This window comes from Mirounga leonina, unplaced genomic scaffold (genome assembly GCF_011800145.1).
Source record: "Mirounga leonina isolate KUSES-001 unplaced genomic scaffold, KU_Mleo_1.0 Mir_117, whole genome shotgun sequence".
Lineage (NCBI taxonomy): Eukaryota > Metazoa > Chordata > Mammalia > Carnivora > Phocidae > Mirounga > Mirounga leonina.
The window spans coordinates 4707183-4779271 of NW_023270274.1; positions in this window are offsets into that span (position 1 = coordinate 4707183).

Genomic DNA, 72089 nt, shown 5'->3' on the forward strand with positions numbered 1-72089 from the left:
TGTAAATTCCAGGGATTAGGGCATGAACATCTGGGTGGGGGCATGTCTACATTATATGTATTAAGGGATATTAGGAAAGCTTGGTAATATTTTCAAAAACAAGAGTGAAAAGTAATTAAGAAGGTTGATTAGAGAAATAAGTGAAGTATTGGAAAGAGTAGACGGAAGATTGGACGTTGTGGAAGAACAGTGACATCACATGGAATGTGGTGGAGAGAGAGAAATGGGTGTCACAGACAAAGTAAAGTTAACGCACATGCAGAAGACATGAAAATTATTAATTTGTGCCAAACTGGACTTCCTGAAGAGATAATAGTGATAACGACAAATGAAGAGCTATCGAAGGATATAATGGAGTAAACATTTCCAGAATTGGTAAAAGAAGTCAGTCCTTAGATCCAAAAATCTCAGTAAATCCCAAATAGTTTGAGTAAAAAAAACCTTTACATAGATACAAAACAATGACACTGGGAAAAACAAAAACAAAGACCAAGAAAAGATGTTTAGAACAAAAACAAGATTACATTTACAAATATGATACTTTGATTTATACCTGACTCCTCAAAGCCACAATAGAAGCTGCAAAAACAAGATATTCAATCTATTGAAGGAACATGCATGACAAGGTAAAATTTTACATATATATGTCATACATATAATATATATAGCCTATATATAATATATAAGTGCAATTATTATAAGTTTTACATATAATTATTAAATTTAATTATGAATTGTATTTATTATAGGCCATATTTATGTTATATAATTATATGGTATTATATTACTATGCTATATTATGTAATTTATAACATAATATATTTATATTATGTATCATATTTATAATATAATTTATAATATTTCTGGAGGATGGACTTTGGGAAGAAGGAAAGCTGTCACCAATGGGAGGTCTGAGAATCATAAAGGATTAAGCAAACAGAGTAAAAAATATGCAGAAGAATTGAAACAATCATAAAATTAATCCTAGAGTAATAAGGCAGTACGTGATGTTAAAGACACAAGAATAAAACTAAAATCAGTGACAATGGTAGCTTAGAAGTCAGGAGGTAGGCAATAGAAAGCAAGTGTTTTAAGATCTCGGTATTGCTAATGGGGAAGGTAAAGTTATCTATTGTATTTCAGGTGCCGAGGGATTAGTGTATATTAAATTTTCTGTGATAACCACTGAAGAATGACAGAGTTCATAAACTCCAAAGTTATGGAGGAGACAAATGACAAAATGAATACTTAATCAATTAAAAGTAAGGTGATGTGAATCAATATAGAGCACACAACCAGGTAACAGAAACAAGTACATGCATATATGTGTGTAATAATAATATATTTATAAATGATCTAAAATATCCAGTTAAAAGATAGAGACAATCAGACTTGGTTAAAATAGTGCTTCTATATAGATATATGTACTATTTATAAGGAACACGTCTGAAACAAAGCAATACAGAGAGAGGCAAATACTAACCCAAATAAAGCTATGATGGATGTACTAATATCAGATGCATTAGACTTCAAGGTAGAGTGAAAGACTTTAAGGCATGAGAAAGAAGGGCAATCTACAGTTGACTCTTGAACACTATGGGTTTGAACTACGCAGGTCCACTGACACGTGGATTTTTGGTGGGTTTTTTTTGATAAATACAGTATAGTGCTATACATATATTTTCTCTTTCTTATGATTCTCCTAAAAACATTTTCTTCTCTCAAGCTTACTTTATTATAAAAATAAAGTATATAATACATATAATGTACAAAATATGTGTTAATCTACTACTTATGTTATTGGTAAGGCTTCCAGTTAACAGTAGGCTACTAGTAGTTAAGTTATGGGGGAGTCAAAAGTTGTATGTGGATTTTTGACTGCATGGGGGTTGGCACCCTTAACCTCTGCATTGTTCAAGGGCCAACTCTACTTAAATCTACCATGAAAATATAAAATTATAAAACATATAAAAATTCTGAAATTTATATGGCATAGTAAATGGCAAAAAATAAAAATCCAAGGAACTAAAGAAGAACACCTTTGCAATGCTAGGGTATGGGGAATGAGGGGTGGCTTCCTTATGAGATATTGAGACTTCTAATGCTACAGTATTTAGGAGGCCAAGGGAGCAGGCATTGCATCAATGATAGACCAATTAACCAGAGAGAGGGAACAGAGAACCCTTAATGAGCACTTAATTATAGAAACCTGATTTACAGCAGCGCGACTGTTGCAGATTCATAGGGAAAGTGGACATAACTATACAACTCTAAAAGATAATAGAGGATAATATATTTACCATAGTAAGGTATAATTTTTAACAAGACATAAAAAGAGAAAAACAAAAAAAAAGCAAAATTATAACTTTCTAAAATTAAGAATCTCTTTTCAGCTAAATGTACATCAGGGAAAGAGATTATGATTGTTTAAAAACTGGAAGATATTTTCAAACATAAAATTGAGAAAGGGTCAATATGTAGAATGTATACACACACAATTGCTACATACCCATATGAAAAAAAGGAACAATCTACTAAAAAAAAAGGAGACAAAATTTGAATAGGCACTTGACAGAAAAAGAAATTCAAATGACCAATAATATTGGGACTTCATCAAGATAAAAAGCTTTTACACAGCAAAGAAAATGGTCAATAAAACTAAAAGGCAACTTACGGAATGGGAGAAGATATTTGCAAAAGTCTTATCAGATAAAGGGTAGTATCCAAAATCTATAAGAACTTACCAAACTCAACATCCAAAACCCAAAAAATCCAGTTAAGAAATGGGCAGAAGACATGAACAGACATTTCACCGAAGACGTACATGTGGACAATACATGAAAAATGCTCAACATCACTTGGCATTAGGGAAATTCAAATCAAAACCACAGTGAGATACCACCTCACATTGGTCAGAGTGGCTAAAATTAACAACTCAGGAAACAACAGATATTAGTGAGGGTGTGAAAAAGGGGAACCCTCTTACGCTGTTGGTGGGAATGCAAACTGGTGCAGCTGCTCTGGAAAACAGCATGGAGGTTCCTCAAAAATTTAAAAATAGAGCTACCCTATGACCCAGCAATTGTACTACTAGGTATTTATCCAAAAGATACAAACATAGTGATTCGAAGGGGCACATGCACCCCAATGTTTATAGCAGCAATGTCCACAATAGCTAAAATATGGAAAGATTCCAGATGTCCATGGACAGATGAATGGATAAAGAAGATGTGATATATATATATATATAATAGAATATTACTCAGCCATTAAAAAGAATGAAATCTTGCCATTTGCCATGATGTGAATGGAACTAGAGTATATTATGCTAAGCAAAATAAGTCACTCAGAAGAGGACAAATACCATATGATTTCACTTATATGTGGAATTTAAGAAACAGAACAGATGAACATAGGGGAAGGGAAGGAAAAATAAAATAAGATGAAAACAGAAAGGGAGGCAAACCATAAGAGACTCTTAACTATGGAAAACAAACTGAGGGTTGCTGGAGGGGAGGGGAGGTAGGTCGTGGGAAGGGATAACTAGGTTATGGGCAGTAGGGAAGGCACTTGAAGTGAGGAGCACTGGGTGTTGTATATAAATGATCAATCACTGGATTCTACCTCTGAAGCTAGTAATACAGTATATGTTAATTAATTTGAATTTAAATAAAAAAAATTAAAATGCTTAGTTCCATTATTCAGGGAAATGAAAATTAAATACACAAAGTCATTGGGCTTGCAAGATTGGCAACAATTTTAAAGACTGACGATATCAAGCGTTGACAAAATGTCAAATAATTGGATCATTTGCATACTGCTAATGGTGTTCTAAATTGGTTAAACCATTTTGGGAAAAATTAACATTATCTAGAGTAGTTGGAGATGAAACTAACCTATGACCCAGCAGTGGTACACCTGGATGTATGCCTTAACAAAAGAGATAAATTGATACACTTTGTGAAAAATACAAGAACCGGCAAAACATTGAAAACAACACAAATGTCCTAAAGAAGAACAGATACATGCATTTGGGGGGTATTCATAAAGTTGAATATTTGGCAGCGATGGAAATGAATTTTAGCTATACTCAAAAAATTAATGAATCTTAGGATCAAAATTTTAAATAAAAGGCAAGTTGCTAAAGAATATATGAAAGAAAATGTTATATAAGTAAGCATCATTTCTTAGGAATAAAAATGAATGTGGCAAAATTGTAAAAAAACACAAGAGATGATTCATCCTCATGTTACCTTTCAGTCACTTGCATTCCTCCCTATATTTGTGCTTCATTTTGCAATTATTATTTTTTTCATCTGGAAGAATTTCCTTTAGTAATTTTTGTAGTATCATTCTGCTGACCACAAATTCTTTGCATCTGTTTGTCAGAAAATGACTTTATTTCCAATGTTTATTTTGCCTTTATTTTTGAGGCCTGTGTTTGTTGTTATATTTAGAGGCTTCCCCCCCTTTTCTGTACTTTAAAGATGCAATTCTATTACATTTTGGTTTCCAGTTTGCCATTGAAAAGGTCTACTGCTGCTCCCTTGAATGTAGTAAAATAGTTTTCTCTAGCTGTTTTTTTTTTTTAAGATTTTATTTATTTGAGGGGGAGGGGCAGAGGGAGAGGGAACGAAGCAGACTCCCCACGGAGTGCAGAGTCCTATGCAGGACTCGATCCCATGACCTGAGATCATGGCCTGAGCTGAAATCAAGAGTCAGATGCTTAACTGACTGAGCCCCCCAGGCGCCCCAAGGTTGTCATATATTTAAACATGCCTTCATATAGGCTAAGTGTATATATGTCAATATGTAAATAGTAACTGGACTCAGGTTGTCCTCTCAAGTAAATTACGTGATTTGATAGTACAGGGTGTGGTTGAATTTTAATTTAAACTTGAATCCCTGCTTGTTTCATAAGGTATTGTGTAAAAGATGAAATTATGATACATTGTTGAAAAGAAAGAAGGTTATTTGTCCGTGAGATGTTACAGACTTACATATCATATGGCCATAGGAGACAATCCAGTAACAAACAATGAATATTGGAAAATATACTGCAAAAGCACACAAATTTTGAAGCGTGGTAAGACTGATGTGCTTTGTATTGGGAATATCACACAGGTAGGTCATTTTTGACTGGCAAACCCTTGCAGTTGAATTGGAAGAGAAGTTGCTTGACTTTGAAAAAGTAAGATTATTTTAACCAAATAGTAAATACAAACAGGACCCCGTTATTCTCAATATTCAAAATTATGTTATGGGTGGATGTTACAGAGGCTCGGGGGTTACTGTCCCCTCACAGAACAATAAAAACACACTGTATCATTGTAACTGTCTAGGAAGCAACCTAGGACCATTAAGGATTTGGAAGACTGTTTGGACAGAAGTTTCATAGGCTTATGAAATCCCCATTTTGAGTGCAATTCTGAAGGAGAAATGAGAATGTTATCCGAATCTTTTAGCTCTTGTAAAACAGCCTGTTCTAATCTCCCTTCGGTATCTCTGCCCACCCTCCGTGTTCCTGATGCAGGTATATCATCTCTAGTCCAGACACTGAATTCTGTGGTTTCTTAAGACTCAGTCCCAATCCCTCCCAATCTTTAACTTTTCCTTAGGAACTTTCATCTGTATCTCCAGCTTTATTACCACCCAGCACAGACCATGTTGAATCATGTATTATGCCCAGATTTCTCCTCTGTGCATCATTCCATATATCCAAATGACAACTTGATGTCTCCATCTGGTATTTCAAAGGCAGCTCAAGTTCAACATTTACAAATTTGATTTTGTGATATGTTTACTTCAAACCCTATCAACTGCTCTGTGGAATGGCAAGTGTATCTATTGTCTTATAAAAACCAGAATCCCACACATCAAGAGGCAATCCAGCCTATGGACTGTTTTGTATGTCCCATCAGCTAAAACTGGTCTGAACATTTTTTAATGGTTATTTAAAAAAATAAAAAGCAGAATAAAATAAAACAAGAAGAATATGGAGCGGAGTTCATGTGTGGCCTCCAAAGCCTCATATGTGAAAAAGCTTAGGATCCTGATTTAGAGTGACATTTGACACTTGCTGTTCATTCATGTACCATATCCAACTCACAGAATTTTATTGATTTGCCTTATGAGTGTTCCAGGAATCTTTTCAGTTCTGTTAATCATCACTGTGCCACTACAGTTGGGAATCTGATGATCTCTTCCCTAAACTATCACAGTAGGACCCTAATTATGGGTTGTTTCCCTGAGTCCACTCTAAGAGAGAGGATCTATTGTCCTTCGTCTGCTAAAAATCATTCAGTGGCTTTGCATTGGTCCTCAAGTAAAGACCAAATCCACAGTGCGGTTTATAGGACACACTAAGGCCACTACTATTTTCTGTGTTCCAGCCACATTGGCATTATTTCAATTACCAAAACATGTCCTCCTTCCTGCCACAGGACCTTTGGGCGGATGCTCTCCCTATGTCTGGAACATCCTTCACTCCTCACCCCCTTCTCCCATGAAATGGTACTTTCACTTCAAATTTCCCTTTTGTTCAACAGTCTACATCTAACCTCTCTGATCAGACTCATTATTATTCTTATATATTTTCTTTTGTAGTACTTATAACAGATGCAGTTATATATTTATTTGTTTGATTCATGGTTTAATTCTTTATTTCTTGCTTTTATTTTTAAAATTTACTTATAGTAAAATTAACTCTTTGATGTGTAATTCTATGAGTTTTGACAGATGCTTAGAACTATGTAGCCATAACTGGAATAAAGTTACAGAAGGGTTCCACTACCCAAAATAGTCTAATGCTGCCCCTCCCAACCCATACTTCAACCCTGAAAACCACCAGTCTGTTCCCTAAACCTATCATTTTGCCTTTTCCAGAGAGTCACTTAAGTAGAGTAATATAGTATATATCATTTTGAGTCTCATTTCCTTCAGTTATCATAATGCATTTGAAATGTAACCTTATTACTGTATGTGTCAATAATTTGTTCATTTCTATTGATGAGTAGCATCTAAGTGCTATATTTTATTTGTCCACTCACATTAAAAGTTATTTGTATTATTTCCATGTTTGGTGATTATTGATAAAACCTCTGTAAACTTTTCATATAGATTCACCATTGTTTGTTTTTATTTACTGAGGTCTTCTCTGATTTCTTTCATCATTGTTTTATACTTTTCAACCTAGAGTAGCTGTCCATGTATTGTCATTTATTTTAGTGCTGTTGAAAATCATATTTAATTTTTTTATTTCTGGTGTCTATTACAAAAGGACAATTAACTTTTGTGTTCAGATCTTTTTCCCTGCAACTATTTTAAACTCACTCATTAGTTCAGAGACTATTTTTGTAGGTTTTCTGGTATTTTCATTTTTATTTATTTTATTTTATTTATTTTTCTTAAAGATTTTATTTATTTATTTGACAGAGAGAGACACAGGGGGAGGGGAGAGGGAGAAGCAGGCTTCCCGCGGAGCAGGGAGCCCGATGTGGGGCTCGATCCCAGGACCCCGAGATCATGACCTGAGCCAAAGGCAGATGCTTAAAGACTGAGGCACCCAGGCGCCCGGTTTTGTGGTATTTTTAATCATGTTGCCTTCTAAAAGAGACAGTCTCTTTCTTCCTTTTCAGGCTACAGACTTTTCCCTTTTGTTCTCTTGCTGTCTAGATTATCCAGCAAGATGCTGACTGGGAGTAATGGGAGTGGTCATCCTTGCCTTGTTCCTCATCTTAGGGGGGAAAGTATAAAATCTTTCACAATTAAGTATTAGCTATAAGTAGTTTATAGAAGCCCTTTTCCAAGTTAGGGAAGTTCCATTTTATACCTAGTTTGCTGATATTTTGCATCATGAATAGATGTTGAATTTCGTCCAAGACTTTTTATGCATCAGTTGAAATGGTCATGTGATACTTGTTTTTTTTTTTTTTTTAAGATTTTATTTATTTATTTTAGAGAGAGAGAGAATGAAAGAGAGAGAGTGTATGAGTGGGGAGAGGGACAAGCATACTCCACACTGAGTGCAGAGCCTGATGTGGGGCTCGATCCCACACCCCGGGACCACGACCTGAGCTGCAATCAGGAGACAACCGCTCAACCAACTGAGATACTCAGGTGCCCCATGATACTTCTTTAGTCTGTTAATATGGTGAATTACATTGATTTTTTTTTAGTGTCCTGTCAGCCTTGCATTCCAGACCAACCCATCTTGGTCATGATGTATTATCCTTTGTATATATTGCTGGCTTCATATATATTGCTTCATATATATTGCTATATATATATTATCCTTTGTATATATTGCTGGCTTCATATATATTGCTAATTTTTATTTAATAGTTTTTGTGTCTGGGTTCATGAGAGATTTTCATAATATTCTTGTAATTTCTTTGTCTGGATTTGATATTAGGCAACGATGATCTCATGAAATAAGATGGGAAGAATTTCCTCCTCTGCCTTTTAGGAAAGAATTATAAAACTGATAGAATTTTCTTTGTTAAATATTTGATAGAACTTTCTAGTGAAACCATCTGGACCTTTTTTGTTGAAAGGTTTTTTAGCTACAGATTCAAATTATTTATTTGATACAGGAAGAATCATATTTAACTATTTCTTCAGAGAAGTTTGGTAATTTGTGACTTTCAAAGAATTGTTCCATTTTACAGAAGCTGTTGAATTCATGTGCACAGAGCTGCTCATGGAATTCTATTATTATCCTTTTAGATCTTATGTGTCTGTAGTCCTATTTCCTCTTCCATTCTTGAATCACACCATTTATGTCTTCTCTTTTCTCATGGGCAGTCGGATAGCACTTTATCAATTTTATTGAACTTTTCAGAGAACACGCTTCTCATTTTATTGATTTTTTTTTCTCTATTGTTTTCACAGTTGGTGATTGCTGCTGAGTTCTGCAGTTCATTCACCCTTGGGGAGACAAGGGAGGAAAAACATCTATGAAACTTACTCTGGCTGTGAGTTGTTATTCAACTTTTCACTTCAGCTCTCGATCTACCTGATATTGTTTACTTGTCAGAGACCTCAAGGAGCTTTTTGTATTCTGTGCAGAGTTTTCAGCAGTAATCAGTGGGAGAGCTAGGTCGTAGTGAGCTTACTTCCTTGTGGCTGGCTGTGGAAATCTGTGTGTGGTGGTAATTCCTCTCTCCTCTGTACTGTGAGTCCACTGATGTCAGAAAGTTGAAAAAGAAAAGAAGGCTGCCTTTTTTATTCCTTATTAGTCCATCCTCTGTGTCTGGCAAAGCACCTGATACATTAATATATGGCATTGTATGTTGTGAAGTTCCTCCTTTTCAACGTACCTTCATGCAGTATCCCTGGTTTCCCATTAAGGTTATTATTGCATTGATTTTACACCTTATAAGATGGAATCTTAGGATCAAGGATGCATTTGTTTTCTATTTACTGTGTAACAAATTATTACCAACATAGTATCTCATAATACACGTACATATTATCTCACAGCTTCTGTGGGTAAGGAGTTCAGGCGTGGCTTAGTGGGGCGACCTGCACCAGGCTGTGACCAAGTTTTCAGCTGGGCTGTGTTCTCAACTGGAGGTTCGTTAGGGAGAAGCCATCTCCATACCCATTCCGGTTGTTGGCAGAGTTTGTTTGCTCACGGTTGTATCATGGAGGCCCTCAGTGGCTCACTGGCTGACCCAGGTCCTAGAGGTCCCTGCATTTCCCTGACACTTGGCCCTCTCCATGGACACTTCACAACAGGCTGTTTGCTTCTTCAAGGCCAGCAGGAGAATCTCTCTCCAGTCCACTAAGTCATAATCTTATATAATGTAATAAAATCATGGAGTGATATCCTCTACCTTTGTCATAGAGCATAACCTAATCAACAGAGTAGCATCCTTTGCCATATTCTGTTGGTAAGAAGCAAGTCACTGGTTCTGTCCACATTCAAGGGAAGTATATTCATGACATTAGGCATCACTGCAAGAGGTATCTACCAGGAAGGAAGTATAATTATTTATCTCATGTGAGTATTTAGAAAACAGGTAAAGTAACTCAGATAGAGAATGGGAATAGAAATGTGTCTCCTCTCATTTATTGTCATGTGTCTCGTTCCATTTTCACATACAACAGAGCAGACCTATAGGAAATATTCTTTGAATGAATAAATGCATTAATCAGTGAACACTTGAGGTTCACCATTTGACACAATGTAGCTGCTGGTCTTTGGCTAGAGAAGATCCAGAATAAAGCTTACTGATAATTTGACTTCATTTCCCTGTCCTAAAGATTCCCCCCAAACCCAGTGCATTGTGTGTGCAGGTTTCACAGCACAGAACACAGCTGGTGTTTGTAATTTCAGGGATGTACTCTCCAGCCTGGCCCCAGAGCTCTACTCTCCACCCTGGCACAATTGGGTCCCACAGGGCAAGAATCCAGTTTGTGGTAGAATGCAGTATAAATGACAGTGAATCCAGCCATTCAGCTGTTACTTAGATGAGACCCCTTGATTGATTCCCTGTGATACATGCATTGTCTAGTAAAGATCGCATTGAATATGCTCAACTTACTGAAAATTACTTGCTACGTGTCACGTTGACACCATCACCATCAGTTGGGGAAACTGTAGAAAGCTGAATGATGCAATCAAACTTATGTTTATGAATTCCAAGTGTAATTCTTCATTTCATTTTGTCAATGGCATGAAGAACCTTGATGTCCTCCCCATATGTTATGTGTACGATGTTTATGTTTTTCCAGGTTTTCCTACCATATAAATGATACACACCCACACAGGGAAGGCTAGGCTTCCTGAGTTAATGTGGAAATGTTTCTAGTTCAAATCGGATTTTCTACAGGTACTCATAAGTGCCTTTAGTAACTGCAGTAGCATAATCTTGAAACGTTGGTCTTCAGTGTTTTCAGCACTAATGGATTGCCTTCCCGGATAAGGGGTACGGTTTAAGAGCTCCAGGAGAGTCAGGGACAGTGTGCTTCTTTCCTGTCATTGTGGGTTGAGATAAGATTGAATCCTATAAGAATGTCTAAGGTCAAAGAAGAAATAATGGGTCTGAAATTTACAGAGATTATAGAGACTAGGATGGAGTCAGGGTCCAGTGCAGAAAGTGGAAGGTGATGGTGAATGCAGGGGTGGGAGAGTGAGGCACAGGTGGGTGGAGTGAGGAGGACCAGACACCTGCAGGTTAGCCCATGTTCATAGACAAGAAAAGGGTAGAAGAAGATAGTGTGAAAGCTTCCTGCTTGCCATGCAGGACTCCTTGTTTCCTGGCTTCCTGACTGGACTTTCTCATCTCTTGGTTCCCGATCCTTTCTGGTCACACTGAATATGTCCCCACTCCCTTACCATAAAACCCTGCATGTGCTTCCTGGCATTTGCGCATGGTTATTTCTAGCTCTGCTCCTAATATGCCCTTTATTTTCTCTAGTTGAAGATCATCATCTCCATTTAAAATGGAATTGGAAGATTACCTTCTCTGAGAAGCACTCAGTCCCTCTTCTTGGTCCACATCCATCATCAAAGCACAGACCCACCCTAGTGTTCTTGTCCATTTCCTCCTCTGCCTTCCCTTCCACAGTGTGAGAGACATGATAGGTTCTTCTTTCAATGTTTATTTCATTCATTTTAAAATCAAGAAGTCTTTGCAGGGTTCAGTGCTGTGGAGGACAAAGTGACCCAGTTCCTGTATTTGAGACTTGATTCTATTGACAAGCTGACGCGCCCACGTGGGGATGGTGGATTGTAGGTAATGAAAACTAGCATTTGTGTGGTACTTCACAAGTCACAATCATTACCTAATTTGCTTCTCACAAGACGTATGGATCAGATAATATTGTCATCGCTTCACAAATGAGGGAACTGACATGCAAATGGGTTAAGAGGTTTTTTCAAGGACCATAATTATTGTTCAATAGTCATAATTAGAAATTTAATTTTAGCCTTTCCATTACAAATGTTATGCATTTTCCCTCCAACTCATGATGCCTTTGACCAAAGTGAATGATGCAAATGACTTTTGTAGGAGTTTCTGTGGAAAGAGTGCTTGCTTTTGCTGCATTGGTTAGGGGAGGCTTCACGGAGAATGTACTAATTGAGATACCTCTGGAAGAATAGAAAACAACTTGATCAATGAAGTAAAAGTGAAAATTCTATATAGGGATGAAAGAGTGAACATGTTGCATTTGGGGCATAAATTTTCTGGCTGAAGGATAATTTCAGAAAGTTTTAAGTTCTCATTAGAATTCTAGTGGATCTTGAAGACAGTAAGAGTATTAATGGTTTTAGAGTGAGAAAATAAAATAATAATGTGGTACATCAAAAGTTCCAATTTGGAGGTGATCTTCAATGGGATGAATTATTGAAGGTACCTGAAGACAAGATAACCCAATGGGAGACCTGACCACATTCATGTGTGATTGTCATTGACAGGGTGCATGGATAATAAAATTATATTTACAAAAGTGGCCATTATATTATATCCAGAGAAATATTAATCCACTTTTGATATTTGACAAGAGATAATATTTAAGCAATAGAAAATGTGGTTTAGTGTTCTTGATAAATCACCACAAATAATGTTTGAGCACCTACTAGATACCCAGCATTGTTCCAGCTGCTGAGGATGCCACAGTGAACAATACAAAAATGCCTTTATGGGGTTTCTGTTCTAGCATTAAATGTGCTCCCAATACGAATATGAGGCACTTAGTGACAGCCATTCTTTTTTGGGAGTGGGGGATGGTATGAAGGGCAAAAAGAGAAGCTGGTCATGAAAAGAAAATGCCTCGTTGTAGTAGTTTATGCCTGAGTGAATTGGGATGAAGCTATAATAGGCTTTATAGTTGAAACTGTTTGAAGAAATTCAGTTGAACGGAAAAAAAATTTGTTCTGTGGGCAGCTGGATGAAAAGTTTGAGGCTTTGTTGTTGTTGAGAACACTGGTCATTCTCATCAAGCTATTCAGAATATTCTGGTCCTCCCAAGGCAATGCCCAAGTGAGAAGCAGGTACTGGAGCAATTTTTTTTCTAAATTTAAAATAAATCCAGAGGATTTCGTGCCAAATAATCACCAGCTGCTGTGAGATCAATGTGTGTGGAATTATTAACAGGAAGCAAATTACTAACTACAACCTATGGAGAAAATTTGTCTCAGGCAAGAACTTTCTTTGAAGGATTGCACCCAGCATGAAAACATTTAATTTCCCCACAGTTACTCCACAGGGACCCACCAAGGGTGCATTCGTAATAAACAAGAAGACGCTGGCTGCAAAGCTTTGGAATTACTAACCTGAAATACAGAGAGGGAAGTGTAGGAGAGAAAAAGTGCATTTGATCAACAACACCTTCAAGTCTTTGTATAAGAATTCTAGATTAAATTTTTAGTAAATAGGTCCCAGTATTTGATCCTTTGATTTGATTTGACATTTTGTGCTTGGAAATACCTCAACCAATGTTTACTGTTATTGCTTGGATGAATCATACCTTTACACTCAGGCAATGTTAGTACCACAGGAGACTATAGGAACCATCTAAATAGAATTCATTATTTATCCAGAGACTTATAACTTTGTACCCAAACCAGTTAGTGGCCTAGGAGGGAACTAAAACATAGATCTCTGGGGAAGTCTTCATTGTTCAATCCACCTCATCAAAAAAGGCTTAAGAACCCTGATGACATCCCTCATCTTTAATATGAAAATTAGGACATAAACCCACAAAAACCTTACTGAAGAAAAATGAGAAGGACAAGCTGGATATCCATAATATCTATAGTCCTTTTCTGATTTCTTTCAGATGCTGGATTATGTGGACCATGTTATAGAATTATCTGGTAATAAATGAAGAGCTACTGAGGAAGGGGAGGAATACTCAGCTGTTAATGTCTCAAGTACTTCAACCATTTCTGTGAGTTTCTGTTTTGGCCACAGCCTCTCAGACTAAGGACTAGAGCACAGGTCTTCTGACTTCAGTCGGAGGGAGCTAGCTTGTACAGGAAAGTGCATGAACTGTAGATTCAGGTTCAGCCTGTAATTCTACAATGTACTAATTGCCTAATCTTAAGCAAGTTACTTAATCTTTGAGCTTTATTGTCCTAACTTGGGGGGGGGGTGGGGGACAGCCTTTAAAGAACTTGTATTCTAAGTAGAGAGACAAATACACAAACAACTACAAAACCAAGTATCAAATCCAGTGTTAGACCTATATTTAGAAGGCTCGATAGTCTTGGTGGTTGCTGGTTATTATCAGGGAGGACTTCTTAGAAATGAAGTTATCTGAAGTTATTCTAAAGAGTGGGTAAGGTTTTACAGGAGGACTGGCAAAGATCTCCCTTCTAGAGAGGACACTTCCGTGAGCAAATTCAGAAGATATGAATGAATGGCAGCAGTCCAAGTTCTGCAAGAGGCTTAACGTGAGAGCTGATGTGTAGGAAGATGAGTGGAAGGCAATCTGATAAGCAGGTGGCAGGTTATGGATGGCTTTGTTTTCTATGCCATGGGTTTTGACTTTGCCCTGTATTTCATAGAAGGATTGTGATAAGGCATAAACAATTTTGGATTTCATAAAGTTTATGTTCGTGGTAGTGTAGGTGATGGTGCTGACAAAGGAATAGGGGAGGTAGCATAAATAGCAAGACAGTCCTTGCTGTCTTCTTGGGTGGATGCAAAAGTCAGCAAAGGATATCAGTCAGGATAGTATAGGTTATACCATGGTAACAAATTCCAGGGGTGTGAAACACCAAAGGTTTATTTCGTGCTCCTACTAACTATTCATCTCAGGTCATCTGAGGGCTCTAGTCTATCTGCAGGCTCTTACATCAACCTCTTTCTGTATCTTATTAACAGCCACCATAGGTAAAAAGGAAACATGCCCAAGTGCACATAACTTCTAAAGCTTCTGCCAGGGATACACGTCATTTCTCACACTTCATAAGCTGAAACAAGCCATATGGCTGCACCTGAGCTCGATGTGGTAGGGAGATAGCATCCTCCAATAAGAATGGAAATTGGATGATTGATATTGGAAATGGTGATGATTGATATAGTCTGCTGATAAGATGGTGACATTGTGGAGACTGAGTTTCTAGTATTCTGTAGACAACCACAAGAAGAGTCACCAATCTTACACACCTTGTACTGTGTTTATATTTTCATTTTTTTGGTAAGTCTTATAATAAAACTACTGAGCCATATCTGCAGGTCCGAACATGTGTGTGTGTTAAAGACAAATACTCAAACCAGAAGGTTGATTTGCTTCCCTTTATCCATCAACATTTCAGTTTTATCCCAAGAGATCCTGAATGTTTTTATTAAATAAGGGTTCTACACCCATTCTGCTGGTAGCAAGGATCTTTTCCCCATAACCTCTATTGATGCCAGATAATTTTGGCCTCAATCTCTGGATTTGGTTTTGTACTTTTATGGCTATTGGACAAAGTATGTAGCTTAAAAGATCTAGAGAACAAGATTACAGGGTGACTTTTCTGGTATCTTTGGAACCTTCCATGGTTGATCCACAGACAAGTTATACCCATATTGATGCAGAAGGAGGATGTTTTCCAGGAGGTTGATGTCCCTGTTGCCTGGTCTGTGGGATGGAGTAGATGGAAGCAGTTTTTTCTATCTTCCCCTAATGGAGGATGAGTCCTGACATACGAGTTGACTCAGAATGAGGTCTTCAGACCCAATTTCCACAGGGCACTTGGGAGCAGTTGAAGTGCAGACTGTCACCTGCCCCCGTTCTACTTGCATGTTGAAATGAACAGTTTCCATTTTGAGCAGTGGTTATGGTCGTGTAAAGGGCTTATTTTTTTGCAGCTGTCATGCCCCTGTCCAATCTTACTGTTTTACACCTGGGGAGGGGGATGGGTGTTGGGAGTCTGAGTCAGATGGTAGAGGGGATTGAAATGTCATAATGTCATAATTTGCATCAGAGTTGGTGATTTTACTGCACTAAATTCAAGATAAGTAATCAGAAAAAAAAAACCCACCCAAAACAAACAAATAAAACATGGCCAGACAGAATATATAACCGCTTGGAAACAAAGTAGAGACAAAGTGTACTAGATTCTTCCTTTGCCAATTGCTAATCCCAATCTCATAGAGCCTGATTTACTTACTTTTTAAAGATTTTATTTATTTATTTGACAGAGAGAGACACAGTGAGACAGGGAACACAAGCAGAGGGAGTGGGAGAGGAAGAAGCAGGCTTCCCGCTGAGCAGGGAGCCTGATGTGGGGCTCGATCCCAGGACCCTGGGATCATGACCTGACCCGAAGGCAGACGCTTAAGGACTGAGCCACCCAGGTGTCCCTCATAGAGCCTGATTTAAACTTAATCCTGTGTTTTCCCTTCTTAAATTCTATAGCATTTTTTTTCTTTTTTCCCTCTTTTTAATATCTTATTTTATTTAAATTCAATTAATTAACACATAGTATATCATTAATTTCAGATAAAGAGTTATTCATCAATTGGATATAACACCCAGGGCTCATTACATCATGTGCCCACCTTAATGTCCATCATCCAGTTATCCCATCTCCCCCCACCTCCCCTCCAGCAATCCTCAGTTTGTTTCCTATAGTTAAGAGTCTCCTGGTTTGCCTCCCTCTCTGATTTCATCTTATTTTATTTTTCCCTCTCTTCCCCTGTGTTTCTTAAATTCCACACATGAGTGAAACCATGTGATAATTGTCTTTCTCTGATTGACTTATTTCACTTATTTCACCAGTTCTATCCACGTCATTGCCAATGATAAGATTTCATCCTTTTTGATGGCTGAGTAATATTCCATTGTGTCTATGTACTAAATCTTCTTTATCCATTCATCTGTCGATGGACATCTTGGTTCTTTCCATAGTTTGGCTCTTGTGGACATTGCTGCTATAAACATTGGGGTGCAGGTGCCCCTTTCGATCACTACATTTGTATCTTTGGGGTAAATACCCAGTAGTACAATTGCTGGGTCATAGGGTAGCTCTATTTTTAACTTTTTGAGGAAGCTCGCACCAGTCAGAATGGCTAAAATTAACAGGTCAGGAAACAACAAATGTTAGTGAGGATGTGGAGAAAGGGGAACCTACTTACACGTTGGTGGGAATGAAAACTGGTGCAGCCACTCTGGAAAACACTATGGAGATTCCTTGAATTCTATAACATTTTAAAATTATTAAAATAATGCCCACTCAATTTCTTTTAATGTTTTTAAACAGGTTTCAATTTTTTTCCATTTAAAAAGTCTGGAGTGGACATGACTAGCTTGGGGCTACAGTGGGGAGATAGGCCTCAAGGGCTGTAGCCCCCATTGACTTCGGCAGTAGAGGGACATCATGTGGCCCTTAAATATGCAGATAAGCAGGTATTCACCCTCTGTTCTTGGGATGAACACAGGATATTTGTACTGTTTAGTAATTTATGCATTCAATTTAATAACCTATTTTATACATCTATTATGCATATTTCTTTTAGTAGGGCTTTGCCAAAATAGTTTTTTTGTTTTTCAAAATGAGTATGTGTAGACCTCTTTAAAAAGTTAAAAAAAAAGTCTTTTGGGTCTCAAAGGATATATGAATTTTTGTTGGGTTTTATAGGATAGTTTGGTATTTTTGTTAATATTATTATATATGAAATTATTTTATGATTATGGGCGGTTGTCTTTACTTTGACGAAATGCTCACTACAGTATTCTGGGGTGAAGCATCATGATTCCTGAAGCTTAGCTATGGTTCAGGGGGAAAAAAAGCTCAATAAAGAAAATATGGGATAATTTAAGCACACATACACATACATTCATATTTAATTTGAGATTGTTGAGTTGATGAGTGTTTTTGTTAGGTTTTCTATGCTGTGTAATACATTACTATTTTGTGGATTGAAAAAACCTACATATTTATTATTTTATAGTTTTTGTGGTTCAGGAATCTGGACTCAGCCTAACTAGGTCCTCTGCTTGGGTTTCACAAGGCTATAATCAAGGTGCTGGACGGAGCGCATTCTCATTAGCAGATTCGACTGAAGGGGGCTTTGTTTCCAAGCTCGCTCGGGCCGTGGGCAGAATTCTCGTCCTTGCAGTTGTGATGTTCATGTCAGCTTGCTTCTTAAGAAAGAGTTAGAAATGGAAAAAGAAAGATTCTAACAAAACAGGCACCACACCCTTCCATGATCATGCACACACAATCAGGTGTGTCAGCTTGCCACATTCCATTGATTAGAAGCAAGTCACATCTCCTGCCCACACACAAGGTTAGGCATTACACAAGGGTGAATTCCAGGAATGGGCATTGTGGGAGTCACCTTGAAGTCTGTTGGTCAGTGTTCATAGGAGATGGAATATGAGAGACCCCTTCCTTGCCATATATTAAATGGATATCTGGTAGGATACTTTAAGGGAGGTTATATAGCTCACTGTTCTATTCTTTCAACTTCTCTCTCTCTAATGTATACATTAATTATATATTATATAATAATCATATAAGCATAATTATTATATATAAATTCAAATCAGAGATGATATTCTTAATATTTGAAAATATGTCTTAAATCCAGTTATGCTGCAAAAGAGAAAAAACTTTGTCTTTGTAATTTTTGGAATCATTTCAAGAAATTGTTTTTACTGAAAAAAACCTTAATCACTTAGAATTTGAGGACTACTAAGAGTATCTTTGCAGATATCTGAGTTTTACAGATATTATATTAAGATACAAAAGTTTAATGAAGAGGTTTTCTGATGGTTAATGTTATCTGTCCTGTCAACTTGGCTAGGCCTGTTATTTAATCAAACACTAGAACAGAGGTTGTTGTGAAGGTATTTTGTAGATGTAGTTTACATCTATAATCAGTTGACTTAAAGATAAGGAGATTACTCTGGATAATGTAGGTGGGCCTCATCCAATCATTAAGAGCAAACACTGACAAATTGTTTCCAAAAGCCAATGGGCACCAGGAGCCACCAGGAATCAGAAGAGGCAAGAAAATATTCCTTCCTAGAACATATAGAGGGAATGTGGCCTGGCTGGCACATTTATATCTGAATTCTGATATATTCAAATAATTCTGATAATCTGTATTCTGACAATTCAGAACTACAAGAGATTAAATTTCTGTTGTTTTAGGCCACTAACTTTGTGGCAATTTATTATGGCAACCCAAGGAAAATAATACGGTATTTTTTTTTAACAGTCATGAACTGGGTATGGAGTTGTGCTAGAGATATCTGCTGGAAGAGATAAGTTGGAATTTGGTTCTAATATTGAAAAATGATTTTGAACATGTCTGAGATGAACCCCATAGGGCAGCACTAACAATGAAATATTAGTATCTCACACTACATGATGCTTAGTATATAACAAGTAAGAAAATTATAGTTATGACCAGAACAATATCCCCATTGTTGGGTGTTGGGAGTTACTTTAAAGGAAATGGGTATTTCCAGTATCAATCATTCTAGAACCCTGAAGTTCAGGTATAAAATAAAGACATGGCAGTTAAAGTAAAGACAATTTTCTTTCTCTGAATCTCAGACTTATTTGGCCTTTGTAACCCTAGTAGTTATGGGTGTCCTGGAACTGGAAGCATGGGAATAAGTTGTGAACTGGATAGATGTCCAGTCTGCTAAGGCTTTGAGATGATTTTGTAAGTCTTATTTAAGAGTAACTTTGTTATGTTGTATTTAACTTTCACTATCTTTATTACTTCATCAAGTTTTGCTAAAGAGTGTTTTCAGGTCCAGCTAAAATGGGGTAACAGATTGGATTTATCCTAACATTGAAAACAACCATAAAAACATATGTAAAATATGTAAAATAACTGTTTCTAAGATCCTGGGTATTAGGCAGGAAATGTTGTTATCCTTGAGAGATGGGAAACCAGTTAAGTGAGCCCTGTGATTTCCCAAGATTAATGCCTTGAGGGAATTTCTAGCCTAGGGTGCACAGTGTAGAGGCTGGTGAAATCCCAAAGCAAAGAAGATGGAGATGAGAGTTCAGGGACAATGCAGCATCTAGAGTTTGAAGGACAGAGTACAAAAGAGGAAAGAGCTGCAGACAAAGAAAACTCCAGAAATCTGCAGAGTCCCTCTTGAATATTAAGCAGAATATTCACAATGCATGTGAAGAAAGCACCTGAGGCTAAGGAAAGAACCACGTGAGAGAATTAGAACAGAGCCCATCATAACACAGTACTGGGAATAGTGACTATCCCATCTGCCAGACTAGGAATTCTCATAATTCATGGGATATTGGGCATAGTGTTCAGAACAATCATGCCTCATTAATGGGGGACAATTAGCTTTAGATTAAACAGTGCTTTGGTACACTTTAGCAAATCTTAAAGATTCAAAAGTACTAACTTGTTTCCAAGTAATTTTAGCTGTATGCCAGAATAAAACCACAAGAATATTAATGGGAATAAAGATACAGATAGTGAGTGAGATGGTAAAATTGAATTGTCTGGTATCAAATAAAAAGTTACCAAGCAAGAGTAGGGCAATATAACTCATAATGAGAAGACAAATTAATAAATAATAACTGACCCACAACTGACTCGGGTGTTAGAGTTACAAAAGTTGGCATAATCCATCACTGGCAGCCTGAGATTGTTTCCCTCTTCATGCAGAAGGAAACTGGCCCTGGATTACATACGGAGCTACCCTGAGGAAGGAGGGGTACTGGGAATTGTTAAACTAATAAGAATATAAGAGTATTTTTTATTTTCATTTTTTAAAAATTTTATTATGTTATGTTAGTCACCGTACAGTACATCAGTAGTTTTTGATGTGGTGATCCACGATCCATTGTTTGCGTATAACATCCAGTGCTCCATGCAGTACATGCCCTCCTTAATACTCATCACCGGGCTAACCAATCACCCCTCCACCCTGCCCTCTAAAAGCCTGTTTGTTTCTCAGAGTCCATAGTCTCTCATGGTTCATCTCTCCCTCCAATTTCCCCCCCTTCATTTTTCCCTTCCTTCTCCTAATGTCCTCCGTGCTATTCCTTATGTTCCACGAATAAGTGAAACCATATGATAATTGACTTTCTCTGCTTGACTTATTTCGCTTAGCATAATCTCCTCCAGTCCCCTCCATGTTGATGTAAAAGTTGGGTATTCATCCTTTCTGATGGCTGAGTAATATTCCATTGTATATATGGACCACATCTTCTTTATCCATTCATCTGTTGAAAGGCATCTCGGCTCTTACCACAGTTTGGCTATTGCGGACATTGTTGTTATGAACGTTGGGGTGCATATGGCCCTTCTTTTCGCTACATCTGTGTCTTTGGGGTAAATACCCAGGAGTGCAATTGCTGGGTCATAGGGTAGCTCTATTTTTAAATTTTTGAGGAACCCCCACACTGTTTTCCAAAGTGGCTGTACCAACTTGCATTACCACCAACAGTGTAAGAGGGTTCCCCTTTCTCCACAACCTCTCCAACATTTGTTGTTTCTCTCCCTGTCCATTTTTACCATTCTAACTGGTGTAAGGTGGTATCTCAATGTGGTTTTGATTTGAATTTCCCTGATGGCTAATGATGATGAACATTTTTTTCATGTGTCTGTTAGCCATTTGTATGTCTTCTTCAGAGAAGTGTCTTTTCATATCTTCTGCCCACTTTTTGACTTGATTATTTGTTTTTTGGGTGTTGAGTTTGAGAAGTTCTTTAGAGATCTTGGATACCAGCCCTTTATCTGTAGTGTCATTTGCAAATATCTTCTCCCATTCTGTGGGTTGCCTCTTTGTTTTGTTGACTGTTTCCTTTGCTGTGCAGAAGCTTTTTATCTTGATGAAGTCCCCAAAGTTCATTTTTGCTTTTGTTTCACTAGCTTTTGGAGATGTATCTTGAAAGAAGTTGCTGTGGGCGATGTCAAAGAGGTTACTGCCTATGTTCTCCTCTAGGATTTTGATGGATTCCTGTATCACATTAAGGTCTTTCATCCACTTTGAGTTTATCTTTGTGAATGGTGTTAGAGAATGGTCGAGTTTCATTCTTCTGCATGTGGCTCTCCAGTTTTCCCAGCACCATTTATTGAAGAGACTGTCTTTTTTCCATTGCATGTTTTTTCCTGCTTTGTCAAAGATTATTTGACCATAGAGTTGAGGGTCCATATCTGGGTTCTCTATTCTGTTCCATTGGTCTGTATGTCTGTTTTTGTGCCAGTACCATGCTGTCTTGGTGATCACAGCTTTGTAATATAGCTTGAGATTGGGCAACGTGATGCCCCCAGCTTTGTTTTTCTTTTTCAACATTTCCTTGACTATTTGGGGTCTTTTCTGATTCCATACAAATTTTAAGATTGTTTGTTCCAGCACTTTGAAAAATGTCATTGGGATTTTGATTGGGATGGCATTGAAGATATAGATTGCTCTGGGTAACATAGACATTTTAACAATGTTTATTTTTCCGATCCATGAGCATGGAATATTTTTCCATCTTTTTGTGTCTTCTTCAATTTCTTTCATGAGTGTTCTGTAGTTCTTAGAGTATAGATCCTTCACCTCTTTGGTTAGGTTTATTCCGAGGTATCTTATGGTTTTTGGTGTTATTGTAAATGGAATAGTTTCTCTAATTTCTCTTTCTACGGTTGTGTTGTTAGTGTATAAGAAAGCAACTGATTTCTGTGCAGTGATTTTGTATCCTGCCACATTACTGAATTGCTGTATGAGTTCTAGTAATTTGGGGGTGGAGTCTTTTGGGTTTTCCACATAAAGTATCATGTCATCTGCAAAAAGAGAGTTTGACTTCTTCTTTGCCAATTTGAATACCTTTGATTTCTTTTTGTTGTCTGATTGCTGTTGCTAGGACTTCTAGTACTATGTTGAACAAGAGTGGCGGGAGTGGGCATCCTTGACGTATTCCTGATCTTAAGGGAAAGGCTCTCAGCTTTTCCCCATTGAGGATGATATTCACTGTGGGTTTTTCATAGATGGATTTTATGAACTTGAAGAATGTTCCCTCTATCCCTATACTCTGAAGAGTTTTAATCAGGAAAGGGTGTTGTATTTTGTCAAATGCTTTTTCTGCATCAATTGAGAGGACCATATGGTTCTTCTCCCTCCTCTTATTAATGTGTTCTATCACATTGATTGATTTGTGAATGTTGAACCACCCTTGCATCCCAGGGATAAATCCCACTTGGTCGTGGTGGATGATCCTTTTAATGTATTGTTGGATCCTATTAGCTAGGATTTTGTTGAGGATTTTGGAATCCATCTTCATCAGGGATATTGGTCTGAAATTCTCCTTTTTGATGGGGTCTTTGCCTGGTTTGGGGATTAAGGTAATGTTGCCCTCATAGAATGAGTTTGGAAGTTTTCCTTCTGTTTCTATTTTTTGAAACAGCTTCAGTAGAACAGGTATTATTTCTTTGAATGTTTGGTAGAATTCCCCAGGGAATCCATCAGGCCCTGGACTCTTATTTTTTGGGAGGTTTTTGATCACTGCTTCAATCTCGTTACTGGTTACTGGCCTATTCAGGTTGTCAATTTCTTACTGTTTCAGTCTTGGCAGCTTATAGGTTTCCAGGAAAGCCTCCATTTCATCCAGATTGCTCAGTTTACTGGCATATAGTTGTTGATAATAATTTCTAATAATTGTTTCTATTTCCTTGGTGTTAGTCATGATCTCTCCCCTTTCATTCATAATTTTATTAATTTGGGTCCTTTCTCTTTTCTTTTGGATAAGTCTGGCCAGTGGTCTATTGATCTTATTAATTCTTTCAAAGAACCAACTTCTAGTTTCGTTGATCTGATCTACTGTGTTTCTGGTTTCTAATTCATTCATTTCTGCTCTAATTTTAATTACTTCTCTTCTAATGTATGGCTTAGGCACGTTTGTTCTTTTTTCTCTAGTTCTTTAAGGTGTAGAGTTAGTTGGTGAATTCAGGATTTTTCTAGTTTTTTGAGTGAGGCTTGGATGGCTATGTATTTCCCCCTCAGGACGGCCTTTGCAGTATCCCATAGGTTTAGGACTGATGTGTTTTCATTCTCATTGATTTCCATGAATTGTTTAAGTTCTTCTTTGATTTCCTGGTTGACCCAAACATTCTTGAGCAGAGTGGTCTTTAGCTTCCAAGTGTTTGAATTTCTGCCAATTTTTTTCTTGTGATTGAGTTCCAGTTTTAAAGCACTGTGGTCTGAGAATATGCAGGGAATAATCTCAATCTTTTGGTATCAGTTGAGACCTGATTTGTGACCCAGTATGTGGTCTATTCTGGAGAAAGTTCCATGCGTGCTTGAGAAGAATGAGTATTCTGTTGTTTTAGGGTGGAATGTTCTCTAAATATCTATGAGGTCCATCTGGTCCAATGTATCATTTAAAGCTCTTGTTTCCTTGTTGATTTCCTGCTTCGATGATCTGTCCATTGCTGAGAGTGGAGTATTGAGGTCTCCTACAATTAACGTATTGTTATCAATATGACTCTTTACTTTGGTTAACAGTTGGCTTATGTAGATGGCTGCTCCCATGTTGGCGGCATAGATATTTACAATTGTTAGATCTTCTTGTTGGATAGACCCTTTAAGAATGATATAGTGTCCTTCTGTGTCTCTTATTACAGACTTTAGTTTAAAATCTAATTTGTCTGATATAAGAATTGCTACCCCAGCTTTCTTTTGAGGTCCGCAGGCATGGAAGATGGATCTCCATCCCTTCACTTTCAGTCTGGATGTATCTTTAGGTTCAGAATGAGTCTCTTGTAGGCAGCATATGGATGGGTCCTGTCTTTTTATCCAATCTGCAACCCTGTGCCGTTTTATGGGAGCATTTAGGCCATTCACGTTGAGAGTGATTATTGAAAGATATGAATTAATTGTCATCATGTTGCCTGTGAAGACGTTGCTTTTATAGATTGTCCCTGTAAATTTCTCTTGTATATCACTCTTGTGGCCTTTCTCCTTTTATAGAACCCCCCCTTAATATTTCTTTCAGGGCTGGCTTAGTGGTCACATATTCTTTCAGTTTCTGCCGGTCGTGGAAGCTCTGCATCTCTCCATCCATTCTAAATGACAGCCTTGCCGGATAAAGTATTCTTGGCTGCATGTTCTTCTCGTTTAGTACCCTGAATATGTCTTGCCAGGCCTTTCTGGCTTGCCAGGTCTCTGACATTATTCTGATGTTCCTCCCTTTGTATGTAAGAAATCTCTTCCCCCTAACTGCCTTTAAGATGGTTTCCTTGGTTCTAAGATTTGCAAGTTTTACTATTACATGCCGGGGTGTTGGCCTGTTTTCCTTGATCTTGGGAGGGGTCCTCTCTGCCTCTAGGACGTGAATGTTTGTTTCATTCCCCAGATTCTCAGCTATGATTTGCTCAAATACATCTTCTAGTCCTCTCTCTCTCTCCACTCCCTCAGGATTCCAATTATTCTGACATTGGGACGCTTCATGGTGTCACTTATTTCTCTGTTTCTATTTTCATGGATTCTGAGTTGTTTTTCCCTGGCCTCCTCTTTTCCCTTTTTATCTATTATACTGTCTTCCAGATCACTTATTCTCTCTTCTGTCTCAGTTACCCTAGCTGTTAGATTATCTAGATTGGATTGGATCTCATTGATGGCATTTTTAAGTTCTGCCAATTCACCTTTTATTTCTGCCCTTAGAGACTCTATGTTGCCATTAATTGATTTTTCCATTCTAGCCATTGTCTTCACAATTGCTAGCCTGAATTCCATCTCCGACGTCTTGGTTATATCTGCATCCATTTGTAAATCTGCAGCATAAGTCATAATCTCTGAGTCTTTTCTATTTTGGGGGCTCCTCCTCCTAGTCATTCTGTTGATGGATGTTTGAGGGAATGTATAGAGTCTAAATTATTGACCAGAACCCAAGCAAGATGCCCCTGTTTTCTTGGGACCTTAGGGTTGCTGGCCTCTTGTTTTCCCAGCCTGTCTCCTGGGGGAGGGGCCTGCCGCGCTGTTACTCAGGCAATCCTGTTTGGGCGGAGTTGCCCTGCCCCCCTGTGGCAGGGGATGGGCTCAGCAGGAATCAGTTTTGGGGGCTTTTGTTCTCTGGCGGCTTTCCCTGGTGGCTTTTTGCGTCTCTTCCGTGAGTCAGAGCAGAAGAGACCGTTTCCAACCCTCTGCCTCAGAGCAGAGAGATCGCAGTCTGTTCTTCAGTGAGCTCTCCAGGCCACACTGTCTCCGTTTCTGTCCCTGCTGCTATAAACTGCAGTGTCCTGGGTTGTGCGCCCCTCTGCAGCACCCCCAGTCCTGCCTCCAGGTCGGGGCACGTCTCTGCCCTTTGTGCTTCTAAAACTGCCAGCCGCTCCCAGTTCGCCCGCGTGACCCCGCCGCTCCGGGTTTCCGCCCCAGGGGCTGCCCTAAAGTCCTTTCCCTGCCGCTACTGGTCTGCGAGTCTGTGCCCAGTCCCCAGTGTGCGAGGCTGTCGCTCACCAGCGGTGTAGGATTCCCACGGCCAGGCACCCTCCCACTGTTGTTTATCCTCTGATACCTGCCCGCGGAATCAGGGCTCCCCGCTTCATACCTCAAAACCAACTGCCTGCGATATTCTGTTTGTAGAGATCCAGATCTTCTTACATCTCAGGCTGGTTTCATGGGTGCTCAGAGTGGTCTGGTAGATATACAGCTCAATTCCAGGGACCAGTTGAAATAGGGTCCCCTACTCCTCTGCCATCTTTTCTTCCCTCTCCTCCAGTCTAAGAGTATTTTCTTAATATTTAAATACATTTAGAAGATTCTTGACTGTTTAAACAAAAGTAATAATGTGTCATAGTGTTTATAACATATAAGAATGGAGGGGTGCATGGGGGGCTCAGTTGGTTAAACATCTGACTCTTGATTTCAGCTCAGGTCATGATTTCAAGGGTCATGAGATCAAGCCCTGTTTTGGACTCCATGCTGGATGTGGAGCCTGCTTAAGATTCTCTCTCTACCTCTTCTTCTGCTCATCCCTCCCTCTCCCTCTCTAAAACAAACAAACAAACAAACAAACAAACAAACAAACATATGGGAATGGAATGTATAACAACAGAGGTTTAGAGGGGTAAATGGGAGTAAACTATTGTTTGGTTTATTTGCTATATGTGGGGTGGTTTTAATCATGTAAAGTATACTGTGGCACGTAAAAGACACATATTAGAAACCCTAAAGCAACCACTAAATAACTAAACTAAAAGTTATATCTGATAATCTGACAAAGGAGATTGAATGAAAGCATAAAAAATGCAATTAATTTAAAAGTGGGCAGTTTGAAGAGGAAGGAACAATAGATGAAACAAATAGAAGGCACATAGCAAAGTGATAGACAAATCTAATGTCAGCAAAATCCCATTAAGTGTAAATGGTCTAAACAACCAAATTAAAAGACAGAGATTGTCATATTGGATTAAAACCTAGACCACAGGTGTACTGCAGTATTTTCAGTACTACAGTGCACATTAAATATAAAGACATTAATATATTAAAATGACAAAGTAGTAAACAGTTATAAAAGAAAACTCAATTTACCATATTATCCATCAAATTATATTCTAGAAAGGAAAAAACCACATTGCCAGAGATAAATAAATTCTCAGAATAATAAAGTAGTGGATTAATTCAGAGGATGTAACTGAAAGAACTGCAAAGAGAAATAGATGAATCAGTTATAGCTGGAGATATCAATTCCTCTGTCTCAAAAAACTGATAGAAGAAGTAGATATAAAAATCAGTAAGAATATATTCATCTTTTTAAATATCTGATTTTGTGGAAGAGATCATATGGATAGTAGGATTTTCTAGATCAACTGGCATTCATTTTCACTTTGGAGGCATCAGAATAATTTGTTTTCTCACCTGCTTCCAACCCAGAGCATTTGTGGAGGAAGCACACTAAGAGAATATATTTGAAACTAAGCCTTCCCAAGAGCATGTGAGGTTCACTGGCACACAAAGTAGCCCAGGGGTTGCATTCTGTCCTCACACAAAAAACCTGTTGCTAATTAAAGATTTAAGAAATACAGCTGGATAAGTAACATCAGCCCAGATGGCATTTCAAGAAACCTCTGGTGAGGCTTGAGGCAGACAGTAATTCTGCATGATTTATCAGCCAGGTGGAGGTCTGCCATGATTGCCCCAATACACTTCAGGTGGAAAAGTACCTACAAGGATCAGAGACTTGGAGCCAGGTAGAGACTATAAACTTCATGAAATCACTCAGAAACAGGACAGCTCTAATTCCTCTTGTGTCTGTCAGGGTTTAGTAACTGAGGAAGCGAGAGACTTTTACTCATTAAGCTTCATGGAGATTTCTGTCTAGTTTTTTTTTTTTTTTTACCTCTTTATAGGATACAATAATCAAATAAATTAAATGTATGCTATAAACCCTACTGTGCAAAGAGCACTATGCAAGATTTGTAAGGGATGCAGTGGTGGAATATTTCCCAGAATGTGTTCCTCAGAATATGAATTCCATCAGCAAAATGGTGGGTAACGTGTTAAAAAGGAAAAAAAAAAGTGGGTTTGTAGCCAAATAAAATCAAAAAGTAATGGTTAAACAATATCACTAAGGTTTTGATTTTTTTAAGTTTAAACTTGTAGAATTTATCAAAACCTGTAAAATTTAGGGAATAAAATAACTGGATAAACTTACTTTGTCACTAGATTCTTTTTTTTTTTTTTTAAAGATTTTATTTATTTATTTGAGACAGAGAGAATGAGAGACAGAGAGCATGAGAGGGAAGAGGGTCAGAGGGAGAAGCAGAATCCCTGCCGAGCAGGGAGCCCGATGCGGGACTCGATCCCGGGACTCCAGGATCATGACCTGAGCCGAAGGCAGTCGCTTAACCAACTGAGCCACCCAGGCACCCTGTCACTAGATTCTTAACGTGTACCTTTGGGATTCTGTGTTTGATCACTTGGCAGAGGGACAGAAACAGAACACACTACCTGCCCTCATCTTGTGTCAGTGTTCAGAATCTTCTGCTTGGCTCATGCTGTGGTTTGGGGAACCTGAAGCAGCATTAAGCCAACAAAGATGGGTTCACAATGACATGATCTAAAGCTTGGGTGCTCTTGGTTGAGAAAAAATTATAAATTATAAATACATAATTAGGAAAGAAATGGGATACATATTTAGAATGCAAATACACATAATAGCAATTGCCAGAGCATTAGAGGTTGAGGTCCCGATCTGTCTGATCTGTCTTTGGGCAATTGAACAGATATGCTGACTCAGAAATTCCTCCCCATTGCAAATTGTCCCCCACCAAATGTGCATGCACACGTGCACGCGCGCACACACACACACACACACACACACAAGAATATTCCCAGCAACTCTGGGCATTAATGGGAGGAAGAGGGGTGTTTTAGCTTGGGCTGCTATCACTAAATACCACAGATTGGGTGGCTTATAAACAATAAACACTTAGTTCTCATAGTTCTGGAGGCTGGAAGTCCAAGGTCAAGATGCTGGCAGATTTGGTGTCTGGTGAGAGCCTGCTGCCTGGTTCAGCCACCCATCCACTCACTATGTCCTCACATGGCAGAAGGGGAAGGGAGCTGTCTTGAGCAGCTTTTATAAGGGCACTGATCATGACCTAATCACCTCCCAAACACCTCACCTCCTAATATCGTCCCCTTGGAGGTTAACTTTCAACATATCAGTATGGGAGGAGTGGGGCACACACGTTCAGTTCATAGCAGGGGGCAGGAGACTGAGGGTTCCTCAGGCTTCTGTTGCTTCAAGCTAAATGCTCCTGGGTCTGATTCTCTGATCCCATGCTGCTTCCCACAGGCTAAGGAGAAGGACCCTAATTCCCATATTACAAATATAAGAATCAAGTTTATTGAATTTTTCCTTTTAAAATTTCAAATATTAAAAGATAAACTTTAAAAAATTCTTGAAATATATCTTTGTAATAGTTGCCAGATATATTTCATTTGAAATAAATCATAACTTATTCCATTATAATTTTTCAAATCTCCTAGAACAAGATGGAAGCATTCTCATGGTGAAAAAAATTGGTCCACCCCTAATCAGGCCCGTTTGCTGTCTGGAAGTGGTCTATTTCTCTTCTGCCCTACTAGGGACATGTTTGGATTTAGGGTTTAAGCCCATAGAAAGCAGTGTGTACTTCTCCTTTGCACATTGTTGGACTAAGTAGGTGTTAGATCACAGAGGGGCTTGCTGTTTGTCCAAGGATATGTTAGGCACATGTTAGAGAGTTCTGGAATAAATGGGGTACTACTCATTTAATTATATTTTGTTTAAATTGATCTGGTGTTGACTGACAACAAATCCAGGGTCTCCATGGAAAGTCAATGAGGAAAACCCGGGGGAGACTTGAGTGAGACTGAAAGAACTGAATTCATGCCTCCGATGACTAACAGATGATAGCTCGCTCTACGTGCTGGGGAGGGGAGAGCACATCCACGGGACTGCAACTGAGGAAGACAGAAGAAAATTAAGCAAGGGAAAATTGAGCAAAGGAAAATTAAAGCAATCTTAACAGTGAGGGCCATTAAACCATTGAAAAGTCTCCCAAGGGAAGTGATGGAAACCTCCTTGCTTGAGTCATTTCAAAATTGACAAAGCAATGGAAAATGTGCTGCAGGGAGCAATCCTGTGCTGCAGGGATTGGACAGGATGATTTAATACTTCTCTTCTGTCTCTCATTTCCACGTTCTGTGAAATTGTATTGCGGCTAGGAAACAAGATATCCTTCACCCCGACAGTATGTTTACAGAGGCTTCGTCTGAAGCACAGAGTGGTCTATTGAAAAGAAAGGGAAGGCATGCATTTTAAAATTCCATCAGTCCTTCACATTCTTTCTGTCAAGGTGGGTTTCAGATATGGTATCACGCGGGGATTTCCGTTGAGCTCTGGCGTGCCTTTGACTTAAAACTAGTTTTAGCGCAAAAGGCAAAGAAGAATTCGAGGAGAGTAATCAGATTTCTCTTTGTTCCTGGGAATCTAACATGTATTATTAAAAAGGAGACCTTGAATTTTATGCTGTATTTTTCTGGCTTAGAGATGTCAGATCTGATCTTTATAGCTAAGAGAATGGTTATGGAGAGAAATTTGTGTATGATCCACACACTAAAAAGACCTAAAAAGCTATGCCAAAAGCAGTTTGGGGTCGTATCTTGATTAAGTGTTTACTATAAAGACCTGAGCGTGATCCCTAATTGAGGACAATTTATTATTACTTTGTAATTGTTACCTTAAACTATCATCTTAGTGATTACTTACTGTGTTCCAGATGCACTAAGTCATTCACATCTATAATCCTTTCATTCAACAATATTTATTGAATCCCTCTGCTGGGCTAAACACTGCACGATAAGGCTTTTTAGAAGTAAACTTTCTATTGAATTTTGGATTTATAGATTTACAGAAGTAGCCCAGAGAGTGCCCCCGTGCCCCTCATCCGCTATCACCTTCCCTAATGTCACCCTCTTACAGTACCCTGGTACCTTTATCAAAACTAAAAATCAGTATCAGTAACTTACTAGTCAACAAAATTCATCCCTCACTGGGATTTTGCTAGTGTTTAATTAATGGTCATTTCCTGTCCCTGGATACAATCTGCTTCCTCCAGTCTGCGACTGTCTCACATTGTCCTTGTTTTTGATGACCTTGATAGTTTTTTTAAAGATTTTATTTATTTATTTGAGAGAGAGAGAGAGAGTGAGCTCAAGTAGGGGGAGGGGCAGAGAGAGAAGCAGACTCCCAGCTGAGCAGGGAGCCAGATGCAGGATTTGATCCCAGGACCCTGGGATCATGACCTGAGCCGAAGGCAGACACGTAACCAACTGAGCCATCCAGGCGCCCCCCCTTTTTAAAGATTTTATTTATTTATTTGAGAGAGAGAGAGAGAGAGAGAGGACCTTGACAATATTAAAGAGTCCCAGTCAGATACTTTGCAGAATGTGGATATATTTCCTCCTAATTAGACTTGGTTAGGAGTTTTTGGAGAGAATATCTCAGAGGTGAAGTGTCTTTATCACCTCCTGTGGGATTACCTGGCCTCCGCAAAGCATCAGTGGCATATTTACCTGACCCCTTACTTAGGGAGTGTTGGCCAGGTTCTTCCAGTATGAAGTTATTACTTTTCTCTCTACTCTGTTCCTGTGAGCGAGTCACTAAATTCAGACCACTCTCAAGGGGTGGGATGGATTAAGCTGGACCTCCAATAGAGGAGGGTATCCACAAATACTGTTTGAGATTTTTCTGTAAGGGAGATTTGCCTCTTCTTCATTTATTTGTATATTCAACCATTTATTTATATGACCACAGACTTATTTTGTCCTGTGGATTATAATTCAAACTACATTATTTTTTTTCTGTCGTTCAAGTGGTTCCAGCTTTGGCCGTTGGTGGCTCTCGGGTTTGTCATGTCCTTTGGATTATCTGCCCATCCTTTCAGTTTTGGACAACACTTCCATAGTTTCTGGACTGAGGAGATGCTCTGGGCTCATCTTGTACACTCCCCATCACTGTTCTCAAATCAGACGTTTCTGCAAGGGATCCTAGTTCCTTTTCTAGGAGAATGATATTTAGACACCAAAACCTGGATGTTGGTACCAGGTGTCAAGGCTGTCTCAGTGGACAGGACTAGATGGCATATGTATGTGCAGTAACCAGTGTCTCTACACCCGTGTGTGTGTGTGTGTGTGTGTGTGTATCCACACATGAGCTCAAACTGATGACTCTCACCAATCCACACTCCCCTGGGGTCATTGAAGCCTTGCCTTCTTGCTTACTAGTGATTTCCTTTTCCAACAATAAGAAACTTAACTCCAGCCACCCACCATCCATTTCTTATTTGCTCAACACCGTTGTACATGTAGTTTAATCGTTATTAACCCACCCTGCCAGGAGAAGCAAATGTAAAACTATAGTTCCTTTGTCTTTAGTCTTACAGTTTCCAGATCAAAACACCGGTTTCCAAGCTCTCTTTGCTCAGGTTCTCCACTACTTCCTCCTTCAGTGGGATTATGTCATACATCTGTGATACTTAGATTTGTTTGCCATTCCATCCTGGGATCCTTGACATTCTGGTTTAATTTTTATTTTTCAGTTTGCATACATTAAAGTTGACTCAGAGATACGTCCAGCTCTTGGGATTTTTTATTTGTTTGTTTGCTTGCTTTAGCTCGATGGGTTTTGACAAATGTGTATATTCATCTGTCGGTCGACCCCGGTACCATACACAATGCTTCCTTCACTCCATGACCAGATACGTGCACTGAAAATGTTTTCTCCCAGTTTGTGTCTTGCCTTTTCATTTTCTTTGTATCTTTTGAGGAGTGGGTGTTTTGAATTATCATTAGTTTCCCACTTGCCCTGTTTCTTTTATGGTTATGATTTTTGGGGGCTAAGAAATTCTTACTTATCTGAAGTTTGAAAAGCTACCCTCCTGTGACTTTGGAGAGAACTTAAGTTTAGGTCCATGATCCATCTCAAATGTTGTGAAAAATCTGATTTAGGAGTCAGTCTAGATCTCACCCCATTTTACTCAGTTAACGAAGTACCATTTTTTTCAAAAGAGTTTCTCTGTTGAGATGCCCTGGGGCCTTAGTAAAAACTCAGTTGAATATACCTGAGTCTATTTCTGACCTCTGTTCTGTACTTATAATCTATTTCTGTGTCCACAGACCAGTGACTGTCTTCTGTAGTAAGGCTTGACCTCAAGTCTTGTACATCCCCTAACTTTGTTCTTTGAGATAATTTTAATTTTTTTGTGTGTGTTTTCATATACAGTTTAGAATAGTTTGTCAATTTCCACAGTAAACCATTGTTAGGATTTCAGATCTATAGGTCAGTTTGAGGAAAATAGATTCCTGAAAAATACTGAGTTTTCTAGTCTATAAGCATGACATATCTCTGCATTAAGTTTGGCTTTAATTTTGCCAGTAATGCTTCTCATCTTTTAGTAAAGCGGTTTTGCATGTCTTTTCTTAAATTTATTCCTATACGTTTCAGATTTTTTAGTGCAATTATAAATGGCATTGTTTTAATAAATATAAATATATTCAGATTTTATATTTCTTCTTATGCCATTTTGGTAAGTTTTTTCCCTTCCCCCAAAGAATCTGTCCATTTTATTTCCGTTCTCAATTTTTTTTTTTTTTTTTTGGTATAGAGTCATTTTAATATTTCTCATCATTTTAACTTCTGTAGGATCTGTAGTAATATCACTGTCTTTCCTTCTTGGTTAATGGTGTCTTCTTTTTGCCTCTTGACCAGCACTGATCAGTCTTTATGTCTCCACAAAGCAACACTTGCCTTTGTTAATTGTCTCCATTGGTTACTGCTCGTGTATTTACATTTTTTCTCTTTTCTTGTCCTCTTTTGAATTAATGGAAATTTATGACTAAATTTTTTATCTCTCTCACATTCTTATATTTTTATAAGTTTTTCTCTTTTGTTGACTTCTTTTTAAAGACATCTCATTTTACAGTTTCATCTCTATCACCTTGTCTGTTAACACACTTATACTATTATATTATAATTTTATTATATTTCATTATATTTTAGATTGATCTTTTTATTGTTCTTATTGACTTATTACTACCTGGCATATAATAGAACTTTCTGCACTTTCCACTTAATGCCTTTATCACCACTTATACTCTCTTGATGTTTGTGGGGCTTGTTTCTATATATTTGAATTCTACACGTATTTTAAGCTCCATGAGGCTTTAATATTCATGCTTTGCATAGTTCATATATATTTATATTTAATTACATATTTATTATTTTTTATTCCTCATTCCTTCTGGCATTCTCATGTTTCCATCTGGGATTTTTTTTTCTTTATTTTTGAAAAATTATCTTAAGTAATTTCTTTAGTGAATGCCAACTGGCAAAAAATTCTCTGAGTTCTTGTTCAGCTAGAAATATCTCTGTTTAATTTCGTGTTTCAAGGGTATTTTTGCTGGGTATTGAATTCTATGGAGTTCTATGTTAGCTTCTTCCTTTCACCACTTTAAAGATGACATGCTGTCTTAGGGGTTTTGTCATTTCTGTTGTGAGGCCAGGTATCAGGGTAATTATTTCTTTGACAGTGATTTCTTTTTTTTTTTTTCATGTTTTTATTTAAATAAATATTTCATGTTTTAATTTAAATGAAAATTTAAAAATTTTAATTAAATGTTTAACATATAGTGCAGTGTTAGTTTCAGGTGTAGAATTTAGTGATTCATCACTTACATATGACACAGGGCTCATCACAAGTGCTCTCCTGAATCCCCATCACCTGTTTCACCCATCTCCTGCCCACCTCCCCTCCAGGAACCCTCAGTGTGTTCTCTAGAGTTAAGAGTCTGTTTCCTGGTTTGCCTCACTCTTTTTTTAATTTTCATATGTTCATGTTTTTGGCTGTTTTCAAAAATTTTTTTTGCCTTTATCAATTGTATTATAATAAACCTATGGACAGTTTTGTTTGCATTTATTCAGTTAATGGTCCATAAGTACTTCTTGAACCTGAACCTCATGTCTTGCACTGGTTTAGGAGAATTCTTTCACGTCATGTGTTCAAATACGTCTTCTGCCCCATTCTTTCTCAACAACCTTCCTGGGACCTCAAGTCCATATAAATTAAACTTTCCTCCACCTATCTTTTATGTTTTTGCTCTGTATTTCCCATTCTTTTTGCTCTACAAGCCTCAGCCTAGATATTTTCTACTGACCTATCTTGTAGTTCTTTCATTCTCTTTTCTGTTTTGTTGAATGTGCTGGAAACACATCTACCATCCGCTGTGTTAGAAACTGGGCTGGACACTGGTTAAAGATGGGAAGGCAGATGTCGGGCGAGCTACCGCAGTAGGGAGAGAGACTTGAGTATTGATCTGAGCTCAGCTCCAAATACAAATGCAGCAAGGGCAGCTGGGGATTTATACCCAAAGGGCAGGAGTCAGTGGTTGGAAAATTATTAAGAGGAGCTTGATTAGATTTCAAGAGTGGGGGCATACTTGTTAAACTTGTATGCCAAGATTCTTGCTGAAACAGGGCTGGAGGCCCAGGATAGCAGCCAGGGTCGAGGTCTAGAGGAGACGAGGGCTCAGAGGAGGTGACTAATGTTCCATCAGGGAAGGAGTCCTGGTTCAACTGACATCTGGTTTGCAGTATTGAAGTGCTCAGTTTTAGAATACAACCATCCAAGCATCCCAGCTGTGAGACTGGAGCGCTCTTTTACACAGGTACCTTCCTTCCTGTCTGGTTCTGAAATCCAGTTGTCTACTCAGCATAGCAAATGACTGAATCCTCCGTTCTGCATTTCAGTGGCTTTATGCATAGCTTCTTAGCTGCTGGCCTTGTGCCATTTCTGACTTCCACAAATGCATAGAAAGGGGAAATCACAGATTTCAGACTCACTTCTTCAACAAAATGGTTGATGGACATTAAGGAGGGCACTTGATGTAGTGATCACTGGGTCTTATATGCAAACTATGAGTCACTAAATTCTACCCCTGAAACTAATAATACTGTATATGTCAACTATATTGAATTTAAATAAATAATTTAAAAAAATAGTGGTTGCCCTAGTGTTTGCAGTATACATTTAAGACCAATCTATGCCCACTTTCAAAGAACACTACGCTGCTTTATGGATAGTGCAGGTGCCTTGTAAAAGATCCTTCCCGCTTCCTTCCCCACCCTTATAGCACATTGTCATTCATTTGACTTATCCATAAACTATAATCACCAGGCACGTTGTTGTCAGTAATTTGGGCAAGCAATTATCTGTTATATACTTTAAAAATAAAAAAATTGAAAGATTTTATTTTACCTTCATTTACTCTTTCTCAAATGTTCTTCCTTTCCTTATGTAAATCTGAGTTTCTGACCTCTATAATTTTCCTTGTCTTTGAAGAAATGCTTTCAACATTTCTTGCAAGGCAGGTCTCCTGGTGAAAAAAAAATCCCTCCATGTATGTTTGTTTGAGAAAGTCTTTATTTCTCATCCAATTTTGGAAAGGTAATTTCACTGGATAAATGATTCTAGGTTGTTGGTTCTCTTCTTTTAAGACTTTATTTCGCTCCATTCTCTTCTTGCTTGCTTGGTTTTTGAGAAGAGTCTAATGTAATTCTTATTTTCCCCCTATCTGGCTTCTTTCTAGATTTTCTCCTTATCTTTGATTTTTTGCAATTGGAATATGATATACCTGGGCCCTTAAAATATCAATCATTGTTATTTTAAATTATTACTATGATGATTCCAAAGCTTTGCCAAATATGGTCTGTTTTGATGCTTGATTTGCCTCTTCAAACTGTGTTTTTTGCCTTTCAGCATGCCTTATAATTTTTTTTTGTTGAAAGCTGGATATGATGTACTGAATAAAAGGGATTGGAGGATAGGCCCTCGGTGTGAGTTTTCATTTTCATCTGGCTAAGAGTTGGGCTGGATCTACTCCTCACTGCAGCTGTAGGTGTCAGAGACTAACATTTGCTGTGGTGTCTTCGTTTTTTGTCTCTCCTGCTGTCTGGGTTTCTCTAGAGAATCTTTCTTAAATACGCTCTGAGCTTTGAAGTTCTTTTAGCTGTAATCCTGGGTTTTTTTTATAAGTGTTTAATGATGTAAGGTATGAGGGTTGGGAACCAGTCTATAATCTTATGATCAGATCTTAGTCTGTGTGAGCCATGTGCCTGGGCTGTGACCTGCACCTGAGCTCCTCAGCTTTTTTCCCGTTAGGTGAGACAGGAAGGCTAGGGGCCCTGAGGCTGGCTTTCCCTTCTGCCAGACCATTCATGCTCTGGTAAAATCATGTCTTTTTGAGGGAAGTCCTTTGTTAGGAAAAAAGAATGCTCTGGCTATATTTCAAAATGGTTATTTCCCCCTTCTCTCTGCTGGATCATGAGAAGATTTTTCTCAGATTATATTCACCCTGAAAACCTAGCAGTGTCCTGGAGGTAAAAGTCACAAGAGTGAGTCTTTCATCCAAGATTTGGCCCTCCTGGGGGCCAAATTTAATTCTGGAACTGCTCCACACTGAACCTTTAGTAATTTGTCAATTACAGTTTAATGTTCTTATTCTGATAGGATAATTGATTATGTAAAATACACACATACTTCTATTATATATGTAAGTGCATTAAATACAATGATATTTGAAAGAAAGATTTCTATTCTATAGAATAGAAATATTCTATTTCTATTATCTATATATATCCTATATATATGCACATATATATGCCATATAGGATAGAAATCTATATAGAAGTATATATATATATATATATATATATATGCACACACACATAAATACACGTGTATATATGCATATATATATATATATACTTCTATATGCAGTATATATACACATATATTGCATATAGGATAGAAATATATATACACATATATACTTCTATGTATATTTATATATGCACACCTATATGAATATGTAATATTTATACCCACACATATAAAACCTTAGTTTTAAAATATATTTCTAGATAAAGAATTATTGCTGCAGCAAAGCACATGCCCTTCTCTGTCTTTGACATTCAATCTCTCCCTCCCCCATCCATCTTTCCCTCTGTGACCTGTACATCTCTCTATCCCTTCCCTCTCTCTATATCTATTTCCTAATAGCACTTAAAAGGGTTATAAAACTGTATTTCCCCAATAGTTACAACTGGGAAAAGTTGTCTCAGTGCATGCTTTTGAAAATAATTTATTCTTTCAGAGTCAAGGATATTCTTAAATTCACCTTCCACACACCTTCATTCAAAGAAAGTGTATTATTCTTTCTGCTTTGTTCTCCTGCTAACTGCAGTGTTTGAAATGCTGGTAACTGCCTTTTGGAAAGCTGACCTCTGATTTTCCGATTTTCTTTCTTTCTTTCCTGTCTCCTACATGAGGGCAGATAATGGAGGAACCCTGTTGGTAGACCATTCAGGTCTAATAATATGTTCATATCCTAATGTTCTCAGACGGTTGTGTTTGAATAGACTTTTTTTTTTAACTCATGGTTCTAGAAATATTAATCAAATGAATATTCATAGTTTAAAAAGCATAACCATGTGAAATTTAACAGAATGGTGCTTGACCTGAGGGAAACTTCTCCACAAAATGAAATTCAGCACAACACTTTCAAAAGAGACTTGAACACACCCACCTCTCCTCATTTCACTCATTTAAAATTGGTGAAGAGAATCAAGGGAGCTGTCATTTACTTTCTGGGCTGTGACTAATGCCCAATTTCAGAGCTGTGACTCCCCTTGTATCTGTGTTCAACTTCAAAGGAATCTGGAGGCAAGTAAAAGGCTCTCCTCAGACATGAATCATGGCACTCCCTGTCTCTCTCCTTTACAAGTAAATACCAATTCTTTCAAAGACAGTTCTATGAAGGTCATGGATAATCTGGAAGACCAAAGAAGTCAGGAGTGAACCAGTATTATCCATATTGCTGAATTATCCATAAGAAAAGCCACCAGCAAGCACATTAGAGATGGTGCAGCCCAACGCTTTCAATTCATGTGGGAGGAGATAGGCTCTGCGTTACTCACTGCTCTGTCTACATTGTGTACCTAGTTCGATTCTCTCTAGAGATAGAATTAGAAATCAATTATCCCAAAGCAGTCCAATCCATATCCATTATCCATTCAGGTCGATGTCCTTATTCTATCAGGATCACAGGTATCTTGGGTCTAACAATATGAAACACCATTTAAGGAAAGTTGTCTTGTGAAGTATGAATATGCAAACCCACACAGGCCCACGTTGGATGGGTTAAGATGCTCTGTGACTCTTTCACATCCAGTAATCTCCCTGTGTCTAATAAAGAGTTCACTGTAAGATTTTTAGGAAACGTCAAGTATCTAGGGTCAATTTACCTCCTGGAGGGCTGTCACTCTGCGTCAAGGTCCACTGCTACTTAATGACAGTTACTGCAGGGTCAGTACTCAGAAATTCCATGAAAAAAAACTTCTCTCTCTCTCTCTCTCTTTTCAATCTAGATTATCTAGATTGCTTTCATTTTTCTACCCATCCATCTTGGTATCTGGTCTTGTTTCACTATTTTTTTTCCTCTTCTGATGGAGCTCACTGCTATGTACCACATCTATAAATATTCTCCCCTTTATTTATCAAATGATAGTCTATTACATCAGCCAACATCTGTCCTTGGCTCTGTTGAGAATAGACTTGAATGTCAAGTGTCTGGCCTGTGTTAGATGTTCTGAAGATGGCAGAGGAAGTCTGGTGACTTTTCATACTACTTCCAATGCCCCAAACCTTGAGCACCCTTGACCAATACATGCTCCTTCAGATTTGTCACTTTCCAACTATAAGTATATGTAAAACATACCATAAGGTGTGAAATCTTTTGTTTTATTGGGAGGCTGTAATGTAATGACTATAGCTAACATTTATTAAGAGCTTGCTATATGACTGGTACCATGAAGTAAGAGCTTTTTATCTCATTTTAACTCCTTATATGTAGGTAATCTTATCTCATTTACAAAAGAGGAAACCAGAGAACAAAGAATTTGTGTAACTTACCCATTCACACTACTCATAAATGGTGCAGCTGAAATTTTAATTCCAAAACTGTGCTTCATAAGCATTATGCTATACTCTGATAGTTGTGGCAAAATGAAACAAAATAACAAACCCAAATGTGCTAGTAATATGTGGATTTGAAGTTCAGCTCCATCATTAGGTTAGTGACCCTGAATGGGTCAACATTTCTAAGGGGGTTTAGCTATTGGTTCATTTTTTTTTTCAATAGAAATATAGTTGCATATTGGAGAATGTTTCTCTCCATTTACTTTGCACTTTATAATCCTCCATTTGGAAATAACTGGGTTTTGCTCTGCATGCGGGAAAACAGAAATAACCTGCTAGTTCTTCTGGCATTACTTTCCAACTACTTAAGATCATGGAGAAGTCTGAGCATGTAGAAATAAGCCATGAGACTTGAAGCAGGAGAAGGGAGAAGGGTTTCTCAGAAATATGATAGGTAGGGCGCCTGGGTGGCTCAGTTGGTTAAGCGACTGCCTTCAGCTCAGGTCATGATCCTGGAGTCCCGGGATCGAGTCCCGCATCGGGCTCCCTGCTTGGCAGGGAGTCTGCTTCTCCCTCTGACCCTCCTCCCTCTCATGCTCTCTGTCTCTCATTCTCTCTGTGTCAAATAAATAAATAAAATCTTTAAAAAAAAAAAAAGAAATATGATAGGTAGATAGATGACAAAACAAGCAAGCAAGAGTATATATATGGTATATATATACTTTTTTATATATATTTTATGGATTTACGAAGGGTATATAATGATTCCTCCACTTAGGGCAAAGAGTGATAACTTTCACCCTCATAGGGGTAGGGCTCGGAGTACTACTATGGTAGTGCTCCAGGGAGGCTGGGAGAGCCCAGGAAGGAATGGTCCTTGGGGCATAAAGTCATAAAGAGATGGGACCAGATCTACAGAGGTTCTGAGGCTTCCAAAAGATTCCCAAAGAGCTGCTCACCCAGTGGGCCATGCTGACAGGGACAGTGGACATTTCAACAGTACTTTCATGGACAAATAACCAATGACCTGAGGACCCACTATGAGGGGACAGGGACTATGGATTCCCCTCTGGGAGGGCAGGTGAGAGGAAATCTGCAAGAAGGACTAAAAGGGACTTTCCTGCCAGCCCATAATGATGGAGTTTGGAATTAAAAACTCAGTTATGTATATACAATAAGTTATTCATTACAGATATGTTTTAAATACCTAACATGTGTCTGACACTAGGAACTTAGAGCTAACATAAGTGTATAATAAAATATAGGAAATTATCCATGATGACCAAGTATGCATTTATGTCTTGGCATTTAAAGTAATTAATTTTTTGTTTAAATATTTTCATTACCTCCTTGATGCCAAAGCTATATAGTAACCATAAAATTAAGGAAAAACAACTCTAGGACACAACACTCGTGGCGTTTATGGATTAAGTCTTGACCTACTTCCCCTGGTGTGATAACTCTTGGGTATTGGGGACCAGAGGCAGTGACAGCAAGCAAACGGACAGCAGAAGAGATGAAGATAGCGCATCTCCTTAGTAGAGGCTATATCGTTACCAGTAGATGATGTGTTCTTCAAAGATACTAATGTCTGTTCGTGCTATGCAAGGTCTCCTGTCTGACACTGTAAATGTAGATTTTCTGGGCCCAATTCCTGGAGTTCATGGAGGAATTGTGTCATAGGGTGAGGATACAGGTATCACAGGCCATGGGCCTCCAAACGTAGTCTCGTATTGATTCCACCAGAACTTACCTCCAGTGGGTGGGCATCACTTGTGTCTTACTCTTCATTTCACCAATACCCCTGATATTTCTCTGCTGAGTAAAAATCACTGCATGGGCTCATTCTTATTCATGGACCTCTAACTGAAATTTAACGTATTTAAAAATAGGGAGCTAAAATATGGAGCACCTGGGTGGCTCAGTCAGTTAAGCATCTGCCTTCACCTCAGGTCATGATCTCAGGTCCTGGGATCGAGCCTCACATAGGACTCCCTGCTCAGCGGGGAGCCCGTTTCTCCCTCTCCCTCTGCCTGCCGCTCCTCCTGCTTGTGCTCTCTCTCTGTCAAATAAATAAATAAATAAAATCTTTAAAAAATAAAAATAAGGAGTTAAAATAATACTGATGAATCCAAGATCAGTGAACTAGAGCTAAGACGATGGCAACTGAGAAAGTAACACCCATGTGTTCATGATTCAGATAATAATAATAAAAGGAATTGCATTCCTATCGCGGTTCCATACTTCTCATGGTACGCTTGCCTGACGGGTAGGACGGGCATTACTTATCATGCAACTACTGCTTCCCCTAAATTTGTAAGCAACACATTCTTTTGGCAAGTGACATCTTACTCTGTGGTTCTATATGGCAGGAGAGAGCAGAACTGCTTTGCTGAAGTAGGGGCCTGGATCCCAGGTCCCACATTTCATCCCATTCTACTCCTCCTCAGCGGTCCCCAGTGGGCTGCCCTGGACCGTTTGGGGCTCTTTGAGCACCCCAACTATGACACTAGGCTCTGTGCTCATTGGGGGAGGAGACCATGTGTACCCATCTTTGTCTCTCCAGCAAGAAGTGAGCTGTGATTGAGTCAGGGGCAAACCTAGATGTCCTGACTCCTGGGCCAAGGCTTGTCTGCATTTCATCATGTCAAGGATTTTATGGATTTACGAAGCAGAATGTTAACAGGTTTAATCAAAAACCCAGTATAACTGAAAATCTGAGAGTTATTTTCTAGTTATTTCCAAAATTTCCTAAGCATTCTGCAGGAAAATATATTTACCACAGCTAATAAGACTCTGTCTCTCCACTATCATTACATTTCTTCAGAGCATTTCCAATAAGAACACTCCAAATTATCCCCCCTCAGCTAGTTCATCTGTTCAGTCAATAAGCAACATTTTATTGCTTTTATGAATTAAGCCCACTTTGCATCCAATCATTTTGCAAACATCTGTAGCAGGAGCAGGCTAGGGAGCTTTTGAAAAATCAATCAGAAGGGAACAGCTTTCACTTCATGAGTTTTTTTTAATTTTAATAAAGTATTTACACATGTTTGCTCTGCCTGAAATGGAAACAGGATGGAGGCCATGGCAACATCGCAGAGTGAGGACTCCTGAGCTGCGGGTGGTGGGGCCCCTCTCCTAGGTCTCCCCAGGCAAGAAGGGACCCGCAGGGTCGAGCAAGGCTCACCCAGCATTAGGTGGGGGCATTGCCTCACTGAACCTAGTTGATTGGTTGAGGACACCCATTCCCCCCGCCCCCACTTCTGACCTTTCTGAGTTTTATATGTGAATGGGAAAAAAGGGGACATTTTTGGTGATAACACAGTATCTAGATCTGGTCTTTATAAATGAAACAGCAAAATTACCCATGCAGGGGTGAGTTCTGTATGTTACTCAATGTTGATTTCAAAAATCCCTGTGGATGTATAGCAGGGAGAGAGGAAGACGATGTCAGTGACAGATTTTAGACTGAAATCTAAAGGTCAAGACTGTGGACCCACCCAGCATTTTCTAGAAAGAATTCTGGGGTCATCTTGGATACATTAGTTGCTTTTAGAAAATCTTGAGAGCATTGAGTTTTAGTCTTCTTCCTTTATTGTGCTGCCTTTGTAACCCTCCAGAATCTTTTAGTGTGTGATGTGTTTCTTGTGCTGCATTTTTTTTTAAGTAGGCTCCACCCCCAGTGCAGAGCGCAACATGGGGCTTGAACCCACCGCCCTAAGATCAAGACCTGAGCTGAGATCAAGAGGATGCTCAACCGACTGAGCCACCCAGGGTCCCCGCTTGTGTGGTGTTTTAGAAGACATTTCTTCAGTGCTTGCCTCCTCTCTGTCCCTAATCTGCTACCATGCATGGATTATTGCATTCTGTGTGTTTAGGCTCCAGAACGTTACTGTGGTTCAACATGGTGCAAAGGGGAGGGGAAGGAGGCAGCTGGGGACAAGAACAAGGGCATACTGAACAACATCTTTTAGCCCAGCCTCCCTCCCCTCCCACCTCATGCAGGGGGGATCTGGGCTAAAAGAAGCCCGAGAATCAGCTCTTCACTCTGCACTCATTCTGTTAATGGGGAGGAACAGACACACCAGTCCTTTCTGGTACAAGTGTGAGCCGAGTGCATCTCCAGTTGCTGGCGACTGAGGGTACCCACACGGGCAGAGGGGCAGTTATCTTGTAGTTGGCCAGGGATGGCTTGGGAGGCAACACCCTGGAGCAGAAATGGAGAGGGAGTTTAATTTTTTTTATCCAGAGGCAGTTTTTAGAAAAGTCTGTGGCTGCCACCTGGCAGTTTGGAAGCAGCTGTGACTTAAGAAAGCACCCTTTGCTCAGGAGACTGTTCTTGCACGGAAGCCAAGTTTAACATGTGCTTATTCCCCCTTAGCCATTTCTGAATTATTGACTAAAAGGATTTAAGCCGAGAAGCATGTTTCCCCACTCCCCAAAGTCAGCCCTTCGAGCAAATACACTTTCAAGTTACTTTTTAAAAGCTGTAATACACTTGGCATTGAAATGAAGAATTCATAAGAACACCAGACACATTTCTTCGTTACTGAATGCTGAAGTTTATCACCAAAGTTTTGATGAATATTTACCTATAGTTTCATTCTTACAGGCATGAGAATACTGGTATATTTACCAGGAATGCATATCTGCCTGTTTTCACATACTTAATGACAAATAAGTGGCTCCCACAAACACAGTGTTTAGACCTATTATCTTTTTTTTTTTAATGTAATACAGTTACCTCGACAGATAAAAAGATGATTTTTTGTAGGATGAGAGTGCTCAAGAACCTTGGCCTCAGCTCCTCTTGCATCACTGGCTTGACTTAATGTTTCCTGGTTTCCAGTTCTGCTCTAAAAAAGGGCAAACATGAGGAAAACTGTATACTTTAAATGTCTTACAATTTTATATGTCAATTTTACCTCCGTAGAGCTGCAGTAAAAAGCCTGTTTTTGATGGACTCTCTGCAGCTTTTTAGAAACATTGCCGGTTTAGATGGCAATCCTTTGACTCCCTCCCTCCCACCCCCATGGCCGCTGCCCCAAAGCTGGTCCCTGAATGCACAAATCACAGAAGGCCAGTCCGGTGTCCACTGTTCACTGCAAACGTCAGATAAATCTCAGGTGAGGTCCTGAGCACCACCTCCGTCTTCTGCCTTCCCCCCGCCCCCCGTCAATGGTTGCTTCTGGTTACTTTGAGTTGACTCCACTTGGGACGTCTGTGATGTGTTTGAGGTCAGTGACTAGGATTCTTCTTGCATTGTTCTTGATCCTCCTGGACCTGTGCCTGTTACATAAGCCAGACTTCTTTATTTTTTACTTGGGCTGTTTGAAGGGATGTTTCTGATTCATCTTGGCATCACCAGCCCAATGGAATCACAAAGGTCCTTGTGAGGGAGGGAGGGAGGAGGGGAGGGGGGAGAGGTCAGAGGGGAGATGAGATGAGGGAAGCAAGCTTGCAGCAAAGCCATGTGTGAGGACACTTGCCGCGTGTCTGTTGCACAGATGAGTTACAGACTGTGTCCCGCAGAGAGTGAGGCTCCTCTATTCACCCTCCATTCACTCATTCCCCAGGATGTGTTAAGCGCCGGTTCGGTGCAGGAATCCTATTCCCTGGCTACCATCTCCCAACATCTCCCTCTTTCCTGAACACCTTATTCATTGTTCTGCTACTCCCTCCTCCTTGACCCACTTTCTTCGCTTGGCTCCTGGGGCTCCATCTTTCCCCACTGTCTGTCTCTCATGGACAGTGACTCCTCATTCTTCTTGGCAGCATCCTGACTCTTGGCAAATGCTAGAGTGCTCAGGGCTCAGTCCTTGACCCTATTCTTTTCCCTGTTATTCTCTCCCTTCATGGTCTCATGCAGTCACATGGCTTTAATCATTACCTGTGTAGGAATGACCTCCGAATTAATATCTGCCACTTGGATTTCTCCCGTAATCCCCACATTTGCACATTCAGTTGCCTACCCAATATCACATCTTCTGTGGGTTAAATTGTGTTCTCCAGAGCAATAGGTTGAAATCCTAAGCCCAATACCTGTGAATATGACCTTACCTGAAACTAGGGTCTTTGCAGATGTGGTCGAGTTAAGAGGAGGTCACCTTGGGTTAGGGTGGGCCCTGCTCCAGTCTTACTGGGTCCTTATGGGAAGAGGAGAGTGGACACAGACACGTGGGAAGATGCCGTGTGAAGACGCAGGCAGACATGGGGGTGGTCCAGCTGCAGGTCCAGGAATGCCAAGCATTGCTGGCAGCCACACAAACCTGGGAAGAGGGAAGGAAGGATCACCCCCTATGGCCTTTGGAGGGAGCATGGTCTCCTGACACCTGGATCTCAGACTGAAGCTTCCAGAAATGTGACACAAGTTTCTGAAGTTTGAAACCCCCAAGCCTGTGGTACGTTGCTGGAGCAGTCCTAGGAAACGAACACAGTGTCCGAAACCAAAACTCTTCATTCCTTCCCCCTGAAACCCGCTCTCTGTTTTGTCTTCATTTTATGGGTAATGATAACCCCATTCTTCCTGTTCCTCTGGCCAAAATTCTTGGAGTAGTCACCTCGTTGTTCATCTGGATTATTGTGGTAATTCTCCCTCAGTCTTATTTTTATCAACAATTTATTCGCCAATAGCCCGGTCTTTGCACAGCTGGCTCCCTCACCTGTTCAGGTCTTTGTGTAACCGCCACCTTCCCGCTGGTGATTCCTAGCTCTGAGCCTGCACTCCCTGTCCCCTCGTCTTCTTGTTTCCCTGTGGCAACTGTCGTGAACAAACATCGCCTTATTTCATCTATTCATGTGTTACTTCTCTGCCTCCCTGCACGAGAACAAAAGCTCTATGCAGACAGGGATTTGCCTCCATTTCTTGGCTGTACCTCAGTCCCCAGATCGATGGCTGGCATCCAAGGGCGCTGCAGGCATCTGCTACTGGGACCGATGGATGGCTTTGGCCACTGTTCAGATGTAGTAGTGTACCTGTTACTTTCTTTCCTCTTGCTTTGTCTTCATCCTCTTCCCAGGCTGGTCAGCCTGGCATGGAAGAAAGCACTCGTTAACAAATTGGATCCCAAGCTCTTTTCACCTGCACAGAGTCTCGGCTGCGAGACCAGTGGCGGGAGATGGGGATGCACAGTTCTCAGATGGAAACCACCCGCCGCTGCAGAACTAACTTCACTTTGGAGGGAGGCGAAGGCGCCATCCAGGCTCTGCCTCTCGTACGTCTTGCTTGGAACAGCCAAAGCCACTCCTTGGGGAGCCAAATACACTAAAAAGAACAAAAAGAATGAAATTGTTTTTCAGCAAGAAGCATGGGAGATACTGAGTTACATATGAAACCGTGAGGTCCTTCCCTGACCACTGAGGGTCGTCTAAATGTGTGGGCTCCAGCATATTAATCAGGCCCAACCCAAATTCTATTTCCTTCTCAATTTGACATTTTTCAAGTGTATCTGCTTTTCACTGGGGCTCCAGTCTCATCGACACTGTCTTGCATGCTTTCTTACCTTCCACCTGTGTCAATCAGGAACCTGACCTCTTCCGGTAGAAGATTCTGGAAAGCAGCATTCATCTTAATTTCTCATTGTGTTCCTTATCTACTAAGTTTTCAGCCGTGGAACTCAGCAGTGCCTATTTAATTAAATGCTATTTCTGTCACCATTGAGCTGTGTTCTCAAGGTAATTCAAATTAAAAAAAAAAAAAAAACCTGCCAGGTGAGTCTGTAATTTATGATATCTCCTCCTCTGTGAAGCCCTCCCTGCATACCTTAAAGTGTAATGTGAGAGTGCAGCAAGCAGGCCAAGATCTGTGGAGAGTCTACCCCGAGCGTGTGAGAGCTTCACTGTGTCACCTCCTCGATGCTCCTACTGATATGGCAGACAGGTATCATTGTCCCCAAGCCTCTTATGAGGAAACCCTGGTGTCCACAGAATAAATACCAGCTGACGCTCTCCAAGCTTCAGGGGGCAGAGGTAGGCTGCCTGGCACAAAGCACTCTTCTTTCTGTGCCTAGGTATAGAAAGTGAAATTTCAGAGAAAGGTGCAAAAAGAGATGGCACCTATGTTCTTTTGTCCCGTAATGCCATCCTGCTTCTGTCCTGAGGAAACACCCTGCACGTAAAACAGACACACTTCCAGGGCTCCTGGGCCCTGCGCTCCCCTCCCCCTCCTGTTTCTGATTCCTCTTGCCCAGGGGCATGTCTGCAGCCCAGACGGACAAGTTGGGCACGATGCACACCTGAGTGTGTTCGAAACGATGCCATTCTGTAAAGAAAGTCGGTTTCCCACTTGGTACGGAGAAAGCTGTTTCATGCAGGGGCTGCGATATGATTCTCTCAGACGGAGCAGCAAACAGCATTCACAGTCTCTTCTCCCCTGTCAAGACAATGAGCAACTGTAACTCCATCACCAGGAAAGCCCCACTCCTGAGCACAGGCCTGCCAGTTTAAGACTGGGGGTGGGGGGGCTAGAAATATAGCAGATGAAAGCCGCCAGATTTGTGCTGAGAATCATCAACTACGTGGACGAACAAAACGAGGATTCCGAGGGGAGGGCTGGCTTTAAGGGAGGGTGCAGACGTAAATGCTGGTCAGAGGAACTGTGTTGAACTCATAGCCTGTGTGCGCAATCAAGCCAAGAAAACCACAGAAAACAGTTTTAATCACAGATAAAAACTGGCTTTCTATTTTTGCACCTCTGGGGACTTGCTGAACCATTCAAGACTGGAGTCAACAAACTGAAGTAAGGGCCTGTATTCTGAGAGTATTAGAAAAAAAAAAAAGTATGCCATTTTGTAGGCCAGAGAACAGGCGTGATAGACCCAAAGTGGACCACTTGGTTGTCCAAAGCCCATTGTGTTTTCTCTGTTCTGTTTCCAGCCTCCCCTATGGCTTCTTAATGGACTGTAATAGTCATTTACCTTCTATTCCTCTACAATTAGAAATAAATAACACTTGACCCAATGTGACTTTGGGCCAAGATTCCTTTCTGAGTATTTGGACAGCTTTGCTTTCCTAGAATGGGCATCCAATACAGTTTATAAAAAATAAAACCTGAAAACAAAATCTCTGATTTTCTTCACCATCTTTCTGAAATTTAATATGTAGTCATGAAAGCTAGGCAGTGGGTAAATTGCTGTCCTTTGTGTGGTTCTGCTCATAGTCCTGTATACTTTAATAATGACTATAACATGGCTCTGTCAGGCCCTTTTGAAGGGGAATTCATTGCTAATTCATGATGCAGCTAGACTTACAACTTTCCTCTGCTTAATTAAAGCTTTCTGTGAGAGGAACACTCATTCAAGGGAAAACAGTGATGGAAGGGTTTTCGAGTCTGGTCTTGACCATCACAGCTCTGGGCGACTCTTGCTATGGACTGCAGGGGTGTTGGGTTTGGAAGCTCACATCTACCTTTCAAAGAAGTTCTCATCTTCACCAGTGTTTCCAAGATCTGCAAAACCAATTGTAGTGTTGAAATAATGGTAAGACACCCTTCCCTAATTCCCTACCAGCCAAATGAGAAATGGTCACAAGCGCAGGGTGAACGGGAGAAGTCAAGCAGTATTCCTATGCATCCCTTCTGCTGGCTTTCCTCTTTCTGTCAAGGGACAGTATGGACGTTGGTTTCAGTAGCTCTAGAGTTCACTTCCTTCTCTTTGTGGTGAATGAGCTCAAACCAGGAATAAGCCACTCTCCTGATAAATACAGCTCAGGCAAGGGCATTGGTCTAGCAGCAAAGCAAAGATGGTGCCTTTTTTTTTTTTTTGGTTTGGTTTGGTTTATGGTGAGTCCCATCCTGAAAAGGTGAAACAAACATGGACAACTTGGCAGTAGAGAAAAAGGAAAGATCAAGAGAGAATTTTGTTGCCCATGGGTAGGATTCCAGAACTTGTCGACTTCTCTCTTGTTCTTTCCTTTTTCTCTACTGCCAAGTTTTTGCTTCAGAGTCATGGTTTCAATGGCTTTAGTCATTTTAGTGTAAATGTTATTTCCACCATCCTGGCAAATGTTCACCCTGTCAAGAGCCTCATTCCAGAGTGTTGGCTGGTGCTCTGATGCTGGCCCCTTAACCCGGGGCCGGTGGAAGACGCTGGGATCCTCGGCCTCTCATTCTTTACTTGACCCAGCTGTAGACAGAGTGCTAGGGAGCATGCCAGTTTGAACAGACGCCCCAAGCCCTTCCTTTATGTGGTCTCCTCCACACTCACGCTCACACCCTGTTAGAAGCTAGTGCTGTATGTTCGGGTCACTGTGGATTGCCCCCAAGCTTTCGCGGGGACACTTGCCCTCTGGCGGACGGGGTGTGGGCAGGGGATGCCGCTGCCCTCAGCCTCTCTTTCAACCCGTCTGAACCCAGGAATGAAGACAACGCTCTAGAGCAATGATTTTCGCCCTTCGTGCACATTAGACTCATGTGAGTATCTTAAAATAAAACAAAAACAAAAACGATGTCTGGGTCACACTGCACCAACAAAACTAGAATCTCTCATTTGCCACAAGCAGGAGCCCCTTCCCTCCCCACTGTGCACACAGGCCAGATAATCCTGTGTTTCGGAAGCTGAGTGATTGTGCTTGTGGATGGGGACACATCAGGATAAAGAAGGACTCCAGGTTTTTAGATCACCTGTGGGACATCCTAGGGCAACTATCCGTTCAGATTATTACGTGAGAGAGAAGGATCTTCTCTTTTGTTTTCATCACCTCGACGTCGTTTCTGGTAAAAGGGATAATCCGGAATTGATGAATATAACCTCTCACTGCCTGATCTTCATAACATGCAAGCGACTCTGCTGGGATTACCAGCACACGTGCCTAATTTCCCTTCTAGATCATCAACTCTTTGCAAAAAGGAACCATGACTTACTCATCCTTAGCTTCATTCATTCAATGAACACGTACTGGGTGCAAACGAGGTGCTTCTTCCAGCCGGGAACTGGAAAGATTAAAGTCTCTGACTGCAAGAAGTTAATATTCTAGTGGGGAAGACATACAACACACACACACACACACACACACACACACACACAGAGATAGTTATGAACGCTCTAAAGAAAAAAATAAGTGAAGGTGTTTGAATAATAAGGAGTTTTTTGGGGGGGAGGTTTTTGTGGGCTGGTATAGTGGCCTGTTTGAACAAGCGCTCAGTATATTCTGTGGAGTTACTGAATCTGGTTTGCCCCAGAAGGCCTAGCTATTCAGAACTGGAAGAGAGGTCATAGTCCACACGATCCCACCCAGTGTGGCTCTCCTCCTGGTGTGGGCCTGGGCTGCTCTTCGGCTCCCCTGTACCTGCTTCTGCTGTCTCTTCCCTGGAAGCCCTTCTAAGTTGTTACGGCTTGTTTATTGAGAACTGGAAAACAGGATAATCAAGTTTATGGAGGTGGTAGGAAAATGAGGAGTTGCTGGGACCTGAGGGTAATTAGATGATTTGGGGACCTTCTCTGTGAGAGACAGACGGCATCTGAATTTTGGGGTTTTGCGAGTCAGAGGTGGGGGGGGCTTGTTCCAGGTGCAGGCAATGGGGTGCATTGTTTGTGGGGAACCCCAACACAATAATAAATTATAAGTCAGACTGATTTTTATTATCACCATGCACCAGACATTTCAATAATGTCACTGATAAAAATCTCCTCCGTGTGGACTTCCCCCACCTCCTTCCCTCGTGGGTAGAGCACGGGTAGGCCTCAGGGCTCAGCCATGGGGGCAGAGCCCACTCTGCTTCAAACAGAAGGAACTGGGCTCTTCCCAAATTGAGGGAAAAGCTAGAGAAGATGGCTGTAGGCTGAGGATGACCTTCGGAAGGACCTGCCTGTCGGCCCCACGGTCGAGGATGTGGGGGAATTGGGAGATGTCACTGGTCACCTGGGTTCAAGGAAGATTTGCTGGGCTTCAGCCCAGCAGACGGGAAGCTGCTCCCACTCGAGCCCTCTCAGCACCCGTGGAGCTCCGGCCGGGACGTTAGTGTCAATACTGCAGCAGGAAGCCCCAACTCTTTTTTTTTTTCTTTTTGAGAGCGAGAGTGGAAGTGGAGGGGAGGGGAGAGGCAGAGGCAGAGGGAGAGGGAGAACTTTAATCAGGCTCCATGCCTAGTGCAGAGCCTGACACGGGGCTTGATCTCATGACCCTGGAGATCATGACCTGAGCCGGAATCAAGAGTTGGACGCTTAACAGACTGAACCAGCCAGCTGCCCCAGAAAGCCCCAACTCTTGATGACTTCTCTTGCCAGGGACAAGAGAGCCACAGTCAGATGGTTTCCTCCTCACCTTGCCCTTCTAACCACTTCCTGCCCATATTCACCTTATTCCTACAGCCTTGACTGTGTCCAGAACCCTGGCTACCAGGAAGTCTTGGACATGTGGTTTCCATCTCTGTAATTCTGAAATATGGGAGGATACACAGCAGGTGATTGGGAAGGACACCAAATGCGGATCAAATGCTCCAGGATTTGACCCTGCTGGCCGCTCCGTGCTGTGATATCTTTTTCTACCCACATTTAGATGGCCACACAATCCTTATATCACCAACAGCGTGACCCACTGAACATAGCACTCAAGTTCAAATGAACTTACTTCTCTCCAAAAGGGGAGACCCACATTTCTATCAGTCACTGTATCCATCCTTGTGACATGGTATGTTTCCAATATTACCTTGATGTCTTATAACCTGAAGGCTGAGCAATGTAACCATCATAACATGCCTTATAAAAAACAATATGGGAGGGTGCCTGGGTGGCGCAGTCGTTTAAGCATCCGACTCTTGGTTTCAGCTCAGGTCATGATCTCGTAGGTCATGGGATCGAGCCCCGCATCGTCTCCACGCTCAGCGGGGAGGCTGCTTGAGATTCTCTCCCTCTGCTCCACCCGCCCATAACTTGGCACGCATGTATACTTTCTCTGTAAGATAAATAAATAAATGTTAAAAAAAATATGGAAAAGAAATTGAGGAAAGCAGAAGTATTTAGTAATTACACGTATGTGCATGACAAAACCAAGAAGAACTTAGGAGTGGCTAGTAAATTTCCTTTATCTGCAGCTCCTCATAAGGCCATACCTGACGTTTTGGACATCCTCTCGTCCCAGTCCATTCTGGTTCTGTGGCCCTACCTGGTCAGGGTTTGTATACATGGTCAGGTGAGGGCACATCATCCTCCCTTGCAGGCTAAGCCCTTGGTGGTCCTGCCTAGTACAACCTGCTAGAATCGTCTCTTAATTTTTATAGCTGGACATGGAGTTCCTGGAGGAGCCCCAGAGAATCTCCTGGATTTCAAACTCACTCCTGCCTGCCGGCATTCCATAGCAGCCAGCTACTCCCCCTTAGCAATCAGCATCATCTCCCCAGCTCAGCACAGTGGTCCTCCCTTCGGCCGGTTAATCCCAAGGCCTAGTAAACCTGCTTCCAGTCAATGATGTAACCTTCATGGACACTTTCACATGCTGGGTGAGAAGAACCCTAACCGGCAGAACTGAAAGTCATGGAGACGGGCAGCGGAAGTTTTGTGAGTGGACGAATCATTAGTTGAATTAGCGACAGTGTGAATTTCATTTAACCCCTGAGTGTCCAGACCTGTTTATTCTGACCGTACAGAACATATATTGTCAATTCCTGCTTCGAAGCGTATCGCTCTTTTAGCAAGCATCGCCTCAACACCAGCTTTTGCAATAACTACGTCTTCCATCGGCCTTTGTGGCTTTCTTGGAGGACGGCTGCTTCTGCTGAGTTAAAAATCATAGCTCCAGTCCTGGGGTCGCGACGGCAAACCGACTTTACCACCCCCCCCAAAACAGACTCCCAACCCCTGCGACACTGGGACTGACCCTTGAAACAACCCGCGGGCAACGCCCCACAACCCTTCAGTCTTCCAGCCATGCACAGCAGCCACCAACTGGGAGAAAGTAATTCACAGCCAGCGTCCCAGGGTCGGGGAGTCATGGACATAAAGTTCTTAGCTTTCTAGCCTTTGCACAACAGAGACGTGTACCGGGCAGTGGTTGGGATGACAGCCGTCCATTCATCACAAAATTCAAGGAACTCCCAATAAAGTAAATGGATGATTGTCCTATGTGCCCCACACAGGATGTCACTGCAGCCGTGGGCAAGCTATGTTGCGTGTGTGGCAACAGATGAATGACATATGTTCTAATAGTGATTGGATTCTGATCACTTCTCTTTGAGTCTGGTTTTGTCTGCGTTTTGTAGATTACGACAAATACCCAGAGAGCTGAGCTAATTTATTCAGGAGTATGCTGCCAGGATTTGAACCTGGCTACCTGCAGATACTTTTCAGCATTTATTTGAGGAATATAAAGAGTTTTTTCTTTTTTCATTCTCAATATTGAAACAGAATATGGCAGCCCCTTCCCTCCCGTATTTCATTGTGTGGGTTGTGCCCTGCACAAATCCGAAAAGCACTGTCTCATAGACATAACTGAGTGACACACAGTTTTGAGCATATAGAATATAAAGCCTCCTTCTTTGTAAGCGGCGTTTTCCCTTAGGCTTTATAGTAATTACCATGCCCTAAAAATTAAAGAACTGGGGCTCTTGCACATAGAAACATACCGGCTAATTACCTCGGGCACATTCATTTGGGTCACAGGAAATGGGTTCTCTCATGGGAGCACATTTTTTCCCCTCATAATCTAAAGAATCTGTCTGAAGTTAGGATCAGAGTAACAATGAATGCTATTTTCTTGGAATATTCTTGGGGGCAAAGAGTTGACGTTTTATATTCAGTTGTGTATGTGTTTGTACATGCAGTGAGGAATTCTGAATATTTTTCTCTCAAAATCTTAGTGGAAAGAAAACCATAAAATGAAAGACGAAATGCCGTCATTCCAGGGTGGTTACACTCAGGTGGCATTATTCTCCACTTCCCTTTCTTCCCCTGGAGCCTTTCAGAGATGGAAGATTTCCTCAGACAGCATGTTCTCAGCATAGGTTGGGAAGACAAATAAACAAAAAGTGCCTAGGATTTTAGAGAAGAAGGATTTTAAACTGTCTTTTTTGGTTTGGGTAAAAAAAAAAAAAATCCACAGGAACAGCTGTTTCCATTTTCTTTGAAAATATAAAGGTAGAGGGACCCCTGGGTGGCTCAGTCCTTTAAGCGTCTGACTCTTGATTTCGGCTCAGGTCATGACCTCAGGGTAGTGAGATCGAGCCCCACCTCATGTTCTGCGCTGGGTGTGGAGCCTGCTTAAGGTTTTCCCTCTCCCTTTCCCTCTGCCTCTCACAGCTAACCCTCTCCCTCTCTAAAAAAACAAACAAACAAAAATATATATATACATATATGTATATAATATATTATATATGTATGTATTATATATAATATAATAATATAATATATAATTATATATATGTATATAAAGGGAGAAACACTCTGTCATATATATATATTTTTTAAGATTTTATTTATTTATTTGACAGAGAGAGAGACAACAAGCAAGGGGAGCAGCAGAAGGAGAGGGAGAAGCAGGCTTCCTACGGAGCAGGGAGCCCGATGCGGGGCTTGATCCTAGGACCCTGGGATCATGACCTGAGCCGAAGGCACAGTCTCGGGTTTCAATCTGGAGAAACAGTCCTTGTGTCCCCCTAGCAGATATTCTTTCTTTGGGTGAAAACTATTCAATGCAGACCAGAATCAGGGTGATGGGCATAAAACATTTTGAGATGAAAGCCCCACCAAGCCCTGTCTAATCTGCCCAGGAGGAGACATATCAAATGAAGAGGAAAACCCTATTGCCTGGAGAAAACTGTGTGACAGGAGAACACACAGTACAGAGTGGTCAGGGCTATGGAATGAGCTAGAACAGGGTTCCGTGTGAGCAGATGTGAGCTCTTAGAGTAAATCTGTCTGCGTGAAAAGGGTGGCCGTATTCCAGGAGCTAGACTAGGTCTTGACGTTTGAGAAAGAATGGACAGAGCAGGAGAAAACCATGGGCTAGAGTGGGGAGAGACCATGTGTTGTGACTGGTTTCAGACAGGATGATGTAGATAATCATGTTTATGAGTAAGACGGATGAGGGATTGAGTCCTGGCTCTGACCCTTATCAGCTGCATGGCCCTGGGGAACTTACTTTAAACTTAGTCTTTGTGTATATGCTTCATTTATTAAAAAAAAGCAAAAAACAGTAGTCCTGACTTTACATGATGTTATGAACAGTAGTGAAATAATGCATGTAGAGAACTTGTTACTGTGTTTGGCACAGTTGAAAGTCCAATTAGTGTTAATATTAGTGATGATAATTGCTGTCATGATAACACCACCAGCACAATGCAATCTGCCCAGGAAAAGGAGCGTTGCGAGTCTGAGTTGCTGTCTTGGAGAGTTTTGTGAACGATGAGAGATCTGCCATGGTCAGCAGTGTGATTTTTTTTTTCTTTAAAGATTTTATTTCTTTATTTGACAGAGAGAGACACAGCGAGAGAGGGAACACAAGCAGGGGGAGTGGGAGAGGGAGAAGCAGGCTCCTCGCGGAGCAGGGAGCCCGATGCGGGGCTCGATCCCAGGACCTGGGATCGTGACCTGAGCCGAAGGCAGATGCTTAACGACTGAGCCACCCAGGCGCCCCAGCAGTGTGATTTAGGTGGGAAGGAGTAAGAACTGAGTAGATATGGAAGTATGTAGACAAGACACAAGTCAGCCACTTTGCAGGGATAGGGAATTTATGAATGGGAATCCGGGGGAGGGGGAGGACCTTAGTAGTTTAGCTGTATTATGTTGGACTTTGGCTCTAAGTTGTTTGGACTTCTTCTGTAAGTCTTGAGGAAATCAATGGAAGGCATTGAAAAAACCATCAGGGAAAAAGGGACAAATATATCTGTGGAATTTATGGGGCTGGTACTATCGGTGTTCTTTCCTCCACTCAAAAAATTGATGTTGATATAGGTCTTTTGCAACTTATAGGTCTTTTGCAACTAATATTCCAAACATGTGACAGCTCAGTCTAAGATGTCACAAATGTGGGCAGACTAGGAGCAGGAAGGCAGGCTCAGACTTTCCCAAGTGACCCAGTCATGACTGGAAATTAGATTAGTGCTCATCAGCAAGTACAAAAAGAGCATCTTGTATTTTGTGTACAGCTTACCTTGAAAGTCCCTCACGGCTTCTGCAAACAGGGGCACTTACAGAACTTGGGCTCTTGCTGAACTTGAAATTGGGGACACTAGCAGACCCACTGGATGGGGAAAGCTTGAGCAGCAGGAGATGTGGGGCAGAGATGAGGAATCAGTTCTCAACCAGAATCTGGCCTTCACACTTGTGCAGTATCTCCACTGACCTCTTCTGATTTAGGGAGTCAATTCTAGGGGCTGACTCTAGCTGGGTTGTCCAGTGGGGGTGCTTGTGGGAAATCAGGCGGGAAGAAGAGAGATGTTTCATACTTACCCCTGACCTACAGCTGCCCAGATGGTGTGGGCTGGCCAAACGCCCCTGCTAAGTGCCACAGCAATTTCCACCCAGCGTTTTGGGTTTTAGAATCCATTCCTACCGGTTGCCCCTTCAGGTTTAGGGATACAAACAATTCCCACTATTGCTGGTTCTGGGCTATCACACTTTTCCTTGTGGATTCCCTAGACCATCCTCACAAATTTGTAAATAATCATGATTGACACCTCTTCAAATGACCCAGATTGAGAGGGCCAGGAGTTTCCAGGCAGGACCCTGACTGATCCACTGGGCAGACAAGAGGGGCCATTACCGATGCGGAGGTGGGGGTGAACAGGGAAGGGATTACATGATGTCAGTGGCATTTTTGGTCAATGATAATATGAAATTCTAGCAAAATTACTGAGACCCATCTTTTATCATCTTCTGAATCTCCTATAGGATGGACCTATTTTCCATCAACTCTTCTCTAGACCTATTTTACTTAATAGATTTCCTTTTAGGAAGAATGCAAGTGTTGTCTGGAAGACATATTTGATAAGCCATAGGGCTTGACCAGTGAGTCACCAAGAATGTGGTCAAGAAAGAAACGTTGCTGTACTGGGAAGGGGTCAGTGAGAAGTGAGAGGCAACAGAGAAGGGTCAAGCGAGAGCGTGGAAGGCAGCGCAGCTAAGCATTACTCCTCTCTAGGATCCCCAGATGTTAGGAGGGGCCTGACAGAGACCCTGAATACAGGAAGTGTGAGCAAGGACTTGAGGACTTTTTGTCTCCCAGGCTTTGAAAATGGGGTTTGGAGGCCAGTTTAACTAAATCATCAAGGAGCCATGGGCCCCAGGTGCCAGGTTCCAGCTTTTATTATCAATAAGTGCTGAGTGACAGGACGCTTCTTCCATACAAGGAAGAACTCAGCATTTGCTTCAGACTTGACCGTAGTCTGTTTAGAAGGAGCACTGATGCCAGAGCCAGCAGCTGGTTTTGGCTACGAGGAGAGGTTGGGGGAGAGCCTGGGTTTAGAACACGCTATTGTTCAAAGAAACGCGAGATAAGAGTGGGCAAATGCTTGGATTCTGCAACATTTTAAATAGAAATTTAAGAAGAAACCCAAGGGCACCTTTTTTTTTTTTCTTGGCTTCTTGTTTGCAGGGAAAAAATTGGTAATGTGATTTTAGGAGGATTAATGCTAACTTTCGTTTATTTATGCATGCAATGATTCTTCAGAGAATGGAGAAGAAAAGTTATAATTTTTCCTCCTTATTGGACAGATCAGGAAGGAAGATGGAAACTGTAGAGGGCTGGCCAAAGGTCACATGGAGATGTGTTAGACTCGGGATTGTCTGAGTCCCACATGGTTCTCCCTTCACTGCATGCGCTGCCTCCTGCTTGGGAGTTCCTTTCTTCAAGAGAAACTAAAAGGCAAGATGGTAGAGAAGAGAAACACTTTGGAGCCAACACAGTGATAAGCAAAGAGCGTGAATTTGGGAATAACATTGACTTGGACCAGAGTTTCTGCTTGACCATATAGACTTCTCCAAGTCTGTGTTTCCTCACCTGTAAGATGGGGGAATAGTATCTACCATGCAAGGTTATAGTCAAGGTTAGGGAAATAATATGGGTGAGGTGTTCAGTGGAATACAGGTGGTGAGGAGCAACTCTATTTCCCTGTGAGGCCATGTAAAATGGAGTGCTGTGACTTCATGTGGGGTTTGTTCCAAGCACTCGCTGTGATTACATATCTAGTTAGAGGCTCCTGCTATCACATTAATCATATGTGTCCTTGTAGCTGATTCAGATGAGAATGACTGCAGACTTCAGCATTTCTGTGGGGTTCCGAGAACATTTGGTCTTGGTTGGATAATGCTCATCGTACTTCATAATTTTTAAAAAATCATGTTGCAGGGGATACATCTATCAAAGAAGTTTTCACTCATGGGTTTAAAGAAGCATCCTAGAGTAATGAAGGCTGAAATTTTCAGATTAAGGGGAGCTTTGAGAGAATATAGGAGAAGCAAAATGAGATGTTCCGAAACTCATTGTTTCCCCACTTATGCCAGAAACTAGGTATTTATTTTATCTTCCCCTTATATTCCCACCTGTGCACCTCTTATGTTTCCAAGAGTCTCGGGGTTGAAGAGGCCACGAGGGAGTGACACTACCATGGCCACCTGCTCCCCATCCCCTCCAAGAAACGCGGACCACGGTCATGTCCTCGATTTACAACTTCGGGGCTGTTTGCTGTGGATGCTCTGATTTCGTGGAGGAGCAGCACCTGTAGCTCGTGCTGTCAGCTTCTTCAAACACTACCCCATTTTCTCTGAATCTCTTTCCTGCAAAGGCCAACTGGCTTACAAATACCCATTTTGTAGACAGAAACATGCTTCCTTTTAAACAACTGCCTTCTTCAAAGGCAGATTTTTGACTTTTTCTCATCTGATCTTTTTATCTGTTCTGCCCCGAGTGCCTCACACTCGGTACATGTCGGCCTGCTGGCTACAAATTATTCTACTGTCCTACCCATTCTCTGAACACAGACAACGTCTGCTCGTGGCTTGCAGACGTCTTCTTCCATGTTGGAAGCCATCTGTGTGCTGCCTCTGATCGTTTTGACTTGTTCTTCTTCTCTTTCTAGATTGTCTCCTACATGGGGTGCATTTCCAATGGGGTCTTTTGCCCTGAATGAGAGGTTACAGAGAGTGAGGGAAAGGATGGAAGGATGGGCTCAGCTCACGTGGGACCCTGTGTTAGCTGGGCGCTGACCTGCTGTGTCCCTGGAGGAAATTTGCTGTACTTCTCTGTCCCATTTTTCTTTTTAAGATTTTATTTATTTATTTGACAGAGAGAGACACAGCCAGAGAGGGAACACAAGCGGGGGAGTGGAAGAGGGAGAAGCAGGCTTCCCGCTGAGCAGGGAGCCTGATGCTGGACTTGATCCCAGGACCCTGGGATCATAGCCTGAGCCGAAGGCAGACGCTTAACGACTGAGCCACCCGGGCGCCCCATTCTCTGTCCCACTTTTCATCCCTGCAAGGATGAATTGTTGAAGACGTGTTCATTCCTCCACGTTTTGTGTCTACTTTGCTCTGCAGTTGCTCACTTTTAGAATTTTTCCACTTCCTGCACATCTGCTTTGACATGTAAAGGCCACAACTTACGTACACATAAGGAATTCACCCAATGGAGTGAAGCTGACCAGTGACTTCATGGCCCTAGTATGTCTTGGCACTGTTCAAATATCCGGATCCGTGCCAGCTTCTCACGGAGAACTGTGCACCGTACTCCAGTGTAGGGCATGACCTATGATCTACGTACTGCTCGGGGCTCTGTGTACTTGACAGCATTAGCAGCCTCGTCTCACACCCGCTTCACACTTGAGCTTCATGGTTTCACCTTATCAGGTAGAAGTTGAGTTGCTTCTCTCTCCCTCCTCCACCCTCCCCATTTATTGGTTAGCTTTTAAAATTTCTTCCTCTAATCTTAGTAAAAATATATTGCTTAAGGATACAGATGGTTCATATAGAACTATTTGTAGATACAAGAATGCGCATGGGTTAGTACACACATACTTTTTCTTGCTCTATCAGTGAAGATGGTCTTAAGCAATGATGCGGAGGGAACAACAAGCACATCTGGTGACCAGATCTTGTTTTCTAACACCATTCTCCAATGAGAGGACCCCGAGCTCCTTGAGAAATTGTCTGGTTCTAGGGCTGGGACAGAAAATATTCAAGATGAGCCTGGAGAATTTTGTAATCCCAGAAAATAAGAAAGGGCTGATAGAAAATAAAATGAAAGAAAACCCCCTCAGTGACAGGGGTGTATAGAAGGGACACAGAAGCCAAATGAAAGAGCTCCTAATGACTACAGCTAGAAAACTTTGAGTCACAAAAAGACATAAATTAGTGTTGTTTTATAAACCAAAGTATGCAATATATATTCAGGAGTTTTTACTTACATAACTAAAAAATTGAATTAATAAATAAACGAGTGTGAAAAGACCAATCTCCCATGCAGAAGAATTCCAAATAATTTATGTAGGGATTTCACCCTCAAGGGGATGGAGCACAGCCCCGCACTCCTTAAGTGTGGGCTGCACAGAATGACTTCCTTCCAAAGGGGAGAGTTTGGAGGGAAAATGACGAATTCAGCAGACGAGAAACGACAACTACTACTTCAGCCATGTGATCCAGGTCAACATCAGCAGTGACAAGTCATGGTGATAGCATCTACCCTTTATATAATGTGATGAAAATATGATTTTCCTCCCCAAAGCACAGAATCCCTGTCAAATAAGGAAAAAAATCAGAAAATTCCCAGTTAAGGGACATTCTTTAAAATACTCGACTAGCAACCCTCAAACCTGTTGAAGTTATTAAACCAAGAAACGTGTGAGAAACCATCACAGCCAAAAAGACCCGAAGGAGGAATTACGGCTAAATGCCATGTGATATCCTACCTGGGATCCTGGAACATAAAACCAACATTAGGTAAAAACTAAGAAAATCTGAATAAACTATGGACTTCAGTTAACAATAATGTGTCAATATCCAAGACAATTCATTAATTAACAAATATGCCATGCTAACGTAAGATGTTAATAAGAGGGAAGCTGACTGTGGAATATATGGGAACTCCCTGCACTTACTTCATAATGTTCTGTAGATCAAACGCTATGCTAAAAATTTTTAATAAAAAAACATTTCTTGAATCCCTAGGCTTTACTGTAAATACTGTGGATACAACCATGAATGAGAGAGAGAAAGGGCTGGTCTCATAGGGCGTATAGATTTCCTCGATTTACTTTCTATTACTCATTAAATTTGGATCTTGGCTCCCATTAAACTTCCATGAATAGTATTGTCATACAGTATCGCTCTGTGTCATTCAGAAACTTTTTCAGATATCAGACTGCGGTCCTCACTCTAACATTGGAGACTGGTACGGACATGGAAGCTAAATGAAAATGTCTTAGGGGAATCCCTCAACAGTTGATACAAATACTGTGCTTGCTACTTTTAGTGAAATGACGTTGTGACTGTATCCAACATAAAATTCTACTAAATGGTGCTTTCTCAATATTAGGTCCTTAAGAAAGATGCCTGCTGATACTTGGCAGCATCACCAAGAGGGACATAGAGAACCAACACTAAAAAGCAAGTGCAATTGTCTGAAGCCTCTTGGTGCATGAAAACAAATCGCCCCTGCTTCCACGTCCTTCTGTCTGCTGCACATTGAGATGCCCGATGGTCATGAGGATGCTTAGTCATCAGTTAGAAACCAGAGAGATGTGGTGAAGAACAGGCTGGGGATCCAGACTTCCTGAGTTTTGACCCCACCCCTGCCACACAGTGGCTCTGTGAGCACCTGCCATCGTGGGTAAATTAATGCCCAGGTGCCCACCCCTGCCTGGGGTACAGCTGAGGGGTGGTCTCGTCTCTGCTCAGTGCTCACCTATGGGGTTTGTTGCACAAACACTCTTTTCCTTGGCTTCCTCCCCAGCCTATCTCACTTCCCCATGTTTTTACTGGCTCTTCCCAGGATCACCTTTTAAATAAATTATTAGCAGTCACACTGTCTCAGAGTCTGCATCGGGGGAAACTCAATCTAAGATAAATTCTGTCCATTTTTTTTTGCCTGTTTTTTTAATAATCCTTGAACATTTTCTTTTCCCAAAAAGCAGCGCCAGCAGGCAAGCAGAAGTATGATGTTTGCCATCCAAAGTCTTCCGTAGCAGTGGCATCTAGAAATGATGGCTGTGGCATAAATGAGTAATTTCATGATAAGTGCATGTGGGGTTCAGCTCAGCCATGACCCCCCCTCATCGAGCCCGATCCTTTATGAGTGGGGGCCACTTACATTTAGTAAAGCAAATTTCCCATTTGGACCAAAAAGTATTTTTTGTTGGCATATTCTGGTCACAAGGAGAGGTAAGGCCTGAAGAAGACAAGAAGTCTATATACTGCCCTGTCCATAGGTCACGTTACAGATAAGGGAGGGAACAGGACTTGAAAGTGAGACCACAGAAATATCATAATTTCCCCTGTTGGCTAGTTTGTAACTTTCTGCTTTCTTCTGTTTTGCTCATAATTAAGCTCTAAAATGGAACAGGTATATGAAGTGGTTTCTGCAGCCAGTAGGGAATGAAGAAACTGATCACCTAGCTATCCTGGAGCTGTGTGTGGGGAGACAACGTTTCGATACACCAGGACCAGTGACAGCAAGACAGAGGGGAGAAGGCCGCCTGTCTCCCTGGGGCACAGCCGAGCACATGCCGTGTGGAGTTCGCATCTGCGACCAGGGCCGCCCAAGGGGCTGAGCAGAGGGAACACCCTTCTTCCTGTTCCCACACACCTGCGTCTCTTGCTCCACCTCCCCATCATGTTGAGGAAGAGCACAGATTATAAAGGAAGCTAATGTTTTTTTAAAAAAAATCTGTGTCAATTTTTAAATCCTAATAATGAACAAAGTTATAAAAAAATGACTGCCCAGTTTCATTTTTCATTTTAAGGGTTTCAAAACAGCAAATGGAGTTTTAGAGGGTGGAGCTGTGTGTCACAGCATTGCGGGGCCCAGGGTGTCTGTGGTGATCTTTGCCTGGAAGAGACCTGTTGGGAAACATTGCAGAAAGAAGGGGAAAACCAGCTTCCCAAACCACAGGACTCTGTGAAGGATCATAGGGTTAATCATCAGCTTGAATCAAATGAGCCTGCGGAGTGTGTGTGTTATGTTACGAGACCGTTGAAAACAGAGGACAACCAGAAAGACTGCACGCAAACATGGCAGCAGGATTTGACTGGTCTTGAAAAGTGCTGTCCGAGCAAGCATTCTCCAGGAAAGCCTGAGGGTAACATTAGTGTCACAAGACGAGCAGAATTCCTTAGAGTGCCAGTCTCTCTTCAATATCTGTCTTTCCTCTAGAAATGCACTGACTTTCAGCTCATTAGGACCTGCCCCACTAAAGACTCTCATAATTGTCTGAGCGTCCACTGAGAAATTGTGCAGTTATCACACCAATGTGTGCGATGCACAATACATGTTCTCTCCCCTGTCACAGCGGAGAGGGCCCGCACGCCTGCACTTTCGAGCGCTTTCCAGATGTCCCCAGCCTCCTGAGAGCCCCCAGAAGCATCAGGTGGCCTGCTGCAATTGGGTGGGCCGGCTCTTAAGACAGGATCGAGGAAGTGTTGACGAAGAGCTCAGCTAGAATTCAATTACACCATCCGAAATGAAGGGCAAGGGAACTTACCCAGCAGCGCGAACGAGATGAGAGATATGTTGAGAATCAGAGGTTACAAATTCACTCATTCACTCATTGCTCACGCATGGCCCCTACTGTGGACCAGACACAACACACATTGTTGTCAATAATGTTGGAAAGTCATCCTTCAAGAAGAGTGCTAAACCTCGTATAATACAGGCTTCCCACAATTATTTCGCTATGATGGCAATGGAGTGTATGTGTATTGTGTATTTGCTTTAAATTCAGAAATTGGGGTTAGGTTTTTCAGATAGCTACATTTTAGATCAAGGTCTTGAAGGTTTTGGATGCCTGCTTTTCTTCTTCAGGTGGAGATGTGAGTTGTTTCTCTAGGAATAAGCTCAGGGACTGGAGAGGGTCCTTGCGTAGCCGGGCGAGCCTGCAGTTGTAATGATCAAGGGCCGCTGTTGTGGATGAAGCAGTGGGGAAGCTGCCTTCCTGAAAGAGTTTACATCCGGGAAGGAGCAGTGCTAAGTAATGTCATTCTCTTATAGTTGATCTTGGAAGAACCCCCCCCCCACCCCTCATATCATGGTAGACTCAGAAAATAATGTGTCCAGCATTCTGCAGGGAAAGAAGGAGGCTGCTCATGGTGGAGGCCACCAGCTGGGGTTCTCACCAACTCAGACCCCATCTGGCCTCTTCGAAGGCCACAGGGGTCAGTACGGTGACCCACCTGCAATCCATTTGAGCTACACCGTGCACCAAGTGGGAAGTTCCAATTATGTCTTTCTTTAGGATCCCCACATGAAAAGCAGAGCAAAATGAGATGTTTGTCTAGTGAGTCCCTCACATTCCATTTATTTAGTTAGTTCTACCAATGTTTATTAAGCATTTAGCAGGGGTTGGGTTTCACACCAGGTACTGAGGTTACAAAGACACGTGACGCCCAGACCCTGTTCTCAAGAGTGTTGCAATGAAGTAGGAGAGGCAGACGGAGGGAAACAAATGTGACAATGGTCCAGTGATGGAGATATGTGTGGGAGACAACTGGGACCACAGAAGAGAGTGATCCACGAGGGAAATGCTCTTTAGAGGAGGTCAGACCATGAGGCCTGGGCACATTTCCCGATTCTGAGAAGAAAGGTTGGCTTGGCTCTGAGGGAGTCTCTTGTGGATACATTCCAGATAACTCTCATCAGGAGGGCATTTTTCAGCTGTTGCTGTCTTGACTCTATTCTAGGTGTGCCTTCCACCAACACTGTGCATGGATTCTGTGCCAGACTCGGTGGTAGACTTTGAGGGATATTTTCTGCCCTCCAGGGACGCACGATTTTCTAGTAGAGGGAGACAACAAACAACGTCAGGAAGTGTGTACCTCAGTTCTATCGACGTGGTTTTGGTCAAGGAAGTGGCCTGGAGGGGGAGCCGTTAAATCCAAACGACCCACAGTTAACTGGTGTGACAATTGGACATCTGTCTGGCCTTTCTCCCAACCCCGGGAAAGCAGCTGACAACAGCAAGCTGAATTGCCTATGGGTATCTCCTTTCAAACCCTTCCACATAACTACCATTGCAACCCTTACCCAGAGGTCACACCCAGCACCTACTCTCGGTGATGGGGGAGGTAGCATGCATTCTTTCCGCCACAGACACCGAGCTCCAGAATCATGGGCCTGGCCACACGTCTGCTTCATCCTAGCAGACCATGGACCTCTTACAGGCCAGTTCCACATGCACTTGCTTCTTGCCTTCCTTTTTTTAGCACCCAGTGCATGCCATCTATCCACAGGCTGGTGTATTATGTGTTCTTCATTTATGTTTTCACTATCTCACTTAGCCATCCCTATCTATCAACTTTTCCCACTCGCCAGACACTGGCGTAAATCCTGAGGACACAGGTAGCGAGGTGAAGCAGCTCCTGCCCTCACGGAGTTGCAAGCCAATGGGGAAGATGAACACAATAAGCAAGTAGAATTCCGCGTGGTGAGTGCCTGAAAAAAATGTCCTTAAAGATAAGAGCAAACGATTTCCTGCATGTCATATTTTAAGATATTTTACCACACTATGAATTGTTAGCAAGTTCATTCGGACAAAGAATAAATTATACGATGTCACAAGTACAGAATTGTGCATTAAACGTTGACTTTTCTGAAGTATCTAACTACGGTATGGTAGGATTTGGTTTCAATAAGTAATACCAAAAATAAATTCACTGGGAACCCAAAATAACATTTCTTCTGACATCATATCTTATAACTTCCACAAAAATTGGTAGATTGCTGGTTGAACACACACACCTGTGCTGTGCTTGGGACGACATTAGCTTCACTCGGAGATGAAGGGGCTAGAAAGGTGGGAGCCAGCTCCGGCAACCTCAGAACCAGAAGCTCTGTGTGCTGAGATGTGGAGTGGATATGGGCACGGAGGTGGAAGAGTTCTTGGTGAGGATCGGGGAACCTAGGAAGCAGGTTGGCCTATAACTGAGATGAGAGGGGGGTGGTTGAGTTCTCACAGGTGAATTCTCCTGGACCTCTTTCCTCAGTGCTGGTTTGCTGCGCCTCTGTCCCTGGAGGCTTTGCCCATGCCACATTAAAGATGATGCCTGGGTGGCTCAGTTGGTTAGGCGACTGCCTTCGGCTCAGGTCATGATCCTGGAGTCCCAGGATCGAGTCCCGCATCGGGCTCCCTGTTCAGCGGGGGGTCTGCTTCTCCCTCTGACCCTCTTCCCTCTTGTGCTGTCTCTCATTCTCTCTCTCAAATAAATAAATAAAATCTTTAAAAAAAAAAAAGATGATGCTGGTTTCTGGCAGTGACTGCTTATTTACTCTGTTCTAATACCTGGGCAAGCAATCACAGGGAGTGGAAAGATGGTGTTTATACTAAACATTCTGGTTTGCCGTTATCAAAGATATGGTCTACCCAGTAAGGCAGGAAAATACATTATTTTAAAAAAATATGTAAAATGCTCATTGCTGTATGTGAAAAGTCCTCTTTCCGTTCTTTGCCATTCCAGAATCTATGGCACTGACTATGGGAGTAAAGAGAACAAGTGACAAGTGACGCACCTCCCAGGTAGATCCCAACAAAGAAGATTTCAATCAGTGTTACATTATCTGTGAAAATTAAAAAAAAAAAGAAATAGAATATATATATGGATAGAATAGATATATTCTATTAGGGAATATATATATATATATATATATATATATATATATATATATATAATGTGTATATATTCCCTATTCTCTGCACTGTTTTCTCCCATTTCCCTGCTCCATCTTTCAGGAAGGGCACTTGCATTTTTAAGCGTGCATCAGGAAATCTTAGCCTTCAGTCCGCACGGTCTGTTTCAGTGCTAAAACCTTCCTTGCATTTTTTCTGCAACGTCTAAATAGAAACTCTTCATTCAAATCTTATTCAACTTCCTAGAAATGAAATAGGAAAGTGAGTGAGGAGCTACATGCTCTCTGCTATCCAATGCAAATGTATGCAAATTTCTTCATATTAGAATCATTGTCTAGTTGTCACCCTCACACGGGGCACATCAAAGCCATATGACCTGATTTTTGCACCTGCTGTTTAATTAAATTTACAAGGCAGACACACTCCCCACTCCTGGTGATATACAAATCCGGCTTTACAACCACAGCTTCTAATTTACAAGGTAGTTGACTGCTGCGCCCCACCATCAGTAGCTGCCCAACTTCTCTTTGTTGCACCGAAGGTTAAAAAAGGGAGAAGTGCTAGCATTTGGGCAGCTCAATTAACAGAAATATTCAAAGTTGTTCGTCTCTCCCATCCAAACCTTGATTTTTGTTGTAAAGATGCAAAGGAAGGTATGAATTGGGTATTTAATACCAATGGGAAGAGCATTTTTGCTTGTGTTGACTTCCCCTAATTTTCATGCAAGGGACAAAGCTCTGGGCTTCTCTGCAGTCTAATGCCCTCAGTTACTTTGTGGGGGAGTAAGAGGTCCTTAATATAGCAAGGCCAGTGTTGTTTGAGGAGAAAGATCGAAGTCCTAAGGCTATCACAAGCTGGAAGTGTTTTACGAAAGATATTTATTGCATGAGAACAATGTACTGTGAAATTCTCCCTGAGCTTCTACCCACAGGAATTTTTGGTCTTTAAATTGTGTGTATCTGTACATAATGGTGGAAGGAAATAGTAGAGCGTGATTTTCACTGTGTGGTTTTAGATTCTTATTAGTATTTGTTCCTGGGCTGGCACGGTGTTCTTCCTTTCTTAAGAGCTGGTACACAGACACGGATTTGATTTCCGTGAGAGATGCCTCCGAAAGGAAAACCAGCGGAAATATTTTAAGGGAAGGCGAGAACGGATGAAAAAATACTTCTTTGTCTGTTTCTACTAAATCACTCAGCCCGAGACCTTAAATGGAAGAATGATGCCTTTTCAGTTATTGTAGGGAAGATAATGTAATCGAGATAGTACTTTTTTTTTCAGCCATACACTCTGAAATCTTGAAGGCCCCCCAAAACATAATTTTTGGGAAATAATGTGAAACACCTTATCTTCAGATAAAGGAAGGTGAATTTCCAAGGGTCCGCCCATAGGTGGCGCCACGCATTCACCGAACTGAATCGCTGTGCAGCCAAGTTTGGAACAAGTCACATAAATTAAAGCCTTGAGCTGCAACTAACTCTGAGACATATGGGTTGAGTCCCAGGCCTGCCCAAGAATAACTTTGAAGAAAATTTTGTTTTCTGGCAATACAGATGCTAACACACCACAGAACCTTTAAAAAGAATAAATATGTAGATGGTTCATAGCTCTTCAGAATAATTTAACCTTCCCCCCAAAATTAAGATAGCATAACAAGAATAAAATAATATAAGCTCTGTTTTTCTGCTTTGGGAAAAAAAAAGCCAATTTGATGGCAGTGGTACTCTCAAGAAGTATTTGTCAATTAGTTTTTATTTACCAACATTTTATTATTTCAGTCTCAAATGTAGAGCAAAGAGTGAATTCATCTTAAAATGAGCTAACGTTTGATGAACAAATAATATTTAAACACAGATTCTATGTAGGAAAATGTCATTGCCTGAATTTAGATTTTTTTTGCCTCTTTGTTCTATGGTATGAAATGCAGTCAATGTGTTCCCATTTGAGAACCAAATGTACTCCTTCCAAAATTCTCTATTCTATCACGGGAGAGCCTAGTCATCACCCCAGACCAGGAGGCGAACAGTTTCTGGAGAACACCAGTTACAAAGCTATTAACTGTACGGCTCTAAGAGGAGTAAAACTTTAACCTTAAAACACAGGCTTTGTTTAAACAAGGACTGTTTATAAAAGGCTTTGAATCGGTGGGTGTTTGTTGGATCTGACATTGGTTGAAGTCACTCCTGACAGGTGGACCTGCTCAGCTGAGGCTGGCCCTTGAGAGAAATGTGAGCGTAGCACACGGAGGGGCTGGTAAAGCATTGTGACTGACAGGTGTCGAGTTCCTTTGACCAAAACAACACTTCTGCGATGGGAAGGCTGCGAGGAAGGACCCAGGTTTAAACAAGCCCTTACACATATTTCTTTGTGGCCTAAAAGGTAGAAATGGGTAGCAAAATTAGTTTTTATTTATCCTTAAAGCCAGTAGCATTATTCCGTGTTGCGTCCCTGAAAAGGTACTCAACCGCTGGTCAGACTGGATATGATCACCTGTAATATGTCTCAGTACAGAAACAGCTAACATTCCTGCAAAGAAAACCCGCTTAAAAGTGATTTATAAGATGGAATCAAACTCCTGAAGTTTGTTGTGTGTTTTATTTCCATATCTTCTCAAATGCAAGGAGCTAAACTCCGGGCCGGGTATGATGCTAGTCATCACTTAACTCCTCCATCTATGTTTGTGTATATGTATTTTTTCCTTTTGCATTGATGAAAGGTTAAGAAATCTCTAAACCTGAATCCCAAAGCAGGGATAACCCATAGAAAACACGTTGGCTACTAGATTTTGACCTCCTTAATGACACAGGACAGATCTTGTTCAATTTTGTACTCTTGCGTCCAGCACAGAGCCTAACACATGCTGGGGATCATGAACTGTTCATCATGACCTGCTGCTCTTTTACTTTTATTTACTTATCACGTTCGACCGATTAAACACATGATGTGAGTCCCAGGAGCTGAGCACATGGTGGGTGCTAGGAAGGGCATGGATATGAAAGCCAAGCTCCTTCTCAGGGGAGCCTGAGAAGGCCCTGAGTCTCTCAGGGGGTGGAAGTCTGTCTCCGACCCATCCCTTTCCATCTCGGTTCAGTGCAAATGAGTGATTACTTTGTGGTTAACGATCAGGAGATGGGGAATTCAGATTCACTCCGTTTGTGTGTGGCCAGGCACCTACGGCGGATACTGTGCAGGGCCCTTCATAAATAGGCTTTTCTTCACCCTCATTAAAACACCCTACACCGTGGTTTGCTTGGTATTGCTGTCCCTTCCGACCAAGGAGAACCCCATGGCTCTAAAAGATTACCTTCTTTTTCTAAGACTGTGGGGCCAGTAATGGGAGAGCCAAGATCAATGCATAAAGAGGTCTTCTGTACAAAGCCTCCGTACAGAGTCTTCTTGCACAGCTTCCCTCCTTCCTGTCAATCAGTAGCTGTTTATCGATCACCGGGGAGACCCAAGGCACCGAGATGCACTGGACAACCCAAGACCTGCTTCCTGAAAGAGCGGCTGGTCTGTCTGAGGAAGCGTGACTAATATACAGGTGGTGGTAACAAAAACCGCTGGGTCAGGTATTTCTGGAACTAATAACACCCCCCAACAATTGCCCCAAGAGGAGTTTATGTACCTCGCTCCGTGATAAGCACTGTGTAGTCCTGGGATTGACCTCAGGAGCTTACCGAGAGGATGGTGTGAAATAATGTGTGCAAAGAGCATAGAGCCGCATCAGGCGGCAGCCGGTACCCACGGGCTTTGCTTCGTGTGTAAAGAAAACTTCTGCTAGCTCCATCCTGACAATTTTCCAGAAATCAGTATGTGTGCTAATTAAACAATGGAACAAATGTAAAGCCCCTACTATTTTTACCTGAATCTGACATAGTGAGTAG